We start from the raw sequence: 71,320 nt of genomic DNA, 5'->3' as shown, positions 1-71,320 counted from the left end.
AATGCCAAATTGCCACAGCATTTGACAACGTGTCATACTTTTGATGTGGCTGACAAAGTGCATTGGTACAGCTGAAAGCAGCATGTTATATTGACTTGTTTATGTCAAAACCATGTGTAACCGGACTCGTGCAGGGTTGTAAGGGAAAAAAGTCAACAACGCCACCTTGGGACTTTCACCCAAAGAATAACCAAGCTTGGAATTCCAACCCAATCGCTTTCTTTTTACTACTCATTTGTTTTGAAACCAGTGGTTCCCTCGCACACAGGCAAGTCCACAATTAAAAACTCAGAGACGTAGGCTATCAAAACATAATTATAATGTATTAAAGCAATCAACAAAATTATAAACAACAATTAAATCAAGATGAAAGCTAAATATAAAATACCAATACCTGGAATTTAAAATAACCAAAAATAAAACAAACAATGGAGGTACTAAAAAGCGACAGGAGTTACAGCCACACTCAACAGGAGGGGCAACTAGAAACAAGTGGCCTTAAAATTCATAAAAACCCAGCAAATGAAAAGAAAACTACAGTATAAATCAATAAAACAAGTCACAGCAAAGGCACATGTTAAAACATGCACATAAGAGAAGAATTTAGCCACTTCTTTCCTACATTATACACATGTATCTCTCTTAAAAGAAACTTCCCTTTAGTATTTTTCCTCCATAAACACAATGATAAAAACTAAAAACACTAAGGCCAAAAAACAAAGAACTAACATAATAAAAATTGGGTCAGCTTGTACACAAATCTAAATGGCAAAAAGCAGCAGTGACCATCTCCACTCTGCAGGTACACAAAAGACATGGGTTAGTGGTACCTGTTGTTTAAAATGGCATGTAAGTCAACCAGAACTTACTAAAGGTTTACCTCAGCTGTGTGCAACGCTCCAGTTAGTACAGTAGGATGTTTGAAACCAGCATCAGCTTTAAATACGGTCCTAATCTAGTCCTCACTAGCAAATTTCAAATAATTTCACTGGAGTTACCGTTATTATTTTTCACGTGATCAATACCGAATTCAATCTAATTGGATGGGAATATACTGGTGGTAACGTTAGCACTAGTAGTATGGACGGCGACATGATTGAAAATGAAGAAAACAGAGATCCCAGAGATTAGGCAGACAAGCAGCAAGACATTCCCAATCATCCCTGGCCTTATCTGAGAGAGATGTTTGAGATAGGCTAGGAGGCGTCAAGTATGACTCCTGTCCAATGTGCTGTGTAACTCTAAAAGTATGGGGAACTTCTTAATTAATCTATGTTTAGTAATACATATTGTATCCTTTATTTTCTTTCTATATTTGAGCACACACGCATACATGTAGATTCCTTTAAATGTTAAGGGGATGATTAAAAAAGAGAAACTGGATCTGTGAATTCTCACAGAATCACAATTGAATTCATATCTTGCTACTCAGTCAGAATCTTATTAAGCTGGAGTCCCAGTCTCTGTCACAATAATCATATATGTGATGTTTGGCAGACATCCATTTAAAATGTAGACAATGGCATATAAAGAGCCTGGTTTTTATGTCCACTGAAGTTTCTCATCTTGCACTATAGTAACGTGTGTGGGCCAGGTAGCTTTGCATAAAAAGTGGTTGTCATTCGCAAGGCTACTTTTACTTTTATACTTTAAGTACATTTCAAAGCCTGTACTTTGTTACTTTTACTTAAGTAAAGAAGTTAAATCAGTACTTCTACTTTTACCAGAGTATTTTTTAATACAAGTATCTGTACTTCTACTTAAGTACGGGAAGTGAGTACTTTTGCCATCTCTGATAATCACACAGAGGAGCGAGAAAAGCAGGAAAGGAAGGTGTTCGACTTTCAAGATTTTCGGTGTGTGTAGATTGATTGCCAATTAGACAGGCAGACAGCACTGTCTTGGTTCAGGTTTAGGGACAGGTATTGACGCCCCAGGCCCTCTCACTGGGCCTTTGTCTGGGATTTTTTGATAGGGTGCATTTGTGTTACCATGGGGGCATAGAAATGAACCGCTTTCTTATTTGCACTCCTCTGTTCTCTCAGAGGGAGCTGCTTTTTGAATGCTAAACAGTGTTGCTATATCTTCAAAAGGCGACATTGGATTGATCCCCTGAGCAACAGAGGTGTTTTCCATCAAATCTAGGATCAATTTACCTCCCTGCCCCACCCATGCAGCTTCCACCATCTGAGAGTGAAAACGTAGACCTGATTATCAGGATCCGGACTGGATGTTTACTTTTGTCCAGTTCCTTAGAGGCCAATGTCTATTCAGAACATGTGAATACATGCATATCTCTTTGGGCCAGTTGTTCAATGGTAAATTGATTGGATTTTGGTTATCGGATTGGATCAAATCTTGAAAATGGGTTGTTCAAAAGGGAAAGAAGGAATCTGAAATCAGATTAGATCACGGAATCCAATCCTAGTTTTAATCTGGATCAAACCTTCAGTTTGTGTTGTTCAAAACTTGTCAGTAGTATTTGGATAACTTTGATCCAAAAAAACAGGATTATCCTGATCCCAACAGGGGTAGGATTTCAAGGTGGATTCCAGGAAGAAAATGTAGTAAAACTTTAAAATTGGTCAAATAATACATTTGTATCATTTAGTGTATACTTTTATTTATATTTTGCACTTGACTTGTGTAACCGTTGTAACAGTGATAAAGTAGATAAAGTAGACATAGGCTACCAATTAAGCTATTCAGTAGAGTAAAGTAAAAATAAAATAAAATAAAAATGATCTTGTCCCCATGTCTAAACGAGAAACTGAAAGAGCAGAAGCACAGATCGACATGGCAGAGGAACAAATCAAGCTGACCAAACTGCAGCAAACCAAAGCGAAACTTCAGATCTGCCTCCTAAAAGCAGGGCTTGGAAATGCTGGTCTCTCCTCCTCAGATGAAGAAGAACCCTGAACATTCTTTATTTTGTTAACTATTGGACATTTAGACATTTTCAAAATATCCACAATGTATTTGTTAATGTATATTTGTTTTTATTTGTTGTGGCTCAGATAAGGGGTCATAAAAGAAATTATGAATGGAAGTGGATGTTATTTTTGTGTTTTGTCTCAAAATAAGTGACCCCATGTTGGCTCTTCCACCTGTTCTTTACATAGCTGGTAGCCTACATTGTAATATGTTGTCCCATTTAGAGCAGTGGTAATCCGGATTTGGTAATCTTGAAAACTGTGTATCTGGATCAGGGTAATCCAGTCCATGTTGCTTTGAAAAACCGGCATAAAAGTAAGTCGGATTACCTGATCCTGAATAGCAAAAAATGGGATTTCCAAATCCGGATCATTTTGATCCAGATTAAATGTTTTGAACAACTGGCCCTTTAAGATTAAGATCACTCAACTAAACCACCATTAAATCAGAAAACTGCAAAAGAAAATACAGATATTTTCAAATAAAAATGCCTCGCTAAACACCAGGTCCTTTTTTAAATTAAGTGATATCTCAAGTTTATGAAGATACAAATTACTATTATTAGAAGTTACAGGGAGTTTACAGTATGTAATCAGGCAACATGAAGGAACCAATCCAACTGCAGAAACAATAGACAGACTATAGAAATATCTTAGTAACATTAAAGCTTTAGTGTGTAACTTTTTGATATTAATGAACGTCAAGCCTTTACCAAACAAGTTGCTACAAAGCTAATTAAGACTATCAGCTCCACACAACTCTCTCTGTATTTCTCAGTATGACTATGTGGGGTGGGGGGGGGTTGGGTGCGCGATCTCTGAAGGCTTGTATCATGTGGACGAGTTGACAGTGTTGTTGTCATTACTTAGAATTCCTCATGGGGGCGAAAACTACGCACTCGCTTTAACTAACTTGAAAAGTGAATCAGTAACATGATATAGCCCGTGTATGCAAATGACAATCCATTTCTGATTGTTATGTGAACAGTTGATTAGAAACTTGCAGCATTTACATTTTGCCTGTTGTTTTATGTTGAGATTCCAAGATTTAGCAGTCAAAAGGTTGGACCAAAATTATGCAATCTGTGTTAAATTAACTTCAAACTGACTGGACAAATTGAGGAGGGTTGAAGTATTCAAGTGTCTCTTGAATTTGGAGCCTAAACCTCTTCTCTAAGAGGTTGATGAACTATGTTTTCTAAACGTCCATCAGAAGAGTGGGCCTCGAGTGGGCTTTTCACAGGCCATTGTGTCAAATAGTTTTCATGTAGCACACCCAACTTTTGGAAAGCGGGACAAAGTCGCATATTGCTTGTTGCACAGTCTAAAGGGAGTGGTGATGTCACCGGCAATTGGTTTACAATGCAAGCTTTAGGTGCATGCTAACCCATTGATTACTGTATGTTTCCACATGCATGGACGGACGATCAACCGTAGCCAGTTTGGAAAGAAATCACTCCTCAAATCAATTTCCTAAATGTCCAAGGATTTACAAGGATGTTGCAGTGGCCATTTGCATTGTACAGCCACAATTGCATTCACAATGCAAAACAACATCATGCATAATGGTAATTGCAGTCTGTACATTCTAAACTTAACTGATTGTCTTCCTATGTACCCGTACTTATGCACCTTTAAGGTAATTGGGGGAGGACAATTATCATTATCATGTCATAGCTTGTACAGACAAATCATGTTTGGGCTTGTATTATGACCCATGGAATACAATAAAAATCTAGCATTAGAAAAAGATTTCTCCTCCAATGACATAAATGTGTAATTATAAAACGATTAGCTCAAATCAACATCATACGTAAGAGGATTAGGGACACGTGAACATTTTATTTGAGTTCTTAGTTTAAAGTCAGAATTATGAGAAAAAAGTCACAATTGTGAAAAAAAGTCAAAATTCACAGTTCTGACTTTCAAATCAGAACTCAAATAAAATGTTCATGTGTCCCTAATCCTCTTCCGTAACATCCCATATAGTCTTGCTTTGACAGACCTTCCTCCAAAGCGCGCTGGAGGAGGGTCTGGCTACTCCACATAGCATTTGAGTATGGGAGGAAAACGTGCTCTGGTTTATTTGGCATTTCTTTAAACCAATCACAATCATCTTGCATGGTGTTAAGCACCAGAGATAAGTTGCGGTGCCGTTGCAAAATAGGCTCGGAAGGAACTTGTTTTGGTGGAACACGTGTACGTTTAAAAGTTGTTTTAGTCATGCAACAGAAAACTCAGATTGGACAGATAGTCTAGCTAGCTGTCTGGATTTACCCTGCAGAGATGAGAAAAGGTTGACCATAGTCCACCACATCCACCAGAGTTTAAATGCCAACACAAAGGAAGCCCAAGGCAACAGATATCCGGCCTATATGAGTGAAATCCTGCGGATTTTCCGGTGGCAACAGAGCAATCCCGGAAGTGGAATGTCAAGGATACAGACTACATCCCATTCAAGACCTATGATTTAAATTCCTTTGCACAATAAGTATCACTCCATGTCTGACGTGAGACTAACAAGCTAGCTGGCGCCACGGAAGGAAGCCGTTCATCTGCACACACACACCGCCATAACATAGAGCTGGTTTAAAAATTTGCAAATTACTCCCTTAAATATATGCTATATTTAGAATATTTTCACTGCTTTACCTTGCTTTTGACCAGCCCTTTCCGACGGGGAACTGAAGCCGTTACCAGCTATGAGTTCAGGATAAGTTGTCGTCCGGGAAAAGCAGAAAGCATCACTGTAAGTGTAAGGACATTTTCAACCCCTTCCCTACTCTTTCCCATTTTTTGCCATGACAGGGAGGAAGAGAGGCTTTGAGAGACGGATGAGGAAGGGAAACCCTACTGCTTGTCTTTCACCCATTCCCCTATTTTTTTTTTTTGGGGTGGTTGTTTGGTTTACTCATGAGGAGGCATTGTGGCTCAGATCGTAACCATAGACGGTTATCATTCAAGTGCTCCTCCTTTGTTTTGATGCTCTCTGCAGCTTTATGTGTTTGTCTCTCCTCACCCTCCTCAGTGGCATTTGGAGGATGCTATTCATGGAGACTTTGCAGCTTGTAGTACAGAGATACTGGAATCTGATAGTTCTTTGAAGTTCAGACTCCGGGACAATAAAAAAAATATATATTTTAAGACTCATTTGACAGCCAAAGTAATTATTGTTTTTTCTCTTTTTTATTTGTGCGTATCTCAAGCCATTTCTTTGTTTTTCCTCGCTGTTGTTTGAAAGACGACGGTGCCTTAGTATAGATATGCAGCACAAATAACTCATACTTTCTCAGTGTAAACAAAGGCACTAGATATAGCCATGAGACAGACAACAAACTGGATGAAAGAAAACTTTACCCTTGAAATTCCTGAGAGCACTTCATAGCAAACTTCCCAGACGTTGACAGTTTATTCAGTTCAACAGGTAGAAGACGAGACAAGATAAATGTTCAATGATTTCTGTTGGGAAATCTGGTTATAAATACAGGCAACAGATGTAATACATCTCATTAAGGACCAGATTCTAAATTTGTCTTTATTAAAAGCTGAACAAAGGGATTTTTTTAGGTAAAGACTTTTGAAAGGCAGAGAAAAGTTTATAAAACATTATTGAATTTAAAAAATGTTTTCCGACTTAAATCCCTAGGAGGCTAAAAATAACGTTTGTACTAACTACCAACTCTACTGCATACAATAAAACAGTTGAGTTATTTTGAGACATATGCTTATTCACTTTCATGCTGAGAGTTTAATAAAAAGGTAGATACCCCTTTCATGTTTGTACAGTAATTATAAAGCCACAGCCAGCAGCCACTTAGCTTAGCTTAGCATTAAGACTGGAAATAGGGAGAAACAGCTTACTCATTCCAATGATAACCAAATCCGCCTACAAATTAAATAAATTTCATATACCGTGTTCAACCTATTACCTCCTGACCGTTCAATACAAACCCATTTCTTGTTAAAATATATCACATGTAGGGTACAGACTTGCTTCAAGTGTTTATTTTCCTTCCTAGAGACATCTTCATTGGAATGAAGTGATTACTTGGTTTCTGAATGATCTGAAGTTGATGTCCTCGACTTGTCTTCTCTCACCTTCCGCCTCTAGAGCAGTAAGCAACGGTAGCCGGTAGGAAGAGTTGATTAAAAAGTAATAAAGCTACAGAGGGAGAGACGGACAGAGAGAGATTATTTAAGACAAGAAAGAGAGACAGAGAGAGATGTATGATTGCACTGGGATCATCTCCTTTTGGCCAGACTTCCTCTTGAGTATTGCTTTTGATAGCTGACTTCATTAAGCGTGAGTTTACTAGCAGAGACACTCGTGGCTGATAATGAGTAATGCAGTCAATATTCTTCAGACAGATAATACCTGTTCAGACTGGACACACAGCAGCGCAGCACTGCTACAGCTGCTTGCTTCAAATGAAGGACCTGGCCCAGGGGATCGGTTGGTCATCTGTTGCACGGCTCCCAGAGTTTGTTTCCAAAGCTTATAAATCTGGACAGATTGAAGCTCCAGCCTGCAGGGAAAAAGCCATTTAATTTACAGTTATTAAAAACAAAGTGACTCCCTCCTCGTCAATGTTCTCTCCTCCTCTCCTGGAGCTACAGACTATATTTATACAGAAAACAAGTAATTGATTTTCAGCCCACAGAAAGGCAGTTATGATTGCTTTGGATGTAGAGGTAAATGCAGATATACTGCAGAGGTCCGTTTCAGAAAGCAGGTTTAGTGAAAACTCTGAGTTTGTTAACCCTGAGATGAGGGAAACTGGGTTTTCCGTTTCAGAAAGAGAGGTAACTTAACCTCAGAGTCAGTTACTATGGTAACTGAGCCTGTGAACCTAACCTGGTCGGGGGCAGGTTTTCTTCAATAAACCTTGAGTCTCCGCACTCTTTCATTTCCTCATTCATTCAGACTGTATCAGGCGCATTTTAGCACAGTTTGTTTTCTGCATGAATAAAAAAACAGGGTTGGTTTATTAACCGTGTTAGGCAGACTATAAAACATTTTTTTTCTCAAAACATGGCATTTCCTTTTGTCGACGATCCCTTTGATGAAGAAGCTGTATTACTTCGCAGGGAGTTAAACATACGTCGGGAGATGATATTGAGGCCCCGACTATAGATGCATTTTCATTTCCAGATACTAGCCTACGGTGCCTACCTATTTGAGCGGTATCGTTTTTCTTCCCAGTCCATCAGATATGTAGCCTACATAACCTTATCCGTCCTCATATCACTAACGTCACCCATCGTGGACGTGCTCTACATTCCAGCAGATTATTTGTCGCATTATGTTTTTTTGCAAACGGCAGTTTTCTTTACAACATTGGTAATGCATATTAGTAAAGCCACTGTAGCAAAGCTCCGTCAAAAGAGTGTGACTTGCTCTGAAATGCTTTTTAAACGTTTGTGTAGTGTTCCCTGGACACAAACCAGTAAAAAGGAGTTCCACTAGCCTGACAAGTCAGACCCACATCAAGATGTTGGGTCTGGGAACTCACCATTGACAGGGCTCAATCCGAAGTGCGGGATAAATGGTTGTCTTTCAAATTCCCTCTGCACGTAATAGGATAGCGCTACAACCAGACAGAGCAACAAAGAAGGTAGCAAAGCTAGTTGATAGATTAAACTTGTGCCGTATCCGGTCGGCAAAACTCTGAATACATCTTCCTTTTTTAAGAATGATTTCAATTCAATTCAATTTCAATTCAATTTTATTTATAGTATCAAATTATAACAGAGTTATCTCGAGACACTTTACAGATAGAGTAGGTCTAGACCACACTCTATAAATTCCTAAACCCCAACAATTACAGTAATTCCCTCAAGAGCAAGCATTAGCAGTGGCTATTGCGACAGTGGCAAGGAAAAACTCCCTTTTAGGAAGAAACCTCGGCATACCCAGACTCTTGGTAGGCGGTGTCTGACGGGCCGGTTGGGGGTGTGATGAACAGTGGCACATAATAGTCACATTAAAGATAATGGAACAGTGACTTCGAAGGTCATCGTGAAAGTTCATGTCATGTCGGATGCGGTGGACACAGGACGCAGCAGGATGCAGCCGGGAATTGCAAAAATCGCAGAGCTATGCTCAGTTTCCAATCTCAGGGTAAATCAACTCAGAGATCAGGGTTAGACTCAGAGTTTGTTAAACCTCCGTCCTGAAATGGGCCCCAGATCACTAAAATACAATTGTGGTGCAGATTCAATAGGTTAAATATAATACTGTTGTTACTTTTTGCAAAGAGCAAAGCAAGCCTCATAGAAAAATTCTCAACTGAAATGTGTCCATGCTATGGTTTACATGCTTTAGTGGTAAATAAAATTTGCATTATGTGCTTTTGGCCTCAAATATCAGGCGGCCATCTTTGTGTACAAAAGCCAACATCAGCAGAAAGGTAAACCAAACTTTCTTGGTTGCTTCAGTTTGTTTCGAGTCTATTTCAAGATCAATCTCACGAGTCTATCCATCCATCCAGCCCTTTGAGCTGTCTGCAATCATTCTGCATTAAATCCATCCCACTGTACACAGGCCTACAATCTGTGCGGCAGTTAGAAGGAAAACTGCAAAGAGAGTTTTATCTCTGCACTAAACTGCTACCACAGTTTATTGTCAAATGTTGCTATTTCTAGCCCTTTGAAACCTGTAATGAAAACCCAATTCACCACCCTCAATTCATATAAGTTACACAAAAACAGGCTTCTCATTTCAGGCAGGCGGTTTTGCCAGCGGTTTTGCCAGCTTAGATGTCAACTGTCTCTAGCAGATTCTATCTAGCCAGCTAATGAAGCTAACATTAGCTTCATCAGTTGCTTGAAAATACTGTCTTTGGCCAACTATTAAATGTTTCCAGCAGATTTGTTTTAAGACAAAAACAAAAACCCAGTCACAAAGCCTGCTACAGACATGATATTGAAAGACTATGTCCCAGGCAAAATAATGAAAGTATGTGTTCCTTGAAAGTAACTCAGTGTAGTAGGTAGTAGGCTAGTTAGCCAGACATGCTAACCTTTGCAACTTACATTAAAAAAGGCAAACGCACTGTGTCCAATCCTTATTTTGCTCTTATATTTTTGGTTTTGGAAAAAAAAAATACACTATCCTCCACACATTTTATATAAGAAGTTTTGCTCCATGCACACATCTTTTAACATGGAGAAATCCAAAGATTACTTAGATGAGACAAAAAAGTGAACACTTCCTCAATCTGTGGCATCTCGCAGCAGAAGCAGTGTGAAACAAGTCTGTGTGGAAAAGGAGATTATCAACAGTTTTTAGTCGAGTTGGCACAGGAAGTCAAAGGAACTCTACACTGCAAACCCAGGGCAGTCTTTATCAGCTACATACACCATCTTTCTTTCTCTTACTCTCCCTGTTTGCACACATTAAAATACCATCATAAAATTCACATTACCTTGATCTCTCTATATACAAGAACCTTATGTGCTCAGCAGACGTCCTAAACAACAGGAATTCTAACTTTTATCTATTAATTATTAAAGTTGTTTAAACCTGCTGTGGGATCTTCATTCCAAAGCCCATTTTTAATACATCGGAAGTTCTCCTAAGGGTGGTATTATGTCCATATCTCTCTCTCTCTCTCACACACACACACACACACACACACACACACACACACACACACACACACACACACACACACACACACACACACACACACACACACACACACACACACACACAACTACCTTTGAGAAACAATATGGTGTTCTTTTAGAGCAGCCAGATTAACAAATGCACTCAGACAGAGGAATTTGGGTCTCCTCTGCCTTTGTGTGAAATATAACAGACCTGATTGGAAGTGACACAGCTATAATTCCACATGGTGAGAGGGACCAGCCTTTGCTCTACCACACACACAACACACAAAAAAAAAAACCAAAACAAAACAAACCACACACACACACACACACACACACACACACACACACACACACAAGGTACAGCTAATTTTCTCACATTTTCATCAGTATATTGTTATGCTTATTAGAACTGCAGAATCACATCAACTATTATTCTACAGCCTACTGGCATGGTGACAGTGCACGGAAATAAGCACTGATATACAGCTAATGCTTTAGACAAACAAAAGCACAAGACGATGTTTCTAGAGATGCTTACACAAGGATCAGTGCTGAATTAAAAACGTCAGAGTTGAAAGGGAATAGTCTAGACATACAGTGGAGGAGTGTTCCACATTTAGTCTTGTATTTCGACCTGTCTTTGTTGATCGTATCAAATAAAAAATCTATCACACAATACCTACTCTAATATACTGTATGTTTTGTGGTGCATAAATCCTTCGAATTAGAAGTCGAAGTTCCTTAACCTCAAAAGGTGATTTCTACATGATTTAGTAGATGCACCTATTAATAAGTAACGATTTTTAGATTAAATAAGAATGTAGATCAATATGTACCAATCTTTTTGATGGGATCAATGTAATTTGCAAGTCATTTTTCATGAATCACTTTATTTTCATTAACAGCAATACAGAAAAACAGACTTCGGGTGAAGACCCAGGAGTAGGTGGAGAGATTATATCTCGACACTGACCTGGGAATGCCTCGGGATCCCCCAGTCAGAGCTGGCTGATGTGGCTAGGGAAAGGGAAGTTTGGGGGTCCCCTGCTGAAGCTGCTGCCCCCGCGACCCGGATAAGCGGTGGAAGATGAATGGATTTAAATGCAGAATGATGATTGATTTTATGTTAATGTTCTAATCTCCTTGGATCGATTATTTAATAAAACTAGTGCAGTGCCCGTTCAAAACGTTCTCGTTAGGAACGGGACGATTGCTTGGCCTCCGGTACTGCTGCTTGCAGCTTGATTGAGAACCGCTCATCCAAACAACTTCAAACTCGACATTGCGCCTTGGGTCCTGATCAACACACCTGCCATGACATAGGGTGCTTCCAACGTCGCTTAAAATGCCTCCTCGTCTCCTACTCTTGCCTCCATTCCTCGCCTCTCAGTCCCACGCACAGAGGAGGTACGGGAGAGACGCGAGAAAATCAAGGGAGGAGAGAGGAACCGAGAAAATGTGTTTCAGAGTGATGAGACGTCATTTCCTCTGAAGCGTCACATGAATACGCCAGCTGTATGGGCGGAGTTAGCTCCTTCAGCTGCATGGCTTCCGGGAAGGCTGCTCTCGTGTATCCTCGCTCATGGCTCCTCGGTGATCCGTCCTTGATGCTCGCTCCTCGGGCAGAAATAAGAGCTTTGAGATCTTCACCGAGGAGGGACGGAACAACATGAGGTTCAGTCGTGGACCGAGGAGTCAAGGAATTAGCGACATGAGATGCACCCATAGTTGCATCCCCTAGCAATGCTAGTGTAGACGTGTCATTTGCTAACAGCTATTTCATTCCGAAAAGTACATTGTTGATGCTTAAAATATTAGAGTTTGCTACAATGTAACATCTCCAGTCTCTTCCTTCAACTGTTCTTGGATGTACTGTAGTGAGCGACAAAGAGAAAGCTGTACCCAGCATGCTGCTTGGCGGTGTAACAGTTATTAGTGGTCCTCATTCAATACACTACACAGTGTGTACATACATCAATAGTAATACATATGGCCAATAGATGTCAAGAGCTCACATTCAACTCTGCACTTCCTTGGCTCCTCAGCAATACATCCACCAAGTGTGAAGTCAATCAGATGAACGGTTGACTCCCTTCCACTTTAATTAGATGGACCAGTTATTTCTTGGTTATGGATTATGTTGCAAGGGATATGAAATAGGAATGTTTTGAGAGTGTAAACAATCCATAACCCTGTATTTGTGCAAACCGTAGTTCCATACACAGCCTCATACACAGTCCGTTAGGAATAAAACTCTTTCAAGGGCAGATGTGTAGAATGCTTAGCTTGTAGGTGAAATGTATTTCCCCAAGCACACATCTAAGATCTCCTTAGTTCGGTAAATTTCTTTAATTATTACAACCCTGAAGCGGTCTGACTGAAGCTTGAGACGTATGACTAAAACAGCTGCAATAATTCAACCTAATAAACTCAACAAAGGCCTTAAATCAACCCAAGGGACGATTTGATTCAGCCGACTCAAGTCGGATTTAAAGAGCGTTTTGTTTCGTCTAAAATGCTGCTGCACAATTTAAGTGGAGTCAGTGTTAAAGCTTTTAATTTGATTGCATTCCAGGCTGATCTCAGAACAGCACAAATTGCTATCAATTACCTGAAAACATCTGTTCTTGTCACAGTACTATTTGCTTCTAACACTCCCTATACACTATTGAGTCATCTTTGAAGGGGAAAGCTTAAAGAGCAGAGTTGGCAAAGCTGGATCATTCAAAGACATATCTGCAGGCACCTAACTCAAACAATAATGTTTTTGCTTAATCCTTTATCTAGGTCATATCTACTGTTACTGTCTGTCTGTGAGGAGCAAGGACAGTTCAGGGCAATTAGACTCTCACTGACATGTCCTCCCGTGTCATAAGGAAACTAAAATCAGAATTGATCTGGTTATTTCACATTGTCTACATTCCCTTCAAAGGAATGAGATGAGAGAAATATTAAAAAGTATGAGGTTGTGTTGATACTGGCAATCAAAACTGCTGTCACGAATGCAAAAGCTCCCATTTAAAGTGTTTGGTAGGAGTTACTAATGCAGACAGCCAGTTATTACCCACACTCTAATTTCCTGTCCTTACTTTATAGTTAATCCCCTGTACGTCGCTCTTCTTTTCTTGTACTAAAACTAAATCTAGCAATTAGCTCTTATCTTTTCATTTTGCAGACAATAGCTCTAGCTGAAATGAGTTCATGGTTCATGGTTGCGGTGCTTTTAATCACAACCCCGGACATTAGCCATTAGAGGAACCAACAGCTGTGCTTACGCACCCAGCTCACAATCGAGCCCACACGGTCATTATGGGAGGTTACTAATAAGGCTCTCTTTAACATGGGGAATCAAAAGAGGGCATTAGTAGTGAACATGGAGGATAGTTTAATTTTGCCCTTCAGCCATTCACCCAGGAGTACACAGTAACACTGAGTCCTGTAGGCAGCTGAGGGCATGTCATATGATGGGTTTGTATTTATTTCACAATATTTAAACATGAAAACCAGTGCTTAGGTAAGAGTAAATGTCGCATTAGAAGCTGAAATTCAGCTAAAGTTAAAGCAATACATTTTGAGAAATATGCTTATTCGGTTTCTTGCCAAGATTTAGACGAGAACATTAATACCACTCTTTTGTGTGTATGGTAAATATGATGCTACATCCAGTAGATAGTTAGCTTAGCATAAAGAAACAGCTAGCCTGACTCTGTCCAAAGGTAACACAACCCATCTATCGGCACTTCTAAAGCTCATTAGTCATGTTAAATCTTGTTTGTTTAATCAAACAGAGAAGAAATCAAGTGTAAAATTACGATATGGTTTTATGGGTTGTTATGTGGGACTATTTCTCGGCAGGGAGCAGTGACTTCCAGTAGTCAACTGGTTGCCTGGCAACCTCATGCTAAAGTCACTTTTTGTAAACATATGAGTTATATTGTGTCCATTAGTGAGCTTTAGAAGAGCTGGTAGCCCGGTTTTCTTACCTTTCTCATTGAAAATTAAATGATTGAAGACTGATGGTTAGAAAGGTAGGTGAATCAAATTAGGATAATCAAATTTAAGTAGAAATTATAGAAATGGTTTATTATGTTGACAATTTAAAAGGTAACTTCTTTTTTTAAAACAAATACACTGCCAGTTACTTAAAATTACCAAATGAAAGGGTGAAGTGGGCAGAGGCCAGCTGTGGATAGGCAATCTAACTCAGGGTGTGTTCCAGGGGTGCTTAAACTTACCCACCACATGTGCTCACTGCAATCGATAGTCACTGTAAACCGGTTCACTGCAAATCGTGTCACCGCAAATCGTGTCCCAGTGCTATTATCACTACAAACTGTGCAGGGACCCCCACTAGCGTGCCTAGCCTCGAAAACAATAAACAGTTGGTCATATCTAAAATACAAGCAGACCAAACATGGAGAGTGCCGCCTGGTGGCACTTTAACAAAGTCGTAGTAAATTAACCTTACAACCTTACACCATGTGCTCAGTAGACCAAGAAATATATCACGCCACTCCAGGCAGGGGAACTTTTAATTCCTAAAAGGTCACAGAGAGGGTCCCATTTGGCAACTGACAGGCAGAGAACACCAAACAGGCAGCCATTCTTCTTCTTCTCTTATTTAATGGCGGATTGCAAACAATTTTTAGGTGCATACCACCACCTACTGTACTGGAGTGTGTATCATCATGTCATTTTACAATTATTTTAAATTCTACTCAACAACCCTGTAGCTTTTAAAAATTTAAATAACGCTTTCCTGGTGATTCTTATCTCCTCTCCCTCCCCTTCTGATCCCAGTATCCCTATCAGAGTCCACTCCCGCCCTGCCTCCTGAACCCTATCTTTAAACACCTGTCTTTCCACCTCATGCAATGTGCAATACAATATTATATGTTCAGCATTTCTTTAACCCCACAATTTTAACAGTTCTCACTATTTCTTTTCCCCATTAAAAACAAGGTGCCATTCAGACCTGTGTGAACCACCCTGAGTCATGTCATTATAATTTCCTCCCTCCTGGTCCTTTCTTTCTTCTTCCGTATAATTCTTTATACTGACAGATTTTTGTATTTTATAATATCTCCTTCCTTTTCTGTCTTCCTCCCACCATTTCTGCCATATTTCAAAACCTTTCTTCTTAACCACTGCTTTTCCTTCACCTTTTCCTAGGAGAATTGGAACTGTTATTCCCTTTAGTAATGCCTCTTTAGCTAGTTTGTCTGCACCCTCATTCCCTTTTACCCCCTCATGTGCTGGCACCCAGCAGAACTGAACATCTTTGCCACCCCGGTGTAATCTTAGCAAACTGTGATAAAGTTCTATTAGTAGGTCTTCTGACAGATGTCATGGACTGTATGCTTTTTATGACAGCTAAAGGGTCTGTGCATAGTACCACCCTATCAGGTCTGACCTCCTCATCCCACTGTAATGCAATGATGGCTGTCACCATTTCTGCTGTATATACCGACAACTGGTCAGATAGTCAACAGGAAGCCATGATGGCACAGGTGCATTAAATAAGCTCAGCTAATGAGGGGGGTTTGGTCTGGGTGGAGCTATTTTTGATACTAGGGAGGTGCGTTCAAGAGCAAACAGTGCAGGGCTGAACACCTGAAGTTCTGCACACAAGCAAATCCCACTAAGCTAACTGGCTGCTGGCTGTATCTTCATATTAAAGCTTCCCAAAAATGTCAAACTACTCCTTTAAGATTGAATAAACTGTACAGAGGTGTATAACCAGATGAGGTTTCCATGAAAACACATACGGTGGAAATTAAAACTATTGCAACCAGGTAAATAAAAGTGCAATATTGGAGTTCAACTTTTTTGTTTTGTTTGCAACAAACAGCAGGTAATTATCTCCCTCTTGCCTCCACTCAATTGGTTTTGGAAGAGCTCCTAGGGTAAGACTCGATGGATGGATGAACAGATGGACAATAGATTTTTTTTCTTCCGCTTTCCTATCTTTAGATCTGACTTTATCGAACTTTGCAGTCCAACTGTTCTGCTCTCTGACTCGCAGTTTGGATGTTGCATTGAGGGATCAAGTCTCTGGCTTTCGCCGGCTTGCGTTGAACCAAAATTGAACAAGTTGTAGAACTGTACAAGACGAAAAAACAAACGTACACAACGAATTACGTGACCCCAAACATGGGTTACCCAAGGCCTTTATTTTACACGGCCTTTTATCCCTGATTATCATGTGTCAACATGCGGTCTGGTGCTTTAGCAGCAACGGGGATCAGAATTTCTATAACTGCTCTTGTTAATACACTGACAATCCCTCATGTTTCTCTCTCTCTCTCTCTCACACACACACACACACACACACACACTTTCTTTGTCTCTCTCCATTCATCAAGTAAAAAAAGAATCACAGAATTATTGATTCAGTGCAAACAAAGAGTGAAACAATTGATGCAAGAAAAACAAGTCAGGGGTTGTCACTCATTGATTACTTGTCAGTGCAAATCTCTGATCAGCAGCTGCAGTATCATGACTGTGTTTACTGTATGTGTGCGTTTGATAAAACTAGAGCAGTGCCCTTTGAAAATGTCTCTGTTTGGAACTGACGATTGCTTGGCCTGTGGTATTGCTGCTTGTAGAATTCATCAAAACCAAATTGTAGCCCAAAATTACTTACAGAAGGACCCCAAACCACTTCAAATGCAACTCCTCTATATACCTTACTACTAACTCATTGATTTACCTGACAGAGAACGTTGCAGATTGAGAATGTAATCACAAAATATCACAATGAAAATGTGGAGTAATCAGACATTAGCGTCATGGATCCATTGGCAGTGCGCTACCCACCCGGCCCGTTATGAGCGCTAATCACCACCAGAACCAGACGTTTTGTGTGTGTGTGTGTGTGTGTGTGTGTGTGTGTGTGTGTGTGTATGCGTGCAGAGAGAGAGAGAGAGAGAGAGAGAGAGAGAGAGAGAGAGAGAGAGAGAGAGAGAGAGAGAGAGAGAGAGACGGTGTTGTCTTATGTTGTATGTGTGAGAATTTACCAGACAGAGAACGTTGCAGATTCAGAATTAACTCATGGAAGTGTGCTACCCACCCGTGCCGCAAAACAGCACATATCTGCGTTCATCAACCACCAGAACCTGTGTGTGTGTGTGTGTGTGTGTGTGTGTGTGCGTGTGCGCGCAGAGAGAGAGAGAGAGAGAGAGAGAGAGAGAGAGAGAGAGAGAGAGAGAGGTCTTGTGTAAAGAGTCAGGTGAAAGATCCGAGTGAGTCACGACTCAAACAGGTTTAGTGCCCAGTCAGAAAGAAAGAAAGAAATGTGCATCTGCTTAAGCAAACAAACCCATAGATGCACTGTTTTGTTTTTCCTGCTTAATGTGACATGATGCTGAATCACATTAAGCTGTGCCAGCTGGTAATGTCGAAAATCTGGATAAAAATTGTGATTATTGAAACTTGAGTGTTCCTTTAGAAATTGGGAGTCTCATACTCTGAAGTTCAACAAGTAAAACTGCAGTTAAACTATAAACAACAATGTAAATGAGTCATTTATTTACTCAAATATTAAGTCCTCCTATAGATTTATTTGGATATGAATCATTTTCCATGTTTTTTTATTAGATAGAAACCAAGATATTAGAAGTGAGTTTTTAGTGAGTATGAATACTCTTTCAGATTATAGAAATGTATTGAGTTGATGCTAAACATAATCTAAAGGCAGAATAGCACAAAGCAACTTTTGTTTATGAGACAGGTGGGCTGGTGCACAGGTTGGACCCATAATGTTACCTCGAGCTCTGTTGTGAAATCCTGGCATTTGATGCAAATTATTATTTTAGTGAGTTATTTGCATTATTTAATAACCTTAAAAAGCAAAGACAGGGAAACAGTTCTGGGACAAAATAATCCCAACCTAGATCTCATGGATGCCTCCTCTTTATTTTTCTTTGTCTTCTTCCTGTCCTCTTTAATCCATCATTAAACAATTTGTTTCCCAGGCGTTATCTAGTTTATGCATTACTGGCTGCAATGTTGGATTATGTTTATTAATGGAGTTATCACCAGAGGAATCTGCACTACACACCCTGAGCAATGCAGTAACACATTGATTTTCTGTCCAAACCAAAGTGTGTGTGCCTGAAGTGATCTTTTTTTTTTTTTTTTTAACGGCAACCAAAACCATGGAAGCAAACCACTGCCACCTAGTGGACACACTGTCTACATGCTCTGATATACAGTAGGTATGTATGTATTTGAAACAAAGAATTTAACTGAAGCCATGTTTTATATGAGATGTACCTAAACTACTGTTTTGAAACACATGTGGGATTGGTACATTTCGAGCAATGTATGAAACCTGTTTCGAGAGGGAGGAGTTTTGTTATGAGTGCAGGGATAGATTTGAAAATGTCGCCCTATTTCTAGTCTATATCCTTGACGTTCCACTTCCGGTATTGCTCCGATGCCGCAGGAAATTCCGCCGGATGCATGTATGTCCGTTTCCTTTCGCTTTCTTTGTGTTGGAATTTTAAACTCTGGTGGACTATGGTTAACTGCTCCTCAGATCTCTGCAGGGTAAATTGAGACAGCTAGACTATCTGTCAAATCAGAGTTTTCTCTCGCACGGCTATTTTACAGCGGCTCCGTGCAGACGATTGTGATTGGTTTAAAGAAATGCCAATAAACCAGAGCACGTTTTTCTCCGATCCGGGAATGCTGTGTGGACTAGCCAGACCCTCCTTCACTCCGCAGCGTGTGGATGGTCTGGCAAAGCGAGGCTTCCCTATTTCAACAATTTCAGTCTCACTTTACCCCCCACACTAAGGTCAAATTTCAGATCTTCTGAGTTCATACCACTGCTCAAATCAGAATGTGATTGGCAGCAAATAGCAAGCCTCCAGAGTCCCACAGGTCTGTTTTATTTACTGAGAAAATGTGGCATCCTTGAGAAGCCTCTCTGCTTTATTTATTTATTTTCTTTCTGAACCAACTGCAGTATGCTAATCCTTGAAGACATCCACTCCCACCTGCCAACCCTCATTATTTTCATGCTATTTTTGAGATAAACAATGTAGAGTAGCTCGGTGCCAGTGAAATTCCCTCCTATCTTACAGTAATAAAGATGGAGATGGCAAAACAAAACAGGCAAAGACTTCATCAAATATTTACTTATGCCAAGGTCAGTTGCCATGGTGATTCTTAGACACTGATCACATTTTAAATGTTTTTAATTAGCTGTCAATAGTTCATGGAGAATTGAAAGGATATGTTCACATTTTCACTTACTGACTTAAATCTCTCTTAAAAGGAGAATTCTGGCCAATTCTTATGTTAATCTTGATCGCTATAAATATGCAAGTACAGTCGATAGAAAAAAAAACGAGCCAAATCGGTGCGCTCAACACGTAGTAATTGCAGCTACTGTACATCTATGAGCTTCCACTTAGCTAAAATGGCAGTTGTCGGGGGAAGTTTTAGAGTGCCTTTGTGCCTCTTAAAGTGCCCATATTATGAAAAAAACACTTTTTCTGGGATTTGGGGTGTTATTTTGTGTCTCTGGTGCTTCCACACACATACAAACTTTGAAAAAAATCCATCCATGCTGTTTTGAGTGAGATACGGTTTCTGAATGTGTCCTGCCTTCAGTCTCCTAGTGAGCTGTTCAAAATCGGCCCGGATTGTGACGTCACAATCCGAAACGAGCTGGCTAACCACAACCGTTAGCCAGCTCCGTTAGCTCGTAGCGTTAGCATGCTAAGGCTAATGCTAACGCTAGCATGCTACCTCGTTCTCAATAGCAAAGCACTGCTACAACACACACAAGTTCACCATAATCTACAAAAGAACTACTTACATGAGAAGTCTCCCAGCTAATCCTGCCTTGTAACTAACCAAAGTTGGAGAAACAGGCTTTCTTTTACTGTCTCTAGAGTTAGCTAGCTGACATGATCTACATCTGAGCTACTGCGCATGTGCGAGTGCAATCAAAGATAGTACAGAAGAAGAAGAAGAAAAGAGGTCTCACTCTGTAGCTAAAACAGAAAACAGGTGAAAACAGGATCTGCAGCAGTGAGAGAGAGCTGTGCAGTACAACAAAAATATGGTGTTTTTTGAAAATTAAACCATGTAAACCTATTCTGGTACAACCTTAAAATACAGTTATGAACCTGAAAATGAGCATAATATGGGCGCTTTAACAGACACAAAATGCAATTAAAATGTCTGTACAACATGAACAGGGCCCTTACGTGACAACAAGATGCGTTTTCAACTCAGACATTGTTTAAATTCACCTACCCTGTCTCTATCCTGCTGGTAGCTAGCTCGCCCTGCTAGCTGCTAGCTGCCGTGTGTTCAGTCATGTTTCTGTGATAATCATCACGCAGCAGTTCCGTGTGTATTTGTAGCTCATCCATTTTGTGTGCGATCGATCTGGTGTTGGTGAGTAGGAGGCTTGGCGGTGGCGATCTGTGTGGTAGTTCCCTTAGCCGGGCTAGCAGGCTCTGAGTTGAAAACGCATCTTGTTGTCACGTAAGGTCCCTGTTCATGTTGCACAGACATTTTAATTGCATTGTGTGTCTGTTAAGAGGCACAAAGGCACTCTAAAACTTGCCCCGACAACTGCCGTTTTAGCTAAGTGGAAGCTCATAGACGTTGCTGCAGCTAGTCTGTGTTGACCGCACCGATTGGGCTCAGTTTCTTTTCTATCAACTGTACTCGCATATTTATAGCGATCAAGATTAATGTAAAAATTGGCCGGAATTCTCTTAAGTCTGTCTTAGATTACTTTGCAACATGAATGCTTTTTTCTCTACTATTTACCTTGTGATAGTGGTAATGAAGGATAAAATATGTATAACTTTCTGTAGTTGTAAAATCCTGTTTTAGAGTCTTTTTGTTTGTTTGGCATCTGATAAACATTCATAATCGTACATATATAACTCTAACTGGACTTCCTGGAAAATATTTCATGTTTTACCTTAATCTGAAGCAACACTCATCTCAGCAAGGAAACAAAAGAACATTGCACATAAAAAAAAGGCTGGAACTTTGGAAGATATCCATTTATATTTGACTACCTTATAGTGCTGGAGTATTACATTGCAAGGGCTGTGGATTTTGTCTCCCATTTCTGGAATCACGTTAGAAAGGGATCTTTCCACAGCCAGGAAGTACAGGAGAATAATCACAGCCACCATTAACTCTTTTAATGTACATATGGGCATGTGGGTGATGTTTTAAGACAAAAAAAAAATGGGAACCTATTCTTTATATCAGACATGAAAAAAAAATCCCAAAACAAACTTGAAATCAGGCCATTATATTAGACTGTAACTGGAGCTGACATTGCTTATGTGTAGGTGGATAGAAAACTGACTCTGTAGTCAAGCTGATAAAATACCAGTTGAGTTCAGTGCAGGATAAAATGAACTGCATGTTATTTTGCCCATGCTCCACAACTCCCTTGTTAAAAATGAATTAGTTTGTTTGATCCTTAGACTTGATAGGCCAATGTTAGGACCAAGTTTTAGAAGTCTTAAAGGGGTGGTTCAGAATTTTGGACAGAGGACCTCATTTCCAAGTTAGCTAGTGTGTTATTTATCAGTGGAGACAGTTTTCAACACTTTTCATCCAGTCCTTCCAGTTGCAGAGTTCGCTGGAGCTAGACTCGCGCAAGTCAACAGTATCTGCTAGCCTGCCATTAAAAGCAGTCTTACACACTCCACAGTACACCCGAGGCAAATAAATTATAACGCCAGACTATCGATGTAAATGTCTGTTGATAGAATAATGTTAGAATTAAAACTACCCTTGCATCGCATTGCAATAGTTACACTTTGTTCACTGTAGTTGGTAGCATAGACTACAGCAGCGGCGGAGTGATATTACCCAGGCTACCGAGAAAGCCAGTTTACATGACAATCACGCAAGTTTATATACCTGCCGGTGTGTGCTCCAACTAATTCCACTCTGCCAGGCAATAACTCACATAACGTTACCGGTACATGAAAGCACGCGGGCTAGCAATTTGCATGTAAACTGTCCAAGCTTACATGACGTTTCTGTCAGCAATTACCTAAAGTTAGCGGTTAGCCCAGCCAGGTATCTACCAAGAGTGTAGCTATACTGTTAGCTAACGTTGTCACTCTTCACAATGCATTGAACAGTAACGTTATCTTCACTAACGTTGTCAGTCTCATTTTCATTTTTTTCATTTTCATTTTCATTTTTTATTTATTAAAACAGGAAAAGATTAGACACAATCGGGCCTGGCTCAGTATAAAACTGATTTTCAGCAGGTTCCTGCTCTGCAGAACATAAATGGCACATATACAACAAAGCTCACACACTAGACAGCTAGAGACAACAACATACACACAAACCAAGATATTTGGCAACAGTCTCAATCTATCAGTAACAGCTAGGCTAACGTTATGAAAGGGGCTAGCTTTATTAGTTAGAGTAGCCTACCGAAAGTTATTACCTGTTCATCAGTAGCTGTTGGTGCATCTGGAAAGACGGATGAAACCGCATTCGTTGTCAGTGACTTGTGGTCCTGTAGATTGCTGGGTTTTTCAAAGTCGTCTGATCTAAAATGATCACTACACATTCGCCACTTGAGTAGGGTCTCCGCCGGTGTCTTCATGTCCAAGCCAGCAGCTACTACCTGGTTTCCCGACTGGAGTTTACTTTTTGGCGCAGTACTACTAACCGGAGCCAAGTAAAATTCCGCCGCTGCTGAGAAACTAGTCCCTCAAAATGTAATGCGATCATTGAGATGCAAGTGTAGTTTTATTTCTAACATTACTTTATCAACAGAGATTTACATCGATATTCTGCCGTTATAATTTATTTGCCTCTGGTGTACTGTGGAGTGTGTAAGACTGCTTTTAATGGCAGGCTAGCAGATACTGTTGACTTGCGCTAGCCTAGCACCAGAGGACTCTGCAACTGGAAGGACTGTATGAAAAGTGTTGAAAACTGTGTCCACTGATAAATAACACACTGGATAACTTGGAAATGAGGTCCTATGTCCAAAATTCTGAACCACCCCTTTAACTCTTCACCATCACTGAGCTTTTCTGTTAAGGACAGGTTTCTTTTGTCCTTAAACATAGACAGTTGGAATACAATAAATACAGAACAGATACAAAACAAGGAAAATTAAAAGAAAGAAATATTACTGCAAACTGAAACTCACTAGTATCACCTGATCAGAATGATAGTCTGTCCCCTTTCCTTCTTTCTACACCTCTTGTCTTTTTTTTATTGACACCTCTTGTCCTCCCCCTAAACTCTTGGATGTTCTTGGCCTTATCTCAAACACCTCTGTGCCCATGAATACAATTAACCCCTTCCCCCTCTCTCTCTGTACTCCATACCACCTACTCTTGGCCATTACCATAAGTACAATGGCTAAATAGAGAAAAGGCAGTGAGCAAAAACCACAAAACCGGTCTCAAAGCTCATTTCGGTTTGACCTTTGTGTTTGCAAATTTGGATGTGGTTACAAACAGTGATTTTGATCCTTTTCTTTATCTTTTGTACAGCACGCTGGTTGTCAACATGAATTAACTTGGCGAGGCCAGACATGTCTTTTGGGTCATAGCATAGTGCAGACTTCTGCGATGTGCTAAACTGTCAAATCGTGATGCAGCCGATGGGGCAGAAGATTAGAATTGCTTATTGGTTTCACTTGAGCCGGAACGAGGACTTACTGACTTGGAAGAAAGACCAATTGATTTGGGAAAATTGCAGAGATGTTTTACAGTTTTAGATATCGTGGACCATAAAACTGGTGGCCTTATCAATTTGTCAGGCATGGACTGTGTTAATGAGCTGACATGATGAAGCAGCATTTTAATATCCCCGTGAGCAAGAGTGAAGCAAAGGATTGATGATGGTTGATGGTTTATTAATATACAGCACAGATTTCCTTACCTACTGACTGACTACAAAACAAAGCTGCCAGTATCAACAGTACCCATTCCAGACATGTCATAAGTACAAAGTAAACTGAAATGTATTATTTAGGGTTATTACAGTGGAAGTTGTGCAAAACAAGTTTGTCTGTGTGGAGAGAACTGGAAGTGGAACTTCATTTAGTGAAGAACAGCAGACAAACAAAGCTTATAAAAGGCAAATATTCCCCAATGTTGCAAGAAAATAGGTAGTTTGGAATGAAGGATCGTACAAAAAATAAAAAAAATCTTCATTTATATTCAGTTTTCAAGTAAAGAAACCATGTAAACATTTTTTTTTTCTAAAACAGAATTGTTGGAAAATTCCAACTTAACCAAAGTGTGCATGATGGTTAAGACAATACATTCAACAGTGTCATGGGAACTATTTCAGTGCAAATACAGTGTAAGTGTGACAAAACTCAGTTTATATATTGTGCATCACCAAAAGTTAAAGAGGCATTTTAAAAGTAGGTCATCAAAAAAAAAGCCAAAACCTTGAGATAACCACCTAAAACTTTGGTGCACAAAATGTGTACATTCAATAATCAAAAGTAGAACAATGAAAAAAGACTGAACCCCTGTTTACAGAAGATTGAACAAGAAGGAGTAAACTCATCTCTGAAAACAAATACTGGCTTTTTTTTACATTTTAAGTATAAAAAAAAATATGAAACCACTAGGAATCTCCCAGATCAATATCACAAGCATCAACAACAACAAAAATAATACTTTTAAGCATTAACAAACTTACTACAATGAAAACTGAAAAATAAAAAGGACCCTGAGTACAATGCTTAGCAAGGATTAAAGGAGAATGGAGGAGAAACAGCTTCAAACAAAATGCCACTAAACAGCTTTGAACTGCCTTTTGCCTGGAGGGAAACATGCAGGGTCTAAACTGACCCACAACTCGGTTTCTTTTCACACACGTGCAAATGTCCAGGAGGGAGGAATGAGCTGTGGTGGTGGGGCAGACGAAGGACACAATGCATTTAGATGCTAAGCCGGTGCACTTAACAGTCTTTTAGAACATAAAGTAAACTTGTGTAGTATGTTCACAGTAAAATGCACCGGCGGAGAGATGCATGGGAGGTTTTTGGGGTCAAGAAGTTCTTCAACAGAGCTTTCATGTCGCTCCTAAAAGCCCATTTTTTTTAGATAAAAGCGTTGGGCATTTACCCATGAACCAGCGACACCCCATGATGCAAAGCTCGCTTCCACATGTAGTACGTTGAGCGTGGCGTGAAAGGGAAGTAAGACCTGAATTCTTTAAACGTGGGGAAGGATTTCTCCTCAAAGCGTTGCTGCAGGAAGAGCTTGGCCTTGGCCTTGAAGTTGGCCAGAGCCACAACATCCATCGCGAACATCTGCTCATCTACGGGCGCCTTGCTGTGAATGATGTGCTTTGGATGTGGGGCATGAAACGGGGGCATGGGGGAGCTTTCTAGAGGTTTAGGACTCTCAACAAATGGGAGCACATGCTGACTATCCATCCTCCGCTCCATAATCTTGTTTTCTGGAGCAGTGCTCTCCAGACTCTCAGGAAGGTTGAGCTCTGTGCTCTGCATGCCGATCTTCTTCTTGCGGTTTCGACTGCTACGCCAAAGCCAGAAGAAAGAAGCGGACATGGTTGGGAACTTGAGCTTGAACTTCGTCAGGGACCAATTGAACTTCTGGACATGTAGCTTTGCAACATCTCTGAGCTGTTTTTTACTGATGTACGCCAGCATGAAACTTTTGTGTTTTTGTCCACAGATTCTCCTTCTGGGCGCGAACAGCTGGTTGGTGTGATGCAGGACTGGGGACAGACTTTTTGGACTATGGCTCTTGTCAGCATCTGAGCTGTCCTCACTGCTGCCAACGCTGCCTTTGTAACCGCCGTTGAACAGCATGGCTTCTCTCCTCCAGTTGTAGTAGGTTGATCTGGAGATCCCTGGGAAATTTCTTTTGAAGATCCTGAAGGGGAGGGAGGCGTTCATGGCGATGCAATTTTGCAGACAGCGCTTAGCTTCCTGCATGTGAGCTACAGTCTGGGCCCGCTCCAGGTCCAGCTTGCCGAGGTTGAGGCCAAACATGCTCGCCACACTGTCATTATGGTCTGGCTCAAACTGCTTCGCTTCAGGCGAAGACCAGGTCTCCTGTTCCGTGCTCTCTCCGGGACTAATCTCTCCAGCGGATGATGAGGTGGAGAAGTTTCCTCCGGTTTTCAGGAGCTCTTGCTTCCAGTTGTAGTACGACGACCTTGAGATCTCAGGGAAAAACTCTTTAAACTGGTGCAGAGGGATGAGCTTGCCCTCCAAGTAGCAGGCCTGCAGGAAATACTTTGCCTCGTACCTGGCTGCTGACTTTTTGCAGTGCTCCTGCGTCTGCCTCTTCCAGCGGTAGAAGGTCCTCTTGGTGATGTTGTACTTGTCCTTTAGACCCGGGTAGGAAAGCTGCAGGTCCCGGTTCAGCAGGTCCTCGCTCTTCGTCGGCGACACCCTCTGCTGGCTGTCAGGGCTTCCAAACGTGAGGTCTCTTGTTTGGACTAGTGCCACAAAGTGGTTCGGCCTGAACAACGACTCAGACTGCAGCTCTCCAGACCACATGATGTGGAGGGTTAGCGGCTCACAGTCTTTAGGCCACGGCCTTGGACGTATGACACGGTTGAAATAGGGCCGGATCTTAAGGTTGAACTTGGGATAGATGGAGTAGATGTTAAACTGTAAGACTGACGAAAGCGCATACACGTGCCACATGTTGGCATAGGAGCCGGGGAAGCAGGACGCTTTGACGTCGGCGTCGAAGATGGCCTCCAGGACTGTTACAGGCAGGTTGAGCATGTCCTCAGACTCTTCGGCACAGAGGCTGAAGCGAACAGCCTGAAGCATAATTTTTGAATCGATCATTCCAGAAAGGTAGTATCTCTTCCACAGCACCATTTCCACTACTGTCCGGACCTGTGGGGGCAATAATATTTGCAATTAATATTACAAAATGCACATATAAACAGCTAGAAAGAATCTGTATTGATGTATACATTTAGACCGTACAGACGGAGATTATAAACCATCATGGCTCACCTGTAGCTCCAAGCTAAGTCCAGTGTTGCCCACTAACAGCATGCTTACTGCGTCAAACAGCCGGTTGCCCTCCCCCTTACAGTTTAAAGGCAGGAGGCCCATGGGTGCATCGGGTGGGTACAGGCCATGAGCCGAGTTATCCACGCCTGCCCACTCGGGAAAATCCTGACAGGGGGTCTCCGGGAGCTGGAAGGGAGCAAGGATCTGGTCCACCTCCAGGGCCACTCGGGTCAGAGCGTCCAGGCCGGAGCTCTCTGTGGCCTCCTGGAGCTCCCCCAGAACAGACAACACCACCTCCTTCCTCTGAATCATACCTGGGGATCTGACGAGAACTGGAGGGGAGGAGGAGGAGGAGGAGGAAGAAGAGATGGTGAACAAAAGTTAAACATAATGGAGGAGAGGGAAGCTCAGATGATTCTGAGAAGTTTAGTGATATAAAACAACAGGGACTAGGCTTAGGGAATGTGTTCATGCCTTTGTTAACAGTAGAATAGATTATGTAGATTACTGAGGCCTATCCAAACTCAAACAACAGCTGCAGCTTAATCAAAGCGCTGCTGGTGCAGTTTGGTCTCAGAACAAAATAAACACATCTCACATTACTCAATGTATTGCACTAGATTTATTCCTGAACAATTAAGCTGATCTCTAATGCATTTTCTTGGCCCAAGTCTACCTTGTTTCTTTTTACAAATGCAATGCCACGGCTGTGTTTATACACTTTGTAAATTCAATTTAGAAAAAGGTCTCGATAATAGTGTGTGTTTCATTTGTATTATTACAACGTAGCTGCAAAATATGACTTATTCTGTTAGTAACGGAAACTTAACAATGCTAATTCAAGTCAAATTCAATACCTACAGGACTTACTTTGTGTCGCGCCGTGTTGTGTTATTTTTATGCTCTCAGTGATGTATTTGCTCGTTTCTGTAATTTCAAACACTTTCCTGAACCTGCGAAGTTTAAAATCAACTCAAGCGGAGTTTCGAAGTAGCCTGACCTCTTACACCCAAACACAAGATAACAAATGACTCGTGATTAATCGAAACGCGAAAACGACATTAAACCAACCAAATATGTTCCTACCTGAACGTCCAGAGACTACAAAAAGAGACTCAATGGAAATCGCTTGTTTGTAGTGGAGGGGTTTCACAGCTGATCGTGTTGATCTCTCTCTCTCTCTCTCTATCTCTCTCTCTCTCTCTCTCTCTCTCTCTCTGGGAGTTTTAGTCCATTGCGTGCGTGCAGCTCCAGAGAGTTCTGTCCTCGGACCTGCGGCGGCTGAGCAGTGGAGATTTGGGGAGCGACAGGAAATGGTTAATCGTCAATTCTCTTTTTTTTTTTTTTTTTTTTTTTTTTGTCTCTGCGCCGAGAGACACCTCCCTCCTCCTCCTCCTCCCCTCTCCTCCCCTCCCCTCCTCCTCAAGTTGGCTACAGCCAGGGTCAATTTCAATGTGAAGTGTTAACAAAAGCCATTGTGTCAGGGCCCATCCGAACACAGAGGCAGCCCTGTAGGGTTACAGGTATCGGTGCTTTTAGGTTTAATCAACACGTTTTTGCTTTTCCTTTGTCAAAGCCAACTGCAGATGTCAACAGTTCACTTTCAAGTTTATTTGTCTAATGCGTCAAAGGAACATCAAGGCTCTTTTTGCCTCATAAATAAACCTATCCTTACTCTTATATGGTTGCACAAATATATTTTGCGGTTACTTGTATAGCTTGTTAGCCCGCACTTCAAATCCTCCATGCAAATATACAGTATAGGAACATCAGAACCTTTACACGCAGAAGTGGCCAAAAATAAATGTTGATGTTAAAGAATACCATAATTGTTGTAATTCTTCGTATATAAAACTTACGTATGTAATTTAATAGGGAAGTTTACCAGCACTGCGCTTTACATTGCCGTAAAACTCAGATTAAATTCTTTTTAGCTGCCACAAAATGTACAGTTAGGATTTTACAGCACTTTCAAATTAAGAGGAGTAATGGAGTATGGGCATGTCAAATGCCAAGGCGGACCTAAACAATGGAAGCAGGCCCCAAATTGGGTGGCCTAGCTTTACAGCAATTACCTTGCTTTCTGCTTTCTTTCCCAATGCAATGCTTTTGTATGTATTCTTCAGTCTGCACTCCAGAGACTGTAGTGTAAAAGGCCAGTTTGTGGATTAGAGTGGATATGTGCAGACAGGGCGTGGACATGAGCTTTGTGAGAGGAGAGGAGGGCTCTTGAGGTCCAGGTCTGCTCCACTGTATCACTTTTAACACCTCCTCTCCTGCCTTTTGCAGGATTTCAGTAATCAAGGCCTTTTGTTCCACACATGCACAACAATCCCAGCGACTGTCCCCAACCCCCCACTGCCCCTACTGTAGACCCATACACAAACACACACACACACACACACACACACACACACACACACACACCAGGGGACAACAGCATTTGGCCCCCACTGATATGTCCACTCCAAGCAGCACTTGGCAGACAAGCTGGTGCCAAGCTGGGGTTCAAGACTTTGACCTAAACCTTATCAGCTGTTTGGACAATGTGTGTGTGAGTGAGTGTGTTTGTGTGTGGGAGGGTTTACAAAAGAACAAGCACAATTTCCCCACTTTGGTTTGTATTTCTGTCATTGCCAGCTGAGATAATGCATATAGACACCCACTTGTTAAAAGTTATGGTAATATGTGTGTGTGTGTGTGTGTGTGTGTGTGTGTGTGTGTGTGTGTGTGTGTGTGTGTGTGTGTGTGTGTGTGTGTGTGTGTGTGTGTGTGTGTGTGTGAATACAAACTCCTCTGTCTTAATGAGCAGCTTCCTTCGCTCGTCGTCTTTGACCTGAAATGTTTTGGAAGTCAGTGTGTTGAATTGCGAGCAGCGACATTACTGCAATAGTTTACGGTCAATTTTGAAATGAGGATGTTGACATGTTTTGTAAAGAAAGGTCAAAGAAAGTGTCTAAACATTGCGTCAAAAGAGCGGAATGGAAGAGAGGTCACACTGAAACCATCTGGACAGCTTTGCATTTTAAAAGACACTTTTATATATAGACAATGATTTCATCGTAGCTAACATTACGAAGACATCCAGAACCAGAGCCTTTTTTCCCTTCAATTTATCATTAAAAAATATTAATCAATATAACTTCAATACATTGACCTTTCGTTGCGGAAATACATAAGTCTCAGTGTTGTACAAATATACTCAATGTGCCACATTATCCTCAGATCCTCAGCTTTGAGTATGTGTTCAGGGACTTTGATATCCTTTAAAGAATATTAAATCTAACTCATGGCTGTTGCTCTCTTATCCCTCTTTGCCTTCATCTTCTATTCACTTTAATGCATTCAACACATTTTAGAAAAAGACAGCCTATCTACTTTCATCCTTTGCATCCTATTTTTTTGAAGGATAAAATCAAGAAAATGAACACATTCAGAATCTAGTACATCTGCTTCCATGTCATGTGTTATGTGCCGAGGGCCTCTAATCTATCCTGGTACAGCCTCTCCACTTTATTCATCTACCCCCTTTCTTGTGTCTTTACCATCGTTTCTTCAACCCCCATCAAACTCTTGGCTTGTAGCCAATCACACACCTTAGGTGTGTAGATTAGCTGTGCTGCACTGCACCGTGAACACAGTAGTGGGCTGGCTGCAAGCATTTAAAATGCAAATAGGGCAACACTGGGACTGGCTCCGGCAGTCTCTCACCTGCTGTGGCTGTGTGTATGTGTCTGTGTGTGTGTGTGTGTGTGTGTGTGTGTGTGTGTGTGTGTGTGTGTGTGTGTGTGTGTGTGTGTGTGTGTGTGTGTGTGTGTGTGTGTGTGTGTGTGTGTGTGTATAGGTGTGACTGTGTGTGTACTGGCAGAGGAAAGTAGAAAGCTCCACACTAAATTGTAATTCAGCATGTTTGCAGAGGCACAATAGCAGGTTTGTGTGCAAAATAAAGTGTTGCATTTGGCTGTGTAGCTTGGTCACCTGAAATTTGGTACTGAATGCTAAAACACTATCACATGCAAAAACACAATGTCACTGAACAATGGCATTCAAAAATATTCCAGGGCTTGTTGAGATTTCACGCAACAAATCATGTGTTCTTTGGGCTGTGTGTTTCTGTTTTTTTTAACCGTGCCGTGTTGCCTGCCACCACATATTGCAAGTTCCTCTACCTGGTTAGTCAATTAATAAACATAGGCTTCCTCTAGTTGCAGTCAGTAATTTGCTTACATTACTGTATTCAAAAGCTCTCTAACCAGATTTTCTCTCTACAACTCCTGCCAGTTTTTTGTTTTATGAAAAATAACTGCAGATTTAATAGCCAAGTGTGTCATCATTTGATTTATTATAGACCTGCAGTCAGACACAGTTTTGCAAAGAAAACAATAAGAAGCACCATAAATAACAATGAATGTGGGTTTTATGAATACATCATCTGATTAAAAACAATTTGGGAATACATTGCTGAATGAATTACCATATTTAAAAAGAGTCAAACATATTGAGGTAGACTAATTATATCAATTTAACATTTTTCTAAAGTTGAAATGCAAAATGGCTGAGTCAAAAGGCCAAATATCTGTTATAGTACAGGGATTTGGTATGGAGCAATTCACAGTATTAAAACACATGGCAGTAGCACAGTTGGAGCTCACAAATAAAGAAAAGATATACTACAATTTGTCACAATTTGTCACATCGTCTGCATTCATAACCTAAAAACACACAGACACACACAATCATTACCTTTGAAAATGGCCAAAAGCACAAAAGATTTTACTTTATTTGTGAGAGAATTGACTTACATTGTTGGTACTGGCCGTGTAACAAGACTCATCTGGCACCTGGCTGCCTAAATAAACATAGCACAAAGCTAGCGAGCAAGTTGAGCATCAAGCTAGGTGACGTAAATTGTGTGAGACGAGAGATGTAGTTCAATGAGCGGTTTCACACAAAACTAAGTGGTCATATGACAAACCTACAGCTAACTGAGACTTTCTTCAGTTGAAAAATGATCTTTTAAATTGACGAACATTATATGTGTAATCCATGCTAAATTCAAACGGGATCAAAAAATAATTTGCCTCTCCCCATTCTCTACCATTCATCTTTTTTCCGAATTAAGGTCCCATGAGGTCCACCGGAAGGGGCGTGACTTCGGCTCTCTATGTAGGCTAACCATTAAATATAATGATATGTTCAGTGCTGTACAGACTAGTTTAGATTTCTCAAGCTTTGTTATGTGACTCTACAATTGCAAAACAATTACCATCATGAAAGGAACAGTAAAAAACAGAACGTAAGTGCTCAAAGACCACGAAGTAGAATTGTGCAAGAAGACGTGTGCATGTAGACACATGTATGGAAGTGATTGTGTATAGCCTGTGTTTGGGCTAGTCTGTGCCCAAATATGAGTCCATTTTCAATGGCGCAACACACCCTCTCTATAGGTTCAGGAAGTTTAGGAGAACTTACTTGTTCTTCTTCTATTCACGACAAACAACGCAACCAGTGCTGTCACAACCACACATCCCCCCACCCCCACAGCGGCGCCCATCATGTCCTGGTTACCACCGCCACCTGAAAATGCAAATTACAATCATTTAACATGTCAAATAATGTTTTGTATGGCTGGAACACGTCCTCCAAATCCTCATCTAACCTTACATGAATAGTTTGAGAGTTAGATCTGAAGACTGATAGGCTACCACTCTCATGTCTGTATGCTAAATATGAAGCTTCAGCCAGAAGCCGGTTAGCTTAGCTTAGCTAACCCTGTAAACAAGGGGAAACAGCTAGCTTGGTTCTGTCAAAAGGTTACAAAATCACCTAGCAGCACCTCTTAAGCTCAGTAATGTATGTGTGATATTTCATTTGTTTCATTTATTAGGCTAGCTTATGCCAAGCTAAGCTAATTGTCACCTGGCTCCAGCTTCATATTTAACAGACAAATACGAGAGTGGTATCAATCTTCAATTTGGACTCTTGGCAAGAAAGTGAATAAGTGTGTTCAAAATGTCAAACTATTGTTTTAATATTTAAATTGGAATGAACTGGAAACTATTCAGTGCCCCTTAGTATTTTGGCAACTCAATACGCAAACTGTGCTTTCCACAATAATCCAGATAATGTAGCTAGACCCTGAGTGTATCGTAGATTTATGACAAAATAATTAGCTGGCATATTATTAAAGTGTCTGCCTTTTTGCTGTCTTGGAGGGATTATTAATTTACATATACATGTTTATTAGTTATTGAGCAAATATTTAGAAAAAAAAAGTCAATTTGTAGGCTATATGAGTAACAAAGATAGTCTCTATATACTGTACCTTGATTTTCGGGTTCTAGATCTATGATGAATCCTCTTCCCCTCCCTTTAAGAGCTACAAAGAAAATAGCATTTGTTATTATTACTTCTTTGAATTCAACACCTAGGAGTCTACTGGTTAGGATGAATCATACAGACCTGGGACTCTGACCCGCAACTCCACTGAAGTCTGGACTTGTTCACCTACAGTCGCCTGGCACCTAAACTTCTTGTTTTCAGGTCTTTGAAGGGTGAGAGTCAGAGTTACAGCACACAAAGACTCCTGTTTTATCTGATGTTGTGAGTCCTCGTGTATCTCAGTGCCGGCTTCATCCACCCACGTCAGGCTGACCTGGTGGAGCTGTGCTCTGCAATGTCCCTCCTCTACGAAGGTGAGGAGAATGCACTGCAGTGACACTGTTTTGCCAGGCATGAGCTTTAACTCTGGGCTGGCTGAAAGAAAAACAAAAAAGCATTCGTTTTATTTATTTTACTCCTTTACAGCACAGATTTCTCTTAATCAGCTTTCTCGTTAGAAGTTGAAATCAATTCGGTATCAACCCACACAGCAGTAAGACTCTATTCTTGACAGTACTCACTATTGTGACGAGAGAAGACATCTGGCCTTTGTTGGCAACGATGACGTCCAACATCTTCCGCTGTGAGATCTTTGATTTGCAGAGTGCATTTCGAGTCCTCATCCACTGATGTAGCTGTCTGGATCTCTCCATTACTGACTATGGCAATGTAATCAATTGTTTGGCTTGTGCTGAGCTGCCATACATGAAAGCAGACTAAATTTTCCTCACATGGAAATGTGACAGAATAAGCCCGTTGGGCAAATATCAGACCATCTTCTCCATTTACACCTGGTGAAAGAAGATAAACAGGGTCAGATTTTCTATTAGATGTTTGAGATAAGATTATAAAACTATCACAAGATAAGATTGTGTCAATGTTTCAGTAACCTGTTGTGATGAAAGATAACAATAGCAGCCTCATCCCAGTGTGAACAACTCCAGCCATCCTTGTGTGCAAATGTGTTCGCTGTGAAAAGGCACACTGGAGGTTCTCTGTTGTTACCCTGAACATTAGTCAACAGGAATGTCACTTCCTGCATTTGCCAACATCTTTAACCTGCTGGTGTGGAAAACCTTAACAGCTACTGGTCTGACTGTAGTTCTGAGTACAAGAACATTTATACAAACAGAGCTTTTTTAAGTCAGGGTTTAGTTGGCTCACTGGGGAAAACGGGTCAACAGTAAAGAGGAATAGGAAAGACTACCAAGCAAAAAAGCTTGACATTTTTAGAAACTATACTATATTTCCACATAAGAAGAAAACAATCTGTCCTCAACAATATTCATCAAAATTCATCAAAACAATCTGTCCTCATCAATACAGTATTTATTTTAGTTTTCAATAAAACTAAAATTAAAAATACAGAACTTTTTTATTTTTTACATTTAACAGTGCTGATTTCCTCTTTTGTTTTCAGACAATTTGTAAAGAGGTTTATTGATGAGGACAGATTGTTTTCTCTCCTGTGAGACCTCAATGAGACCATAATTTAAAAAATTAACATAATTCTGTATTGCAGAAGACTTAAAACTAGCGATTGAGACCATAAACTCATTATGAAAATGTTTACTGAGGTAATAAATAAAATGAGAAGTGGGTCACTTTCTCATAGACTTCTACAGAAACCAAACTCCTTTTGTAACCACATGTGTCGCCCCCTGCTGGAATTCAGATAGAATGCAGGTTTAAAGCACTTCCTTGCAGCACTTCGCCGAACCGGATGCGTTGTCCATTAATATTAACGGTCTATGGTATGACCTGACCCTTTAAGATGTGGTTGCAGTTACCGCTGCTCATCAGCAGATGGCGCTCTAGCTGAAACTCCAGCATTGCTCCTGTTGTGACAATATTTTCCAGTGCTTTTTCTCCGGACAAGTGATGTGTGCAGCTCTGTCATTCTGCCTTTCTCATTTAAACTAGAAGCTACGCTGGAGGTTGATTCCACCCTTTTCTACTCTGCTATCTTGGAAAGCTGTTCAAAGACACCCTGCTTTCAGCAGGCAATATATTTGAAAATGCAATCTTCACTTCATAGCGCCAAATGGCCACTGCACCTAATGTTGCATCAGTCCCTTGTGTAGCAGGAAACAATACAATTAGGCCTAATCAGTTAATGCTGATTATGATAGAAAAAAGATACAATAGATAAGAGAACAGAGACAAAATCTTTTTCACAGGGAGGGGCGAATGAATGTCATAATTTGTCAATTATGGGAAATGTCATAACCCACAAGAACCGTATTTTTTTGTGAACGTGGAATGCTTGCGTTTATCAAGTGTAGAGGGGGTTGGATTACAAAAAAGCTGCAGAATCATTTTTTATTTTGCCATTTGTACAGATCATCAGTGACAAATCTAGACAAATAGGTTATGTCATGATTATGTTAAAAAAATATGTCTCAGTTTTTCAGTTAAAATCTCTTCAGTGTAACAGCCAACTCAAACTGATGAAAGAGACTTTAAAAACTGCGTAAACTCAGACATTCAGGGAACCACACAACTACCTCAGACTGCAAAATATATGTACTGTATATATATTTACATAACAGAATCTCACATTAACACAGTTATATCCTGTACATATTGCATCTTTCACATCAGCTGGACTACATGTTAGCTGTCAAATGGCAATCACCAAAAGTTTCAGATGTAATCTACCTTACAGTCAGAGAGGTAACAGTCACCGTTCAAGAGGTGGAATAATTGAGTAAACACAAGCAACTTCTACAGACATACTGTACCAAATATCCCTTTGCACTTTCTCATCATCACCCACAATCAACCAGAATACAGTTTTTCAGCAGCATTGAACAATTCAAACTAGTGACATTTAAATTTAAAACAACATGATTCCAAGAAATCATTGTATCCCTCAAGTCTGAGTTTTAGTCCAAACATCTGTGAGTGAATACAGCTGTGTTACATTCAACATACGGAAGGTTCAAGTGCATCTGGGACTTTCTGCTCTCCAACAGCCCGTCATAGAGTCTTCATAAACAAAATGACAACTGTAGCTTGATTTGTTGCCAGGTTTACAACTTCAGACAAGATCTCAGAAAAGCATTCAGGGGAACGGGTTGTCAGTAGTACCGACGGTTTACGGCTGATGGGAACTGACTAGGATTGGGCATCGAGAATCGGGTCCAACTTGGAATGGTTTCAAAAATGAAAAACTGGCAAAAATTCTCTTTTTCTTTTTTTAAATTGAAATCATTTGGAAAATTTGGTTTTGAATCTGATCATCTAGGGCTGGGCGATATGGAGAAAATCAAATATCACAATATTTTTTACTAAATACCTCAATATCGATACTGCAACAATATTGTAGTGTTGACTATTGGTGCTTTCACTAAATATTTACACAATGAGATTTTTGATAAATAATCATCAGTAATGTGGATATAATGACTAAGTTGGTAAACACAAATAACAGAACAGTCCGGTAAGTTCAGAAAAGTACATCACTTTACTGTAATGCAGCCTTTAAAACCAGGAAAAAACAACACTTATGCCATATTACGATATCCAAAATCTAAGATGATATCTAGTCTCATATCACAATATCGATATAATATTGATATATTGCCTAGCTCTATGATCATCGGTCCCAAATTTAACATGCACAATTTTTGGTTCCTGTAGCGGCCACCGTACTTGCAGGCGCTTGTTATAAGTAAGCTGCGCTCTAGTGTGGCTTTACTTTTCATTGAAAAAGTCACCATTGAATCAAAATTAAATTTTCCTCTCATCTGTGAAATAAGCAACTCCACCCATAGATATAGAACAAGACTCCACCCCTCAAAGAATCGGAATCGATGAGAACCGGAATCGAATGGAAGAATCGGAATCAGAATTGTTAAAATCAAATGGATGCCCAACTCTAGAACTGACGCATTAGCCTTTTTGTAGGGGAGTATACTTTGATTGGTTTACAGCAAGATATTCAACATTCAGGCATAAAATATCGGAAGAAAAAAAAAATCTGATACTGACCACACACATGCAGAAAGCAGACAACCACTCATTAACAAAAAACTGATTACGTTTCTCATACTGCCCAATGCTGCAGTGCTCAGTCTGATAAACCTGTTTGAGTCGTGATTCACTCAGATCTTTCACCCGAGTCTTTAAATTGACTCATGAATCACGAGTCTCTAGTATAACTAAATCTGATCAGTTGAGTCCTACTACAATTCAATCTAAAATGATAGCAGCGCCACACACAAACCTCTTGCAACATTAGCTACTACTAGGGTTGCAAAGGGGTGGAAATTTTCTGCTAAATTTCCAGAAACTTTCCATGGAAAGTTTAGCTGGGGAATTTTGGAAACATTCCAATTTTGATTTACTATGGTTAGTGGGCTATACAATTAACACACAAAGGTTAATAATAGCAATGGGTTATGTATTAGCCCTGTTATAGACTAACAGTATTATAACAATCAATATTAAAAATATCCAGTTTATTCCCATTAATTCCCATGGAAAGTTTCCAACTTTGAAAATTCCCAGAATTTTGCAACCCTAGCTACTACTAGTCCTAGCCATCTTAGCTGCCAAAAGCTTTATGACTTACAATTTCATAGGCAACAACAACTCCACAAGTCATCTCAAGCGACTGAGTGAGCAGAGAGACAGTCCAAGACAGGTTATAGGAACTTCCCGACCCACAGACTCAGAGCTGGAAACATTGCAAGCTCGCAGACCATGGGACTAACTCGAGAGTCCTCGATGACTAGTGAGTTGTTGATGACTAGCAAGTTATCGATGATTCACGAGTTCTCGCATGAGTCAGTCAATCGCACGAATAAGCCGGCTATGAGTAGTATGAGATCAATACTGACAAGTGACTCGCACAACCCGGATCAGTTTAGTGAGTGACTCAGAATAACCTGAATCCTTAAAAAGAATCGAGTTTGCCAGGCCTACAGTCTGAGCTACAGTCTGCTCTGATTGGTCAGCTGGCCCACTCTGTTGTGATTGGTCAACCAAATTCAGAACAAGCCCCTGGGTGGGCTGTGCTTGCTCAGGCAGCACCTATGGGCAGCAAATATGATAAACTGGGCTGGCATTCTCAATTAGTGGCATCACTAATTAAAGACTTCCAAACAGAAATGTGGGAAGGCGTATCTAGGCAGTTAAAAAAAAGTGCTGTCTGTGGGAGAGAAAAAGGAATGAGGGCCATCCTAAATGCTGACCCTCCCAATTTTAACTTTTTCTAAAACTTTAAAGAGAGACCACCTAGCATGCATTTCTGACCCTACAATAATCATATAATGTGCAGCTTTAAAAGCTATTTTAAAACTAAAATTTACAAAAATAAAGTAAAATAGTGGAACAAGTGTGGTGCTACACCCACATGTAGCGCCATGTTCCACTTCTGGATCAGGCCTTTATTACAGTAGTACAGTTACAATGATAACACTTCACATTATTAAAAAAAACAAACATGCTAAACAGACCAAACAAGACCTAACACCACCTACCATCCTGATTCACACATAGACCCACTATACATTCAGAACAGTGGATTTCTGTACTGACATGTGCTGTATGGAGTAATAGTGCTTTAGTTAGGATTAGATTATAGCTGCAATATGTTATTTGGTTAGAAAGCAGACACAAGTGATAAGTTCTTTGTACTTATCAAATGCTACATTCCATCGCCCTCTTGCTTGGCTCCTCAGAGGATACAGTTCAGCTACAAACAGGTGCTTCAGCTTCCTTAAACAAAATAAAAAATGTCATATTATAAGGCAGGGAAATGTCTCCAATTGACATTTAAAAACAGAACTAAAACCAATGATATATACAGGTGCAGCGAAACACTGCACATTTCAAGATAGATCAACCTTCAGTGTCTACACTGTACACACCATGTAGCCACACCCTTAGTTTTGTGGCTCAGTAACAAGTCATAATCAGTGTCACACAAGATCATTCTCACAGATAAAAGCTGTGTTCAAAACTTTCATGAATCTCATAGCTCCATTTTCCCCATCTTATCATAGGTAACACCATCCCCTTGTACAAGTCTGCATCTTCAGTGGCAAACCTAAAACTTAAATTATAGCTAAAAATAAATATAGTTGCCTTCGTTTCCTTTTTGACATGAAAGTAAAAACACGTGTTTATATAAACCAGGTTTTTTTTTCTCAAAATTGGAAATGGGGGGTCTGGTGTGAGACTGAGTCAGACATTTATAAAGGGTTTGTATGTTTATATAATCCATGCTCCTGTAAAGTGCCCAGGTTGAGACCTCTGTGCTGTCACAGGCTGGAGGGTTGGGCCTGCTGCTTTATCTGTGTGTGGTGGCTTGGCTGAGCCTGCTCACAGTCTTTAGGCCCCTCCTCCACCCCCCGGGCGTACATGAGGATAAGGGTGACGGTAGCAAAGGTAGTTGCATTCACAGGGAACGCCCGTAGCAGCGTGGAGGTGAGGCCTCGTGTGAACACCATGTAGCCCTCTCTCCTGATACTCTGTCGCACACAGTCAGCGATGCCACTGTACTGGTTGACTCCACCCACCCCGTCTGCCTGCAGCCGCGATTTGATCACATCCACAGGGTAGGTGGAAAGCCAGGAGGCAATGCCAGCCATGCCCCCTGCAAACAGCAGTTTGGGGATCATGTAGCGGTCATCCGGCTCACAGCCAAGGCTGCGCGTCATCACATCATAGGCCAGGAAATACACTCCAAAGCCAGGTGTCTCGCGGATTAATGTCGTGACCATGCCTCTGTTTACGCCCCGCAGACCCTCCCGATTGTAGATGCGTGCCAAGCAGTCCAGGGAATTCTTGTACAACTTCCTAGAAGACTTCTTCTCCCCAGTACCCTGCATTTGCATGCGGGTTTTAGCCAGCTCCATGGGGCAGCAGATGACACACTGGATGGCACCTGCTGCTGCACCAGCAAGGAACTGGTTCATGGGGGTGTCCTGTCCCAGCAACCGCATGGTGTTTCCCTGAACACCAAACACTATAGCATTGATGAATGTAAGGCCCATCATGGGGGATCCGATGCCTTTGTACAAACCAAATACCTGTGGAGAGGGTCAGAGGCATCACATTAAACAAAATGTTTTCACACATCACTATAATCTAGCTGCCGTTAGCTAGTTAGCTCAGTTAGCTGTACAGCTGGAACATTAACCAAAAAGTGTCCGAGCATGGACACTGTCCCGTTAACTAACGGCAGCTTACCACAGTTAGCATCAATTATGGTTACTTCAGCAACAAGTAGCCTAAAGCTATATGTCCATAACTCCGAAAATCACCTGGGTACTATATTTATTGACGTCAAACTGGCCTTATAACATTTATGACAAGTACACATTGTTCCAATTTACTTTAGGTCAAGGAAATATTTTTTTTACGATATATAAGTCTTATGAGTGCACTTCCTTCGGCACGGTGATACGGTTGGCGGGTCTAGTTCGGTAGAAAGAAAAAAGTTCCTACATGAAACTGCTCACAACCAGGTCTGTAAATTGTGAACTGTCCCTTTAAGGTATTCCATTCAGTGTTAAGACTCTGCTATCAGGTCAGTCTGACCTCACTGACTTAACTGTAGACCATAACAGCCGAGGTGGCTGGACCTTACTAATAGGTTCTGTCAAACATAACTTGCATAGATGTCATCGTGAGCAGCAGGCTCACAGCTTTACAGCCCAGGAAGGTAGATGACACATAGCAACAAACCACCTGAAGAAATAAAAACATGTATTTCAATAAACTCTATGGACTGGAAAAACTTCACATACGTCAGAGCCAAGCTAACAAAGCAAACATAAACATAGTCACTTATCAGTAATATTACTGCTTGCATATATTAGCATTAGACTTGTATGGGAAATAAATCCACGTACCGTCTCCTGCCGTATGATGGACTGGAAACAGTGATAGGTCCCACGGTACAGAGGCTTATCAACACTCTGGACCTGCAGTCTCACCTGGGAAAGAAGACACTCTTCAGTGATTAGATAAACCACTTTCTCTACTGACATAGCAAGAAATTCACAATGAGCTTACAGGGTTTCCTGCAGAATTTTTTGTTTTATTTAAGGTGGTAGGGTGGGGATTGCCATCAGACCGGGGGGGAGGAGACAGAGTTCTCGGGTACTGAAATTTGGCACCGTTTGATTTTAAGTGAATCCGTCCTCGGTAGTACCAATGTTATTTTTAATTTTTAATGCGTTCTGCAGAGTCACGGTTTGGAATTAAAAGGGAGGAAACAGGACAGAGTAACATGTGGATATTGTTCATTTACATTTTTTTTTTTTACATATGCTGAAAACACAGATATCTCTTTAACAGTTAATAAATAGTTTGTTTTTAAGTTCGTTGGTATATTTAAACAACGTGCATTTAAACAGAGGATTACATAAAAAGGTCTAAAAAGTTCTTAGAAATCTCTCAAATTACATTGTGCCTTAAAATTTGCCCACCTTAACTGTGTCAAATGGGTGTCCAACCAAGACTCCAGCAGCACCTGGAGACAAAGGAAACAACCGTGAATAAATAGAATGGACATTGATAATCTATCACTTGATCTTTCTTGATGAGTATTTTGTTCTGTAATAAAAAGGTGTTTTTTGTATTATATAAATCATATATAGCATTTATGTATCAAATGTAATCAAATAATTTGATTTTAGTATATGAGAGTATGACACTTCCGTTCAACTCATTTTAACCTCTCATAAATCCTCTAAACTTCATAATCATAAGAATAGACAATACTACCCAGTGTTATTGTGATGGGCGCATGGCTGCCGTCACGGTAGCGATACGCTACCTGTTTTGATCTCAAAGACTGAGTGAAGAAGTTGCTTGTAGATGTTTGTTTGACTGTCTATGTTCGGTTTGTATATTGGTTTTATATAATCTGTCATTTATCGTATTCCCCATATTAATCCTGTAGTTGTGTGCACATTTTTAACATCTAAGACTGCGGTGATTTGTTATCTAGGCCTAGTTATATTCCTCTATACATTGTTTATTGTTTAAGACCGTACGGATTGTCACAAACTACACTTGTCATAATAATCAAGCGACCATGTATTTATTAACTATGCATATTTATTGAGTTTAGAAGTCTTGTGACTTATTTATGAGGACGTAAGTCTGCTGTCAAATGTTTAGCTTTATAGCTTTATGTATTTTTGCTGTATTAAGCCATTACGGCCTACTCACCTGAGCCACCCCTGTGTTTTATAGGTTGGTATGTTCCAATTTGAGGGGTGGCGTCAGGCTATTTAGAGAGGCCGTAGTATTTGCTCGGGACAGAGCTGGAATGTACTGGGAGGGAGTAGGACGTAAGTCTGCTGGATGTCCTCTACGTGTTAACCTGATTTAAGGTCTATTAGGACAGAGTTGTGTATTTATATTTCTGATCGTTTTGACTGGCAAGTGAATTTTTATTTAAATTCTTGAAAGTGCTTTTTAGTTACTTTCCTTAATTTTTTTCTATTATCATTTTTGCCTGTGAGCCTTAATTGGGTCAGCTATAATAAAAGCCCATTATTTGCACATCACCTTTGACTCACCCTGAGTGTTAATACCTGCTCAAGACTACTCACCGCATCTACCCTCAACAGTTATCTTAATCATAACATAAACACACTGTGTGCCCTTGTCCTTAAGGTTTTTCAGACATCTGTGCAAACATTAACATTGGTTGTTTCACCTCCGTTACTGAGGTCTAATGGTTATTGAAATGCTAACTCTGCCTTCTAAACACAGCAAAACATTCTTGCTGGCCTCCCAGCGTTTGTCTCTGTTCTGTACAGTTATGACCAATACAGTCAAAACTCAGAGACAGTTCGAACCTCTGCTGAGTCTTCATTATCCGGACAGTTACTGTACACATTTTTCTGATATGAAGAAATCTAGACCCACTAACACATCAGGCCTATTTAACCAGTTTTTGGGCTATTTGACCAAGGTAATGCTGCCTTTTTCGAGCCTGAGCCAGCTCACTAGGCATCATTAACCTCTACAACTTCCCCAGCGGGCCTGTGAAAGTTACATAACCTAGGTTTGTGCAGCACATGCCCACGGTCTAATGCCAGTTTGGGCTTCTCACCTCAGTCTATGTGAAGCTCAGGCATGAAAACGGGTCAGGGGTGAAAAAGGTGAGAAGGATATTACCCCTCTGGGGGGGGGGGCATGCTCCCCAAGAAGAAAATTTTAAATATTCCATATTTTAAAGCATCAATCTGATGCATTTTGAGATGCATTTTTTGCCAACCAACAGTGTAATATTTCAATATGCACTCATTAAAGTTAATTTGACTGGCAAAACAATAATAAAATTCATAATTTTTAAAGACTAAAACGTTTTGGATCAATTTTTACTTCTTCAAACTATTCTTTAAATTAAGAGTCAATGTGGATTTACATATTGCAATAATATCATAATCCTACAATGAATCATTGTGAAAACTAAAATGTACTACTTTGGCCAAGTCATCATCAAAAAAGTGAATTAGTACATTCATGATTTTGTCCATGTTGATATTAGCTGCTTTATTTACATTTATTAAAAACGTTGCATTGTTTATCTTTTCATATAGCTAGACGTCTAAACTCTGGGACAAGGCCGTTATGTTAAAATACCTGACATGCTGATTCCAAACACACAGCTTTTTTAAGGCAGTTTGGGCTTCAGATATCTTTTACAAATCATGTTCCGCTATGAACGTGCACACACGTATTGTTTGTATCACGGTCGGTCAGTAAAGGCAGTCTTAACGGTAGCGGTCGTTGCTGGTAACGTACTCGTATGACAGAGTGCACGGACCGAAGCTTTATGATTAGCAAGCACTGTCTTACCGCTGCTGCCGTCCAAAACATGCGCTGCAGAAGCAAGAACCCGGCTCCCTCAATTTGAGGCACCAAGTGCTCCTTTCTCAACTAAAGCTGCCTGTATCTACCTCTATGGTACCTGTCGGTACACGATCCGTTCTGCACATGCGCGACACATGCGCGATCCGTTCTGCACATTTGCCGTGTTAACAATTCGGCAAAGAAGACCCGCCCTACTTTGCATCTGATTGGCTAGAACTCGTTTCATTGGTTGGTGGAACTCGTTTCATTGGTTAAATCCATAGACAGTATGGTTAAATCCAGCGCATCAAAACAAATCCCATGTGGACATGTGTAAGGCCCGAGTACTTGCACCCCTCCCCTCCCCCCTTAAACATTGTATCATCGAATCTACACGATTCACGTAGGTCACCTATTTTGGTTTCAAAACGGCGAATTTCGCCAAAAGGTGAGTGATTTTCATGTCTGTATACTACAATCCCAGGTATTACAGCATTAGGTTTTAACAGGCAATGTGACGACTTAAATGTGTCTACCCTCAGACATTTTGCCATAACGTTTATGCTGTGGTAGCTATCTCTTTAACAGATGTGGTTGTGTTAGATCATTGCGAGCAATGTTGCCAAATGAGTATGACAGCTTTATGACAGTATTGGATTTTTAAATGATTGTGATATTATCAGCATATTTTCCAAAAGATGTACTATATCATGATATATATCAATATTGTGAAATATAATGACATATACTGCAGATGACTTTATCCATACATTACACCCAAGGAGGTTAATAACATCTAAATGTTCATAACATCTAATGCTGCAACTAATTTTATTACTGGCTGATCTAATGAGTATTATTTTGAATGAATCATTTAGTCAATAAAAAAAAACTGTGAAATGCCCATCCCAAGTTGGTAAACAAACAGTTTTTTTGTAATTTTTATGTTTTGAATTTATTGTTGATTGTTTTGTTTAAGCAAAAATATTCCAGATGTCAATTTAAGAATTACGATGTTTTAAGGTTGAAAACATAATGATAAAATTACTAATGATATTAATAAAAAGTACTGGGAAAAAATAGACCTGATGTTAGTGGCCCACCTGTGTCACCACAGTAAACAAACCACAGCTTATCGGTCATAAGCACCTGCTTTGTCACCTGACCCATTTGTAAAAAGAGCCAACCAGGAATGAGTCCCAGCTGTAAGCCCGGAAAAGAACACAAGCAGGCGTGTGTTTGACACAATGACGAGCGGTCATTGACCTCAATGCACTTGTATGATCTAAGTAAAGGAAAAACAAGCAGACCAGGGTGTTGCATCATAGTTGTTATAAAAATTATCTTCTGTGTGTCACCGTCACCGCCCAACTCAAAATGCCTCAACATGCAGGTATGAATGTAAACTTCACTGGTTTTAAAAACGATCCCACTCTTAGCTAACTGGGTTTTGAGCTAAGCAAAAACTAGGCCATCCAGCTTTCCATTTGACTGTACTTGGTTCCCTGACATTCTACCACACTGAGAGGGTGGGAAATCACATGGTCTGCCATGTGTTAAGAAAATAAAGCATACGATTGGTCTGTGAAGGGGTGTGTACTGATTCATGTTTTCTGTGTATGGTGTGTGGAAACTTTAAACTGCCAAGCCAACCCATCTTAAAAGCTCGGGTTGCACTTATGTAGTGTTTGCATGGTTTCAACTCTAAGGCGTGTATAAGTTACACCAGGGAGACATGCAGAAGGTTGGAGCACCCTTGGTTAGCAAAACAAAGTATTTTCCACGTAGACCTTGTGAAATGCTGTACATTGGACATACAGGAGACCTGTTAGATTCAATAAATTTTGAATTCTGTATTTGAAAGTTAACATATAGTTTAACCTAAACTTCTGTGTTAAGTTTTTAAACAATCACAAAAATTACTGGAGGGAAAATAACATATGATAAAAGGAAGTAAGCGTTTCACAATATGGAACTTCACATTATCGTTTGCACTATTTGACCCAGCAGCTAACGCAGGATGAGCCACTCACAACTTTACACTCAAAAGTCAAAGTTTGCCACCAAGTCAAATGCAATCAGCGGAATACGTTTGCTTTGGTGTGCCGACCTGCGGTGGAATTTCGAAAATGCACTTGTAATATTGTGATAGAGTTGCATAAAGGGGATTTAGAAGAGAAACAGAGGGACATTATACCACAACTAGGTCATGCTATGTCTCAAACCAAGGTGTCTCTTTGTCATCTTTACTAATCTAATAAATCACAAGATAAAGTGGCTATATTACTAACACAAGTGCATCTGACGGACTTACCTCCGATGCATCCAGCAACGAAGTCCATCGCCGCTCTTCAACGTCACCTAGCTGCAGAAGGACTAAATATTACGTTTACGTTAACTACTAACTGAAAAGCACTCAACGATTCTATGAAACGTTTTTTTCTTTCCAAAACTGTTTACTTCGTTGTGCAATTTACAGTATCCGTTCCTCTCCGTTTAATCTCGCTAATGGACTAAAGTTGATTCACACTTTCGGTTTAGCACCGGGGTTTAGTTAGCGTCTAGCTAGCTATGTTAGCTGGCACTGGCTAGCTAGCTAGCTAGTTCCGAGTCGTCCTCTAAGACCTGACAGGACACAATAATTGTATTTTATTTTGTACTATTATTTAGCTTGCTCTATATCTATCCTAAAAAAACTCTCCTATTGACCGAGACGACCTCAATGTACCGCTGTGGCGTTTATTGTCAATGCGGACTACCTCTGTGCTGCCTGTATCGAGGAGGTTTATTCTGTACCACGCAAGCTAGCGTCGCAGGTAACTGTAGGAGGCGGGAATTACCGGCTTTGGGTAGAGTTTCTATCCAATCCAAGTGAAGAGATAACGCCAACACCCCGCGTCAGACAAAATCCGCATCATTCATTGGCTACATACCGCAAGGGCTCCCTGTGTTGAAATGCGTCACAAGTGCACATGTTTTGCTTTTGAGTCTCGGTTCAGTGGATGAAGGCAGTTTCATCATTTCACTTCATAGAGCCACGCGGAATTCTGTTTAGGATTGTTTTCTCCCTAATGCATCCTACAAATGCTAAATGATTCACTGTGACATTCTGTTTTTGCTCTGTTTTTTATGTACAGTGAACATTTATTTACAGGTTCTCCATTCATCCCAAGTTCTTTCTTCTTACTTCCACAGTGTTCATGACCTAGTTAGGCTAAAAGCATATCCAAAACGATCAACACAATTTTGTCACAAATTTAAGATACAATGATTTAATCTGTCTGTGTTTCACTTAACAGATACAGCAAAAACTCCATCTTTATTTTACCTGTTAATGAGCTCATTATGCCAATTACACAAATTGCCCAACATGGAACTTTTAGCAACCAAGTTGAATTGCAAGACAGAAAGTTTAAAACTATAAATATTTGGACAGAAAGTAGTGTTTAGGTTGACTACACCTTTTAAAACTATAAGTAGGCTACTTGGACAGAAAGTATCTGGGTGGAATAAACCTTTCCAAACTGTAATTAAGTACTTGTACTTAAAGTAGTATTTTTGGGATAAACCTTTACAATTATAGATACAGGCTACTAGGACAGAAAGTAGTATTTGGGTAGAATAAGTCTTTAAAACTTTTGTGGTCAGTCAATTCGATAACACGTGGCGCTGTAGATAAAATCGAGGATCTTAGAAATGCGGTCTTTAGAGACCGTAAATCTTTCGGCCATCTTCGGGTAAAGTCGGGACAAATGTTTTCAGTCGACGCTGTTTGGATCGTAGTGTGTCACGGTCCGGTCACGCCTCTGCTACAAACGTCATGTAACAGCGTACAGTCACTGGCATACACTCAAGGTTATACTGATGTTATGCAGCACATATGCTGGTACAATGGGCTCTTATCGACATCTGACAAGTATATGTTGGTCCGTCGCCATCTGACAGGATGCATATCGCTGATTTTGTGTCTGGATCGTTTGCAGGTATAGTCCAGAAAATGTCAGCATGAGCTGGATGTTTGCTACATGGCTAGCTTACGTTACTGTATTAGCATGGTGCGATAACCATTAGAAGGCGGTTAGATTAAACCCTGACGGAAATGTATTGTAAAACTGTTTTTGCCTGTCCTCTTAGGCATGGCATATGTGTAACGTTACACGGCAAATTTAAATCTGAAGAATTTCAGGAGAAGTAGAAGCAGTAACGTTAAACTAAACTGACATAACGGTACTGTAGGTAGTCTGTGATCATTTCATTGACATTGAGAGAACAAAAATAATAATAGTTACATCTTACATTACTCAGCTCAAAATCAAGTCTTAAAATGTCTTATTTTGTCCAGTCAAGGCATACATTTTTAAATATGTAAAACAAATAAGCAACATACCATCACGTTTGACCTTCCTGTCAGCTGCACATTATTATTAAAGGGCTGCAGTTCACGCCCTTTGATGCTCTCTTTTCTGGGGGAATTACTGGAATTGTTGGGTCTTTGTATATTATAGAGTGTGGTCTAGACCTACTCTATCTGTCAAGTGTCTTGAGATAACTCTTGCTATGATTTGATACTATAAATAAAATTGAATTGAAATTGAAATTGAAATTGAATTGAATTTTCTCTGGAAACACACAGGGGCATGTGGAGTTGTAGTGGGCTATCCTCTGGATACTGTCAAGGTACACTAAGTTGCATGTATCTGAAACATGATATCAAGATGGCTATGTAACAAATGGATGCCATTTTTACATCATATTCTTTATCTTTCTAGGTCCGGATCCAAACCCAGACACAGTTCACTGGGTTATGGCAGTGTGCAGCGGTGACCTTTTCAAAAGAAGGGGTAGGTGGCACTGGTGTAGACTACATGGTGGTACCACTTTTTTTTTGTGTGCCTGCTACAATAGGTTCTCAAACGATTTTGAAAAGTTGTTGAGAGGCAAAAACACTCATTGGGTGGTTTGTCATTAATCTCTCGTCGTGTCATCTTTCATTTGTGCCATCAGGTGCATGGCTTCTTCAAAGGAATGTCCTTACCCCTCACCACGATCTCTATGACTTCCTCTGTGGTGTTTGGCACATACAGGAACTGCCTGCACTGTCTGAGCCAGGCGCGAGGAGCTGGTTGTGGTCCCAACACCAAACTAGAAGTCTTTCTGTCTGGCTTGGCGGCAGGTATAGCTCAGGTAACAGATACAGTCTCACAAACCCTCTGAAAAATTGTTGAATCGTGTGCCTCAATAATGTGTTTAATTTCACCTGCAGTTTACACTGTAAAGGGTAATGCAATGCATGGTTTACATCCATGTGTATATTTGGCACTTAAAGCACTCACAAAAAATACCTTTTCCCTCGTACCCCCAGATGTGTATAGCCTTGCAGATAGTTTTATTTGCCCAGGTTTTGAGATATCTGCTGTTGCGTCTCTCCCCATCTGCCTCCAACAGACGTCAGTGATGTCTCCAGGTGACATAGTGAAAGTACGTCTGCAGTGTCAGACAGAGTCCAAGCGAGGAGAAACCAACATGCCCAAACCCAAATACCGTGGTCCAGTTCACTGTCTGCTGAGCATTATCAAAGACGAGGGGTTCATGGGGCTCTACAGAGGAGCGCTCCCGCTAATGCTTAGAGACGGGCCGTCATTCGCCACATACTTCCTGACTTACACAATCATCTGTGAATTGCTGACAGACAGCGGCAAGAAAAGACCAGGTGAGTTAAGTCTACTCCGCCTTTAAAAAAAAAAAATATATATATATATATATATATATATATATATGTATATATGTATATGTGTATATATATATATATATATATATATATATATGTATATATGTATATATATAGAAGGCATCTTTTTTGTGTGTGACTTTGACTCTTCCTGTATGCTGATCTGTATCAGCACTGTAAAATTATCTTCATGCATGTTTCAATATTTTTTTAGTTACAGCCCGGAGTCATTTGAGGAATAAGTAAAATTACACATCAATATCAACATTCATAGTTATAAAATATCTGTTAAATGTGTGACATCATATGTGATTATGGAATTTCTCAGTCACAGCTCTTTTTGGTGTTTATCTGCCTCAGTCATCATTTTGTATTACAATTTAAATTGAAAGTGTTGCATGAGCTGTAAACTAGCTCATATCCTTAAGATTAACATAACCATTGCTTCCAAAGAGGAACACTACCAAGGCCAACAAGCACTTCCTTAAACTCCCTTTATGTTACAAAGTCCTTGAGGATTAAAAAGACAAGTTAAAAATGTAAATGTCTGTGTTCCCTTTTAACGTCAGTATCTTTTCATCTCCTCCAGGTTGGAGTGGTGTGATGCTGGCCGGTGGAATAGGAGGAATGGTAGGTTGGACTATAGGAACACCCATGGACTTCATCAAAGCCCGTCTGCAGATGGACGGAGTGCAGCAGACGAAGCGATACAAGGGTTTCTTTCACTGCATCTCTGAGATAGCGAGGGTGGAGGGAGCCGGGGTGTTCTTCAAGAGCTGGGGCATCAACTGTCTGCGTGCATTCCCCGTCAACATGGTGGTGTTTGTTACATACGAGGTTCTCAACGGTTTCCTCAAAGCCGACCGTGTTGACCCTCCTCGTCTAGGGTTCGAATAGCATTGACTAACTCCATTCTAAATCCCTCATATTAGTTTGCCTGTTTATGTTTAATGCTGGTGTTTTACATACATGATGGCAAAGACATTTGCCATTTGAAAATGTCTGTTGCATTGCAATAATTTCATGGAATGATTGTCCACAGCCATCTTTTGAGCTGTCAGTTATCTGTGTAACCTTCAGTTAGGTAGGGTAATGTATCCTAATATGCTCAGGGGGTAATTTGACAGTAATAGGCACTGTTGGTACGATAGAATGAACCAGCAAACTTCTGACCACTAGATGGCCTCCCTGGCCAGCTTGTCACCGTTTCTTCTTCTCTTGCGGTATGTTTATGACAAGAGAACAGTCTGCATGACTGGTGAAGTTTTTCAACAGAAGAGCAGCGCACCAAGAAACCTCAACAGGTTTAAGACTGCAACACAAAATAAGGTATAATAGACTGTATTCAAGAGCATTTAAGGCCTTGAGTTTAGAATTTACAAATAAGCCGCAGCACGCACAACTGACAGTATGATACCCGTCCTGTTCCTCGCTGCATTAATGCATATTATATCAACCATGACTCATTTCCAGCTCACTAGCTAAATGGCTAGATAATCTAAATAAAACACAATGTGCCGATATTATAAACCTTGATGAACTGGATTGATGAGATTATTCTATAAATGGAAGTATTAAAAGAATCAGTAGACCCAGCATAATCAGTAAATGGTTTTATATCACTATTACACACTACAAACGTAAATGCTGTTATTGTTGAAATCCTCAAAGCAAATTGTCTGTAATCAGAAGATAGAGACACCTCATCAACTTATTTGTTTTACTCCATCTTCCTCTCAAACATGTAGACAGGGGCGGATCTACCGGGGTGGCATAGGGTGGCAAATGCCACCCTAAAAGAAAGCCTTGCCACCCCAGTTGGCAGCAATGAATTAAAAGTTATGGCCAATTTGACATTTTACGAGCGCGAATGTCCAATGTCCGACTGCAGTCAGTCAAAAACAGTTTGCTTACCCTCTCGCACATCTGCCACTCATCACCTGTGTCTTACCTTAATGCCTTTCCTGTGATAAAGCCCCTTACATACTTCTATCTCCTATTAAGTGAGATCACATTGTATGGTCACTTATTCCTGATATGAACGGTTTCACATGAAACCTCAAATGCAAGACATTGATTGCATGAGATTAAGTTTGTCTGTATGAGTTTGTAAATGGCAGCCTGTGCCCTTTTGTAGTGTGTACATACTATTTCTCATCAAACTGTGATAACTGTGATTGAATTTAGTATACGTCTGTCATATGTCGCCACCCCATAAATATTTTTCTAGATCCGCCCCTGCATGTAGAATTGTTTTTACCCAAAATACAACTGTCTACTACTGCTACTGACGTGTAGACATTTTAAGGGCATAGGTTTGGCATCAGAGTGGGGGACACAGTGAAATCAGCGTTCCTTTAACAAGAGGAAAAATGTAAATGATATTTTGTGTAATTTATTTATATGATTATCATGAAAATTCTTATTGTGCCTTCCATAATAAAGGTATCTAAATCTCTTGAATCTCTGTTTTATTACAGAACAAATGCTACTAACCAATCGAGTCACACAGCTTAGACTAGAGAGGAAAAAAGCTAGGAAAGATAAATCATTTCAGCAAGCTGACACTAATATTTACTCGTCGAAAATTCATTATTGTATCAAGAGCACTCTCTTTTACGTCCTTAGCCCTGGTTAATATAAAGTACTAGCATATTTGAAAGATTTTATTATAAATACACCTGTAAATGAAAATGAATGCAGGAGTAAGGAAGTAAGCAAGTGACTACAAGTTGCAGTTTTTGGACCAAAGGGGCACAAAACCAAATGAATGTATATATGAATATGATGTGTGTACTGTAACATGATGTTAATCATAATGATAAAGTGCCAGTTGAGGGGACATGGGACACAGATATACACACATACATAATCTACATAGTTAGAATTTCTGTTCTGTGGGGTTTTACCACCATCTAGTGTATGAGTTGGACAGCATCTTGGTAATGTCATCCACATCGGTGTCTGCAAACATAGCCAAAATGCACAGGCTTTGCTTTGCCCCAAAAAAGGCCATGTTCATGTATTTTTCCATTTAAAATAAAGAAATGAACTGTGCTCTTGAGCTACCTGATCATAATGAACTCAAACGTATGCAATATGATGTGTATATAATCTCATTGTATTACTTTCATTTTTTTTTTCAAGGAATCAAAAATATATGTCGTGAAAATGTAATCTTACGTCAGCCATTATTTTAAAGATGAGAAAATTGTTTACAGTAGCCTATAATCTTGTGAAGTATTCAGATCCTTTACTTAAGTAAAAGTAAAAATATCACACTGTGAAAATACTCCACTACAAGTTTAAGTCCTGCATTCAAAACCTCAAGTAAAAGTCTAAGTATTATAAGCAAAATTTAAGTATCAAAAGTAAAAGTACACATTGTGCTATAAAATGTTCCCTGTCAATGTTTTCCTTATTACATATGCTGTTTTTGGATGAATGTGACTGCTGCATTAATGTGTACGTTGCATTAGCTGCTGTAGATATTTAAGGTTGTGCTCATTTTAACTTCTTCATATACTGTTAGGTAGTTTAATCTACAGCAAGGCATCATATTCTATAAGATCATCACATGTTTGTAGTGTTGCTGTCCTGTGAGAGGCACATACAGTATCTCTAAAAGTCAACTTTTCATGGTCAGAACGCTTTCTTCAACTATATGACGATGCATTTTCCAGCTGATTCACAAGGGTTTTTAAAGACTTTGATTAGCTTAAAAATTAGGAGAATTTTCTCAACACAAAGGAACACTTCATCCTTTAGTTATAACACAAACAGTTAAAATGAACACATCTTGGGGGTTTCTTTGCTGGACAGGAAGGGAATGAAAAACAGAAAACAAAATCTGTAAAGAGCGGTCAGAGAAATGTAGACAGTTGAGTAAAAAGTTCTATGTTTGTGTCTGAAATGGAGTGGAGTACAAGTATAAAGTTAGTTACTTTGCATTGATGGACACCCCAATAGATTGCTTAAAATCTAGGTGAGTAGTTCATGAATATATTAATAACATTTTAATTTCTGAGTTTAAAGGAATGCGCATGTTACAGTAATGAATGGAATGCTGTTACAGTTGTGATCAGATTACAACTGAGTGAGACCTGTTGCTTCTTCAAATGTGGACAAGTTGCTTCTCCAATGTATTGTGTGGAGAAAATAACACAAAGGGTAGGCAAGAATCGCTATCTGCCTAAAGTTACATCCTTTGCAAACATTTCTTGAAGCCACCTTTTATATTCCCTTCCAAATTCTAAGTAAGAGGAACAAACAAGCCTATTGTTTAATGGAATAATTAGTGCATTTTGAAATAGATTATTCCACAAGCAATATCAAATGAAATCTAGGAAACATTTTAAGAGCTGTTTGAGTAAACCGCCAATTCTTCAACCAGCCAACAGAGATTATTACTGCAATCATGCCATCTCTCTCTCACTCTCTATCTTTGTGTTCTTGTTGTGTGAACTGAATTATGAACTCTGCATGAGACATGATTGTCTCATGCACTGTTTTCATCAGTTTTACATGTGTGTAATTGACTCGTGTTTATCCCACCATGAGTGCAATAAAGCCTCATTATAAAGAACTCGACTGTAATAATTTAATTGCTTTAGGAATACTCAGTGGATAAAGTGGGGTCATATTGCATAAGACCACAGAAGATTACACGCTGTAAACAAGAACAAACTAAACAGAAAAGGAGTGTCTTTTTAACATATTGATTCTTGTTGGCAAGTTATAAAAATATGAGTTGGTGTTAATTAGTTTCAAGGGTCCTAACAGAACAATTGTGAGAAGTGCTGTGTAGTTCACAGCTGTTGATCTACAACAGTTGATGGTTGAGGATTAAGTTAAAAATGTAAATGTCTGTGTTCCCTTTTAACGTCAGTGTCTTTTCATTTCCTCCAGGTTGGAGTGGTGTGATGCTGGCCGTTGGAATAGGAGGAATGGTAGGTTGGAGTATAGGAACACCCATGGACTTGATCAAAGCCCATCTGCAGATGGACGGAGCGCAGCAGACGAAGCAATACAAGGGTTTCTTTCACTGCAGAGTGCAGAGTTTGCTGAATCTGAATGCCTTTTATTTCAGTTCCAACCCAGCGCCGAGCTTCATAAACCAGGCTTTTCCACAATGGGATACTTGCTGAAATTCTAGGAATTGCAGACTGTACTGTGAAATTAGAAACACCCTGAATGTTGCCTTTGTTAGCTGCTTTCAATTAAACCCTGATCCCTATGTCTTTTCCCCCTTATGCAACAACAACACGCAATTATGCAAGCATCTAAAGATCTCACTGAACAAAACCGGTTGGTAGTGAAATAACTAGAGTTGAGTGACACCTTTTCACTGATATATTGTAAAATGTTTACATTTGCAAAGCTTCGACATTGTTATATTTGCATACATACTGGGGATGAAGTCAGAGATACACAAGAGACATTTTATAGTATTTGTCAGTGATGAAAAAAGATCTGTTCCTGACCTGGATTATTACATTTGTTTGAATGGTCTTCAATTTAAATAGGTTTGGCAACCAGATAGTTTTACTTCTGTTACACAAAGCAGATCATGCAACTGATTATTGTTCCAGTGGTAAATATTGTGTTGGTGGCATTTTAATAAGCAAATCAGTGGGATGAGTTCTAGCATAGGACTCACATCAGAAGAGCCTTTTATGTCTTTCAACTATATCACAGTATATTTTTCTGTGATGGCCTATGTTGCATATTCTGGGATCACATAAAAAGCCCTCATCAATAGCTCTAAATAATCAAGAGGCACATGCTGTGGAAAAAAATATGATTAATTCCAAATAATTGTTTCAAAACATAAGATTAGGAATTTCGATGGCTCGCCAAAGAAGTGCTGAAACACATGATAAATCAACCAGCAGGGTTTGTGTGGGTGATTAAATGATGGGTGTTCACATAATGTTAGAAAGCTTCATTTTGTTGTCAGAATCGGTACTTGGTAACTGCCACTTGGGCCCCCATTCACCAATTGCTGTTTGGGCTATTTTGGGAGCTCTGCGCTCCCCTGTTAGTGACGTGTGCTGCTGGGTAAATTTGCAGCTCTGGCGGCCTGGGTCTGCAACCTCAGATGGCATCAATCGGGAGAATATGAATGGGTGGGAGGGATGAGAAGGAAGGGTAACAGAGAAGATTCTAGAAGGAGAGGAACAGAGTCGCAGGGACTGGACAGAAAACAAAAAAATACAACTATTGCAAGATGGCACAAGGACATGAGTGGGGTTTAAAAAAAAATACATGATGTTCAAAATAACAATAGAAATAAGTATTTTTAGGTGAATCTGAAGAGGAAAATCTGTTTGGATCAGATGAGAGGGATGAAGGCTGCATTCATGAGGAAAATTAACTATTATTCTTACTGATGACTAACAAGTGTAGGGAAGCGTAATAGATGATGATGGAGGTGGAGTGGGGGCGCTATTGTACTTCATACTAACTATCTGTGGCAAATGGAAGGAGGAAAGGACATACTGAATAAATCTTTGTTATGCTCACTTTTGATGCAGTGCAAATTCTGCCTGAAATGTGATTGGTGATGTTGTTGTATTACACTAGTTTTGTTTCTTGCATGGAAGACTGCCTAATGACAAGCACAAGTGCTTTTAAGTGGAAATGTCTTCAGTATTCTATTGCAAAAAAACAACACACACAAAGAAATCATCATCATTGTCCATTACTAGTTAACAAAAAAAAGGTTTATTTAATTTATTTGTATTTATTTATTTACTTATTTGGGAAGTCTCGTTGAGATCGGTATTAGCCATCACACATGCAGAGAAGCACTGAATAATACATTTCCCAGATTTCTTTTAAAATAGCAATTAAAACTCATTCCTGTAGCCGGTTGTGTATACTACTGGAAACCATTTCAGAGTCAGCATGCTGTGATCTACTGCCAGACTTATTAGCTGTGAGGAGGTCAAAGTGGTCACGTTAATGATATAATTTCTCCCAAACCAAGAGTGCAAAACATTTGCGGTCATAAGTGAGATGATGTATTTGCAAACCACGATAACCATCCATGCTGTGGATGGAAAACTGTAATTAATTTGACTTAGTTACAAAAGTAAAGGCAGCGGTATTCTATTAGTCCATAGAGTAATTGGCATGATACCCAATTTGAGTCCTTGCGGAACACCTTTCTTAGCATTTCATGGGTTTGATTTGGAAAAAGGCAAAAAAAGTGATGCACAACTTATACTTTGACAATGTCTAAATCCTGATGAGAGGACATAAAAATAACCACATTTGTTGTGTTGAATAGTGATTCTAGGATTTTACTCAAACATGTAGCAAAACGGTTAAAGTGATGTTGTGGTGATAGAATAAGCTACTGTATACAACATAGAAGGCTCAGTTCAAATTTGTTTCTCCAACTAACAATCTGAGCATGTAACAAGTCAAAGGGAATATTTGATTTTGTGGTAAAAATGAGGATGAGGTAGACAAATCAAAGTCTTAAGAAGATGAAATGTAAGTAATAATTGCAATAACTAATTGCAGAAGTCCAGTAAACCCATACAGCAATAGTAATATGTGCATTCCCTCAAGCACATATATTCAGAATTTCTCAGCACTAAAGAGAAGTAGACAAACAGTGGATTTGCTTAAATCAATACAACACCTTGTTTCTCTTTCCTTTCACATCTGTTCACAGCACCAGTTATGCCTTCATTTGAAACTGTCACTGAGCCAGGTTTCTGTGGAGACATTCTGTGCAGTTTCACTTCATAACACATGTACAAATTCCAATATAAGATTTAGTTTCTAATGTTTAGATTTGTGAACTTTTGCATATTCATTGAGCAATACTGTACACATTCCCAGACACAACTGTATGGATCTTCATTTAAAAAATCATATATATTGTATTTGTTTTTATAGGATTTTTTTCACATTATTGTCACATTTTCTATTTCATTTATGTTTCTTGACTGTTGCCGTACTTGCTTTTATCTTGTTTTCTTTTACTATGTTTATTTTTATGCACCAAAACCCCAAGGAAAATTCCTTGTATGTAAAAACCTACTTGGCAATAAACCTGATCCTTATGCTGATAGAAGCCCAAGCTCATGGAACATCCTAAACTCTAGTGAGAATTTAATTTCATTATTAATATTAGATGTGTTATGAGGAGGCCTTTCTGTGTGGAGTTTGCATGTTCTCCCCGTGTCTGTGTGGGTTCTCTCCGGGTACTCCGGCTTCCTCCCGCCGACCAAAGACATGCGGGCTAGGTTTATTGGTGTCCCTAAATTGTCCGTAGGTGTGCATGTGTGAGTGAGTGGTTGTTCGTCTATGTGTGGCCCTGCGATGGACTGGCGACCTGTCCAGGGTGTACCCCGCCTTTTGCCCGACGTATGCTGGGATTGGCTCCAGCCCCCCCACGACCCTGTGCGTGGGATGAGTGGTTGACGATGGATGGATGGATGGATGGTGTTATGAGGAAGAGAAGTGTTGTATATGGTCCAACCCTGTCTTATACATTTGGAGAGAAATATGCCATCTGAATTGTGTTTTGATCAATATAACGTTGATGTTGATTAATGCTTTTAATAAACATATCTGCAAATTCACAAAATGTTCATACCAAATGTATCTGCATTCTGCTGCTGTTATCCTGTAATATAGCAACGCAAGCATGATAAACATTTTTGTTATGAATCTCTCCCTAACCAGTACACTTGGATCACTCCTCTAACAAACTCTTTTTTCATTCTTCACACAATACTGTAACTTCTTTCACTTTTCATAATGTATAAACAACTGCAACACCATGAATGCTTTCGAGGAAAGACTTCCCTCAAATATGCGCCCATGTGATTATTGTAGTCTGGCTCCTCGCTTTGACTGCAGGCTTTTGAACTATGTTTGAGGGTGGTCGCTGGAAACAGCTATGATACATTTTGTTCCAAGCATACCCTGACCACCTCCCTACAAATTGCATGCAGTACAAGAACATATCACTAGATTGTGTGTGTGTGTGTGTGTGTGTGTGTGTGTGTGTGTGTGTGTGTGTGTGTGTGTGTGTGTGTGTGTGTGTGTGTGTGTGTGTGTGTGTGTGTGTGTGTGTGTGTGTGTGACACAATTATGTTTGTGGCAAACCAAATTCATTTTATATAAAACATACCAGAACACAGACAGCTGTACAAGGCAGAAAACAGTATGGCAATTTGACTGGCGCTGATTCCCCCCAACTGCTGGAAGCAGTCTTAATGGATAAGGCAGTAAGTTGCATGTTAGTTTAGCTCCAGTTTGGTATGGGTCAAGTCAATCTTTGCCACATATCTACACAGACCCATGGTATGTTATGTTGCACTCACATGTTGGAATAATTGGAAAAGTTAGTTGGGAAAATTCACGTAAATGGCCCCTCAAGTCGGAACAACAACTTGGAAAGCCGGCTAAAATTTTGCTACACGACTTGTCAAGTTGGCATCATATTAGGCAGTTACATGGCAGACAGAAGTAAATGTTGTTGATAAGAAACGTATTATTAATTCACGTATTGCATAAACAGTTTTTCCTCACATGTAATATGTTATATGGTATTAGGTTTTAATTGTTGCCATCTACGTAGAATGACCTAGTTTAGTTTGAAATGTTATTTATTAGCATTAACCCTGATAACAAGTCAGGTAAATCAATATTTGAGTGTTTTAGGAAATGTACTGGTGCAGCAACAAGTCTAGGAATAAATCCCTAAAATAAAGCTTTAAATGGAAATAAATACTGTGTTGTTGAAACACTCCGAGCAATAAAATACAACATACAGTATGTTCTGTGTAGCATCCAATTTGTTCCCACTTTACGACTTAAAGCTCATGAACACTCTGAAGTCAGAAGAATGATATCCCAACATGGAAAAATGGGACCATCTGAGGAGCATGTGAATGAGCATGACTTATGTCTCTGTAACAGAGGACAGCTGAGGGGCCAGCAATAATGCAGCACTTAAGAATGAAAAATGTTGGAGACATTTTCGTGATTGTTTCAGCCTAATGTCATTTGATCTGGTATAGAAGATAACATATGGTACACAGGCTGGAGGCAGACAGGGAAGCAGGCTATTAGCTGATAAGAAGAAACTATTCAGAAGGAGAATTCTCCCAAACAGGGCCCAAGTAGATCCGGCTTTAGTTAACAGAGAGAAATAAAATAAGGTAGCCATAGGTTTACACACAAGAATGTGGTTTAACATCTGTATTGGGAGCAAAAGACCAAGAAACTGGCCAAGAGTATGTGACAAAAGGACAGCTCACACATGGATCAAGGATCAAAGTCTAAAATTGCTGTGAGTTAGGCGATAATAATACAGTATGTTAATTAGATCATCGGATGCCTAGAAGGAAGTGAAGAGAGAAGGTTTAGCATCAAAGCCTGAGACCCACACTTCTCAGATTGAGAACACATCACTTTACACAAATCTTGCATTGGCTTCTGAACCAGGAAGCCAGACCACCCATACCAGCATGCACAGAATGAGGGGAATCCACTACCTCTCACCTCAAATACTGATTAGTAATACTGATTTAGAAGTCTTTTAACAGTAGCATTCTTTGTTCAAAGGAGAAATAACAGGCCAGGCCACCGGAAGTGCTTGAGAAAGTGAACTGAAATGGCAAGCGAGGGTCTGCAGAGTCCACGAAGAAACTGAAAAGGAATGAGAAAGAAGAACCCTTTTTGCAAGACAAGATTATGAGCAGGCATGGAGAGAACAGAGAAGGCACGAACAGAAGAAACACAGCAGCAAGCGTAACAGAGAGAGGGGGAAGCAAAGAGGAGAAAAACAGAACGAAGAGATATAAGAACAGGAGAGATGTGAATGGAGGAAGCCGTCACGCAGCACTGGGAGCGAGCCTTTTAGCAGCCTCGATGTGGCCATCTCTCCTCGCCTACTCACGCCGATAGCCTGGTGGAATGGTGGAGGGTTCAGACCGGGTCAGTTGCAGACAAACATGCAGGGGATTCTTGACTCCATCGACACTTTGGCAGAAGAGAGTGAGGGGAAGGAAACCCGAAATATTCAAACCATGTGTTGAGCCAGATATAAGCTGTAGATAAATTCCACATTTCCCCCTGTTAATTAGTTTGGACATTCTGTACAGCACAATTTAAAATGTGCTCAGACTTTATAAGTTGATGAAATAATTACATCTTCTCTGCAGTGAAAACTCAGCAACATCAGTCTCTAGATTGAAGTAAGTAAAAATGTATCCAGCGCTTATCACAGATAAAAATCACAAAGTGATTTACATAAAACATACAAGATGATACATTTTATAAAAGGAAATACACAATTAAAATAACAAAGTAATACATAAAAAAAGTGCAGACAGATCAACCAAAAGCCTGTTTAGGATTTACATTGTAAACCCACCGTGTTAAGGTTGCAGAATAACACAAACTTGATGCATAATTTGTTTGGCAACATAAACATGACAATAAAGAGGTTTCTTTTTTCTATTTTCAGCTTAATAGTATAACACAAAGATCATTATCTGGAAGCTTTATTGGATTTTACCATGTGTGTGCAGCTCAGAGAGGAAACAACTGAAGGGACACTAAAGTATCAAAGGTAACTTGGTCAGAGGGATGTTACGTATTGACCTTTTAGAGGAAAACAGAAAATGCGCGTGATGTCGACACAGGAGACCGACATTTGTTTCCAGAATGATTCCTAAAAACTGTTAGGTACACATTGCACAACTCACAGTGAAATAAAGACATGATATGGTGGGAGCCCTGGATGTGTGTGGGGATAGGGTTCCAACAGAGATCAGGAGGACAAAAACAGTCAACGGTTTCTTTCATCTATGACCCTGATCTTTCCCTAACCTTAACTAAAAATTTTAACCATGACAATTGTTCAAAGTCTTAACCAACTGATTTTTTAAAGCATGGACCACTTTCTATGCCCAATTAGTCTTTGTGTCTAAACCTACTAAAACCATAGCAGTGAGGTTAATTCTTTTTTAAATGATAATTTGCTCAATTGATCAATTGTTGATCAACTTCTGACCAACAATTGGGCCATAAGATCAGAAAATTGTGTGGGTGGATTTGGAAGGTAAAGTGTGGTGAATATCATGGTTTGGAGGACTTGTCAGTCTCTTCTGCCTCTACCCTCTGCAACAAATGTATTATTTATGTTGGAATTAGTGCTGGGCAATATATCGATATATCGATAATGTGATACGAGACTAAATATCATCTTAGATTTTGGATATTGTTATATGGTAAGTGTTGTCTTTTCCTGGTTTTAAAGTTAGTCTCGCTTTGCCAGACCTTGCTCCACAGAGCTGCGGAGGAGGGTCTGGCTAGTCCACACAACATTCCCGGGATGGGAGAAAAAAAAACTTACTCTGGTTTATTGACATTTCTTTAAACCAATCACATTCGTCATGGTCGGCGCTAAGCGCTGGGCAGAGCCACTGTGCCGCTGCAAAACAGCCTCGGGAAGGAACGTTTTTTGGTGGAACACGTATTCGTTCAAAAGTTGTTTGTCGTGCAACAGAAAACTCAGATTCGACAGATAGTCTGGCTAGCTGTCTGGATTTATCCTGCAGAGAGCCGAGGAGCAGTTAACCATAGAACACAACAGACAAAACGGACATCCAGCGGAATTTACGGCGGCAACGGAGCAATCCTGGAAGTGGAACGTCGTAGATATAGACTACAGTAAATTATTTTTATGATTATTGATGATTATCTTTTATCTAATTTGTTAAAGCACCAACTGCCAACTCTATAACTATATTGTCGCAATATCGACATCGAGGTATTTGGTCAATAATATCGTGGTATCAGATTTTTTTCCATTTCGCCCAGCCCTAGTTGGAATATTACATTCCTACACATATAGCATTGAAACATGTATCCATCACTATCGTCAGTAAAGTGCTGTCACTTTTGTTTCATATATTGATATACAAAAGATTTCTGACCTAGAATTGTTATTCTGTGGCCTTAGGCCGGTTACACACTGGATGCGTCGCACGAGCATGTCAGCTGCGTGGCGTGTCCGTTTTTATTTCAGCTCCCATGTTAAAAGGTTAGAGCTTACACACTGCCTGCGTGACATGCACATCTCAGAACGCGTGCCTGCTAGAAATAGAACCGATGCCTATTTTTCACACGACACGCAAGTGTTGGAAGCGTTTCCAGGCAAAATAGAATATGAAAAGATGTTTATAGGTCATTTAGACACGAATACTTATTAATAAATACATGTTGATGTTTGAAAGTCTCTAGGTTTTGATATAAATGCAGATATAAATGTAATAAAAAAAAAAAATCGATTTTCTAATATTGTACCTGTCAATACAGAATGAAATATTCTGTAGCCTATTTTGCTGTCAATACTGCCGACGTTGTCTTTGCTGTAATCAAATCAGTATATGTTTAACATGGTACTTCATTTTATCAATGGGAAACATACATGTGTCCAGACAATGCTAGCAGCAGCAGCATCGCGTCAGACACGGTTCTGGTGTGTAAAGACATAGAAAAATCCACGCAGCCGCCACGCAGCTGACACGCAACAAAGACGCCACGCTCATGCCACGCAGGCAGTGTGTAACCGGCCTTAGGCATACATGCACTTGCAAGCTCATTAAGAAAAGAACATGAACATGTAAGCAAATCAAGACTTATTATTTTTTGTAATGTGACATTCACCAAAGACTGGGTTGCAAGTAAAGGTCTTTATTTATTTTGTCTTGGATGTAGTTCTTTGATTCTTCTGCTTTACTTTGAAGGATGCTCTATATGGAATTGTGCATAAACACCTGAGTACTGTCAAAACATATAGTCCTGATATAAGAGTAATGGCAACATTCCTGCATGCACCAGTAAAACAGATTTCTTGAATTATTAGAAAATAAAAATGTCTTTGCTCAGGCTGAGATGTTTCTTTTCCAAATAGTGAGATACTTCTTTTCCACTGATTCTACTAGCAACATTTCACCAAAATGATGTCACTATTTCATTTTTAAATATTTCATTGGTGTAAACTTGGTATCTTTATGATTTATGTTTTACAGGTTTGGTCTGTTTTAATCACAGTAGAACACTGAATAACCTCATAATATAATATCTTCATGGTAAAGGATAACCTGTCAAATGGTTATAATTGTGTGTTGCACAAACACTCATAAAGGCTCGGTTTATGTTTGCCCTAGTTTGAACCCACAGGACTATACTGTAATGTCTGACTCATTAGGTGAGGCCGTACAAAGTGTACAGAAAATGTACACAGCCAATGTACTTTGTTGGCATGGTGACAAGTGCCCTGGGCAATAATTGTAAATATGAAAGTTAGGTATGAACTAACAAAAAGCTACAGATTATGCAAACAATCCCTTATTAGGACTGGGGCCAATAACCTCTTGTGTTGGGATACTGTGAATGTTCAAACTGACAAAATCGTAACAAGTATGCTGTTGATAAGCCTCGAGTTGGACAAACAGATTGTGGGAGTTATTTTCGAGAGTACAGTCATCTGAGGACAAGGAAAGAAAATATGAATGTCTGGCACATTTATAAGATCAAGTGTCAACAGACAGCGCAAGATATACTGTATATATGACTTCACTGACCAGTGTATACTTCCTCATTGGTAGGGTAAATAAATACAGTTTAGGGCTGCAAGTAAGAGTTTGTTATTGATTAATCAAATTGTTTATTTTCTCAAATGATGGTTTAGTCTAATAAAATGAAAAAGGAGAAAAATGTCCAGTGTGATGCTATAAAATGTTTTAATCTTCAAAATATTTTGTTTACTATCAAAGAAGACTGAGATAAACCTGCATCTATTCAAAATATATTATGTATATTGCTTGATTGACTAATCATCTCAGTTCTAAAGTTAAGCAAGTGTAGTTTAGGGTTTAGGTTAGTTTAAACGTATAATGTGTAACTTTTCCGCAACTAGACCTATGTTATATATTTTGTTAAGTTGTGTACTTGCATGATCCCAAATGTTTCCAACAGTGTTTAAAAGAAATCTGTCATTTTAATCAAAGTCTGTTACTGTGGCCACTTGTCAATGGCGTCATATCCCCTCTAGCGCATGCATCAGAATCATGGTTGTTTTAACTACTGTATATCTTTAAACTGAATGAAGTCTGGATCTTATTAGTGAAGCAATCTTTAAGCGACAGCTTAGCCCCAGCCCCTCTCCTGACATGCCAAACTTACCGGTTTTAATCACCAGGTCCATTTGTTTTGGAGAGGAGGAAAAAAATAAAAATCCTGAACGACGAACACTGAAGAGTGGATTGCAATGACGGCAATTGTGGGTAAGACAACAGCGCTACATCACGACTTCACCGAACTGCGCCTTTTGTTATGGTTTTGAGAGACGGATAGCGACAGAGAATGACATATTGCACGTTTAAGGTTGAATACTGAACAGCTGGACCTGTATTAGTAGCTCTGTGTTGTTAACATCAATGACAGTGATCAGACAGAGAGCTTCCTCCTGTGGCTGAAGTCCACAGTCCAGTTTGTGATTTCATTAAAAGCTGCACGTGCTTTTAAAAACCATTCAGCAGCATGTACCCTCCGTGTTAATGTCTCATACACAGTACCTGCTCGACTCTATCGCGAGATTTAGTACCGCCTCATGCCTGAGGCAAGCGTAGCTGGTCGTCATAGCGACGCCGAAGGAAACTGCCGTGACCTAACACGACACACACACAGAACGTTGAAGGTTGCTTTTGACTATCAGCATGAAGACAAATTTTGTTTCAAAAGAAAAAAAAAAAAAAACACTGCTGGCTAAACTATTTAAAAATGGCGGGTTTGTTCAGGACACGCCAAGACCCGTCCTACGAAGCAGCTCGATTGGTTGGGGTTTGGCATTTCACCTCGAGTGGTTAAGGTTAGGATAGCCGATTGGTCAGGGGATAGGACCTGAACAAATGGGGTTACGTTACCATGCGTTCTCATGGACGCCTGGCCAATAAATGCTATTGAAGGGTGGGTCTTGTTATGGCCATAGTGGAATTCATAATATTATATGATATCTGTCGCTAGCAATGATGACGCAGCGATTAGTGACGATTCTCTCTGACCAATCAGTAGTCTGCAGGTTTTTTTTTTTTTTGCTATTGGCTCAGCTCGCTTGGAACCTGGACAGAGTTGGTACAAAAAAAAAAAAAACCTTAGCAACCCGTTAGCAGGTACCAGGGACTTTTTTTCATAATGGAAAACCAAAAAAGGCGAGTAGAGTCAAGGCAAGTCGAGCAGGTACCATGTAATGGAAAACCACCTTAAGATGGTCTGCTGGGGCCTTTCTGTATGGTGTCCGTAATTCCTCCAGGTGCAATGGTTTCTTCTAACAGTCCTAAAATATGCAGGTTAGGTAAAATGGAGTTCATAATGTGTTAATGCTATTAAATTAAGTCTGTATATGTGTATTATTGTGGGGACTGTGCAATATCCTTTCAGTTCAGCCAAGGGTAATATGGGGAAAACTATGTCGGTACACATTGTGCATGGTGGAAAAAAAGGACGAGATCTGACGGAAGCCCTGGAGGTGTGTGGGGATAGGAACAGTTTGCTGCATTCACATGAACCCCGTTGTTCCAGCAGAGCTCAGGGGGACATTGGGTTTCTTGACAAAGAAGCCTTGTATCCTTTAGGAAGACTGCATGAGGCCACAACCTTTTGTTTTTGTCGGCTCAGCTTCAAACGTCTGTTTCACGCAGACCTCCACTCAACATCAAAATAAAAGCGTGGACCCAATTAATTACACAACATATCGGATATAGGACGTACGTTGGCACGGTTAATGGGTGACATTCCTCTGGACATGGCTTTTATCATCAGATAATGGCACCCTGATTTTAATTCAGACCGTAGCTCTCTTTTGTGTCTTGTCGTCCAGTTGATCTATGCACAGAGTAAAGCAGAGGGAAGAAGAGCTGCAAATGAAGTAGAGCTGAACTCAGTGACGATTTAGAGTGATGTCACATCAAATAATGAAAAAATAAATAAATAACAATACTCGTAACACAGATATTTTACGGCTGCGGCTAGCTAACCGGGTTCGTTAAACAACAAAGAACACTGCTGCTAAACAGCTAACTTAGCTGGTAACACTAATCCCCCCCCATCTCCTTTTCACTACATGTTGCGCTCAATATGAGGATGAGACTAACTAGCCTGGATGACTGCAACTCTTTTCTATTTTTAGAGGGGTTTGGGTTGTTTCAAACAGACTCACCCACGAAGTTGTTTTATTCACGACGGGCCTACTGACTCAATGACCACGCCGTCTTGAGCAATCTCCAGGTCGGCATCCTAGCATTCCTTAGTCAAGACTGCCAACACCCGGGGGTGCAGCTCCAGCTGCTCCAATGTGTAGTTCAGGTTTTAAAAAAGGTATATTTACAAAAGTTTGTGTTGTGGGAAAACACCACGTCTCTCCAGCCTGCAGCAGCCTTCTCTCTCTTCTGAATCCAACTGAGTAAAACTCCCCCTCATTGCATCAAACACACCTGTCGCTTGTTGAGCTAAATCAGTTCACACAAACACACCCCACTCATACGTGCATGTCAGTATTTCCCTATCCGCTCTCTACTCCAAAAGACCTCAAACTGATCCTAACAATAAACTGCTACGCAAGACGCTGTCATAACAGATACGTCAAAACAACATGAAACCTCAAATTCATTTTAAACAGACTTTAGAAGTAAGTTGACCCAAGAAAACCTGCAAGTGAAACTATGAATATTTCATATAGACAACGGGATTAATATTTGATTAATTTATAGTAGTCTCCCAATAAAACTAAGCTAAATGTACAACTCCTATTATAATGTTCACCAGCAGGCCTTCCTATAACCGGGTTGAATAATTATGTGTGTGTGTGTGTGTGTGTGTGTGTGTGTGTGTGTGTGTGTGTGTGTGTGTGTGTGTGTGTGTGTGTGTAGGTGGAGCATGGGGGCAGATGGAGCGTTTGCTTCTCCACTGGCTCATCACCTCAGGGGCTGTAGACTTTAATCTACAAATTGGTTGTGGTTTAGGTTACTTGTTGGTCTCTGTTCTCCGAGATGTGTGGTAAACTGTGTGGTGAAATGCTGTCGGCATGTAAATTCTGCCACAGCAATTTCTTGGGGGTGCTATGGAAATCATAGGGGTAGCTACAGCGCTCCCAAGCCCTCCTGTCTCCAGTCTCCTCTACTTTCATCAAAAGGGTTAGAGGTGGTGAAGATAATACTCGGGGGAAAACTTAAAAGATCCTCTCCAGACATACTGAGATTGAAAGTGAACTCAGAGAAACTTTCCTCTGCAGCAGATTCATTTGAAAACTGTTTCTAAGGTCAAACTGTGAACATAGTACATCATTCTGCTCAGTGAAGCTCAGACAGCCAAGTGAAGGAACAACAAGCTAAACACATTTCTGAGTGGAGGGAGCCTTTAACAAACCTGTGTTATATTTATTATTATTATGTTTTTTGCTTTAAGAGTGGATTTAAAAGAGAAAATAAATGTATGGAGAGTAGTTTTCAGAATCAAGGTTTAAAAAAAAAACAATGCATTGAACTTAAAGGTCCTATGACATGCTGCTTGCTTTTAAATAGACCTTAGTGGTCCCCTAATACTGTATTTGAAGTCTCTTTCCCAAAATTCAGCCTTGGTGCAGAATTACAGCCACTAGAGCCAGTCCCACAATTAGCTTTCCTTAGTATGTGCCATTTCTGTGTCTGTAGCTTTAAATGCTATTGAGGAGGAGGGGGGCAAGGTGGAGGATTATGACCTCATAAGGAGCAAGATTCCAGATCGGCCCATCTGAGCTTTCATTTTCTCAAAGGCAGAGCAGGATACCCAGGGCTCGGTTTATACCTATCGCCATTTCTAGCCACTGGAGGACCATAGGCAGTCTGGGGGAACTCATATTAATGTTAAAAAACCTCATAAAAAGTGAAATTTTCATGCCATGGGACCTTTAAAACAAAAGAATGTGGTTGCAGTGGATCAGCAACATGAAACATTAGACTTGGATGCCAACCCACCACCAAGATACAGGATGCACCCTACATTTTTCCTGAGGAACGTTTTAACGACAGCTGTGGAAAAAAGTATCTAAATTCAGCTGATGTCCCAGCTATTTTTCCCTTTCCTTGGACTAAGAGAAGTAAATTATTGACAGACTGCACTGTAGCTGAGACTACGGTAAATACATTTAAGTTTCAGTATCAGAGAATAATGAGCTGGTTGTAATAGAGGTCATGCATCATAATGATGAAATTGTAGGACTTGATATGAGTAATAACAGGTACGAGATACTGTAGCTTGCCATTGTTTCTCAACCCACAACACCCGTTTGTATTTTTATTTTTTTTATGTGATTGTAATGAATCCCCCAGAACATCAAAAAAACATAATTTGCACAGTTACATTCAGCCTGGCAGAGAGCAGATGATGCAGATAAAGCCCAGAGATGATGGACTCCTCCTTCAGATCAGTGTCAGAAATGAAAAAAGACTATGTTAAATTTTTTAGTGGATACATGCATGCATTCATGTTTTGACTTTGTTTTGCCACATCCTGACACTACCCAGTCCTGTTGCAGCAACAGATAGTGTAGAAAGACTTTTCTTCAGTCAGATCAAAATTGGCATCAGAACATCAGCAGTGACACGCAGACTGAACTCTTTGTCCCTCTGTCCCTGTTATCCTTTAAAAGAGAACGGACTGGCAATAATTAAGTAATTTAATATGTAATGAAATTATTTCAACACCGAGTCCGGGTCAGCTCTTTCTGTGATCAAGCTACAGTATCTACATTTTGAGACTGTAGTTAGTATTGCCTAGTAGTATTCAGTTCAGACATAGTGTTTGTTTGAGGCTTAATGGGTGTGCCGTTTGACTTGATGCTACTGTTTCTGAGTCTGCCAGCTGCATGTGGTTTGGTCACTGTGCCAGGCTTTTAGGCTGTTGTGTCTGTACACTATGGGCACTTCACATGTCGCTTAAATTGCCTCCTCGACTCCTCTGCTTGCCTCCCTTCCTCACGTCGAGAGAGGAACCAAGGAAATGTGTTTTAGAGGGATGAGACGTCCTTTCCTCTGAAGCATTATGTGAATATGTCGGCTGCATGGGCGGAGTCGGCAACGGCTTTCGGGAAGGCTGCTTTAGCTCCTCAATGCTCGCTCCTCAGGGTAGAAATAAGAGCTTTGAGACGGCCGAGGGACAGATCAACTTCCAGTTCAGCCGAGAACCGAGGAGCAATCAAATAAGCAACATGGGGCCTGTTTCAGGACGGAGGTTTTAGAAACTCTGAGTCTAACCCTGATCTCTGAGTTGATTTACTCTGAGATGGGAAACTGAGTTTTTGGTTCCAGAACAGCTGATTTGAGTTGGTTCAATCAACTCAGAGTAGGTTCACTCAGAGTTAAGCGCGTGCACCACCACTATAAAAAGGCAGCATGATGCTACGATTCACCATGGCAACAACCACAACAAAAACAAAAATCAATTGGCGTACTTTACCCCTCTGGAACTGGAAATACTCATGCGCACATACAGCGAGTTTGAACATATTTCGTAAAAAAAAAAGCAACACAGCGGCTGCTGTAAAAGGGCAAGAATTGGTGTGGGAAAAATTGCTGCTTGAGTAAATACGCAAGTTCCAATATAGTTTAATTTCATATTTAAGTCAAGTATAATATTACAGTTGAAAATAAGCCATTTCATTTAGGTGCAATCCTGCGGGCGAAAAAGTACTACTAATCCCATTCTGAGGCTGCAGCACCATGTCATTAACAGAATTATAATTTATAATGA

General features: G+C 40.1%; 4 protein-coding genes and 1 long non-coding RNA gene across 8 annotated transcripts; 1 reads left to right on the top strand and 4 right to left on the bottom strand.

The window, feature by feature from the left end:
- Positions 1-24,423: 24,423 nt before the first annotated feature.
- Positions 24,424-28,850, bottom strand: vrtn (vertebrae development associated). 2 transcript variants are annotated; one of them, XM_039780969.1, is made up of 3 exons: positions 28,642-28,850; positions 27,556-27,887; positions 24,424-27,432 (listed from the first exon to the last, which is right to left on the bottom strand). In XM_039780969.1, the coding sequence occupies exons 2-3, from the start codon at positions 27,865-27,867 to the stop codon at positions 25,669-25,671; spliced, it is 2,076 nt and encodes a 691-aa protein (XP_039636903.1). In that variant the 5' UTR covers positions 27,868-27,887; positions 28,642-28,850; the 3' UTR covers positions 24,424-25,668. The 2 variants fall into 2 exon arrangements, with proteins under 2 accessions (XP_039636903.1, XP_039636904.1); XM_039780970.1 differs by lacking the exon at positions 28,642-28,850 and adding an exon at positions 28,426-28,515.
- Positions 28,851-31,878: 3,028 nt separating this feature from the next.
- LOC120546207 lies at positions 31,879-35,457 on the bottom strand. 2 transcript variants are annotated; one of them, XR_005636833.1, is made up of 6 exons: positions 34,827-35,457; positions 34,458-34,727; positions 34,018-34,311; positions 33,881-33,934; positions 32,358-33,132; positions 31,879-32,267 (listed from the first exon to the last, which is right to left on the bottom strand). XR_005636833.1 is itself a non-coding variant. In XM_039780985.1 (5 exons), the coding sequence occupies exons 1-5, from the start codon at positions 34,948-34,950 to the stop codon at positions 33,014-33,016; spliced, it is 861 nt and encodes a 286-aa protein (XP_039636919.1). In that variant the 5' UTR covers positions 34,951-35,457; the 3' UTR covers positions 31,879-33,013. The 2 variants fall into 2 exon arrangements, 1 of the variants encoding a protein (XP_039636919.1); XM_039780985.1 differs by having other exon boundaries at positions 31,879-33,132.
- Positions 35,458-38,279: 2,822 nt separating this feature from the next.
- slc25a29 (solute carrier family 25 member 29) lies at positions 38,280-47,546 on the bottom strand. Of its 2 annotated transcripts, XM_039782031.1 has the most exons (5): positions 47,526-47,546; positions 47,081-47,131; positions 42,384-42,427; positions 41,805-41,888; positions 38,280-40,979 (listed from the first exon to the last, which is right to left on the bottom strand). In XM_039782031.1, exons 2-5 carry the CDS (start codon positions 47,106-47,108, stop codon positions 40,209-40,211), a joined length of 927 nt encoding a protein of 308 aa, XP_039637965.1. In that variant the 5' UTR covers positions 47,109-47,131; positions 47,526-47,546; the 3' UTR covers positions 38,280-40,208. The 2 variants fall into 2 exon arrangements, with proteins under 2 accessions (XP_039637965.1, XP_039637966.1); XM_039782032.1 differs by lacking the exons at positions 41,805-41,888; positions 42,384-42,427; positions 47,081-47,131; positions 47,526-47,546 and adding an exon at positions 41,562-41,585.
- Positions 47,547-48,551: 1,005 nt separating this feature from the next.
- Positions 48,552-52,953, top strand: slc25a47a (solute carrier family 25 member 47a). Its single transcript, XM_039782806.1, has 6 exons — positions 48,552-48,749; positions 49,400-49,443; positions 49,536-49,607; positions 49,771-49,950; positions 50,212-50,476; positions 51,084-52,953. Exons 1-6 carry the CDS (start codon positions 48,713-48,715, stop codon positions 51,389-51,391), a joined length of 906 nt encoding a protein of 301 aa, XP_039638740.1. The 5' UTR covers positions 48,552-48,712; the 3' UTR covers positions 51,392-52,953.
- A 7,460-nt stretch (positions 52,954-60,413) lies between these two features.
- On the bottom strand, positions 60,414-67,998 carry LOC120547009. Its single transcript, XR_005637012.1, has 3 exons — positions 67,755-67,998; positions 67,307-67,452; positions 60,414-61,507 (listed from the first exon to the last, which is right to left on the bottom strand). It is a non-coding gene; the product is annotated as an uncharacterized LOC120547009 (long non-coding RNA).
- Between the last annotated feature and the right edge of the window lie 3,322 nt (positions 67,999-71,320).

The sequence above is a fragment of the Perca fluviatilis genome, chromosome 18 (assembly GCF_010015445.1).
Source record: "Perca fluviatilis chromosome 18, GENO_Pfluv_1.0, whole genome shotgun sequence".
NCBI lineage: Eukaryota > Metazoa > Chordata > Actinopteri > Perciformes > Percidae > Perca > Perca fluviatilis.
Note: the sequence above shows the minus strand (reverse complement) of the source record. Positions and strands in the feature narration are given on the sequence as shown.

Excerpts from the sequence above, each read along its gene's own strand:
- slc25a29 (XM_039782031.1), bottom strand. The coding sequence starts at position 47,108 with ATGGACTTCGTTGCTGGATGCATCGGAG. Across the intron at positions 42,428-47,080 it reads CGTTGCTGGATGCATCGGAG|GTGCTGCTGGAGTCTTGGTT; the intron begins GTAAGTCCGTCA and ends CTTTGTCTCCAG. Across the intron at positions 41,889-42,383 it reads ACCCATTTGACACAGTTAAG|GTGAGACTGCAGGTCCAGAG; the intron begins GTGGGCAAATTT and ends CTTCTTTCCCAG.
- vrtn (XM_039780969.1), bottom strand. The coding sequence starts at position 27,867 with ATGATTCAGAGGAAGGAGGTGGTGTTGTCTGTTCTGGGGGAGCTCCAG. Across the intron at positions 27,433-27,555 it reads GACTTAGCTTGGAGCTACAG|GTCCGGACAGTAGTGGAAAT; the intron begins GTGAGCCATGAT and ends TTGCCCCCACAG.
- slc25a47a (XM_039782806.1), top strand. The coding sequence starts at position 48,713 with ATGCATATCGCTGATTTTGTGTCTGGATCGTTTGCAG. Across the intron at positions 49,951-50,211 it reads TGGCGGCAGGTATAGCTCAG|ACGTCAGTGATGTCTCCAGG; the intron begins GTAACAGATACA and ends TGCCTCCAACAG. Across the intron at positions 50,477-51,083 it reads CAGCGGCAAGAAAAGACCAG|GTTGGAGTGGTGTGATGCTG; the intron begins GTGAGTTAAGTC and ends CATCTCCTCCAG.
- LOC120546207 (XM_039780985.1), bottom strand. The coding sequence starts at position 34,950 with ATGTTCAGGGTAACAACAGAGAACCTCCAGTGTGCCTTTTCACAGCGA. Across the intron at positions 33,935-34,017 it reads GTTGCGGGTCAGAGTCCCAG|CTCTTAAAGGGAGGGGAAGA; the intron begins GTCTGTATGATT and ends TTTTCTTTGTAG. Across the intron at positions 33,133-33,880 it reads TCTAGAACCCGAAAATCAAG|GTGGCGGTGGTAACCAGGAC; the intron begins GTACAGTATATA and ends TTGCATTTTCAG.